Below are 72089 nucleotides of genomic sequence, written 5' to 3'. Positions count from 1 at the left end.
AACAACAAAAAAGAACAAAACAAAGCACAGAACCAAGCCACACCTGTCTTGGTTCTTAATCCCAGCATTCAGGAGACAAAGAGTGTGTCTGAGTTCAGTCTGATCTACATGGCAGGTTACAGGCCAGCCAGAATTACACAGTGATGATGGGAGATGTCATTCTGTATATGTTTCTCATACTGGTTAATAATAAAGCAATAGGCCAATAGGAAAGGAAGAAAGGAGGGACTAGGAGACAAGGAGGAAAGAGGAAGTAGTAAGGAGAGTCAAGATGGAGAGTCTGGAGAAAGCAGTATGCCGCCGGCTCCCTGGTAAGAGAAATACATAGATCAGCAGAAATGGGTTAATAATTAAGGCAGAGCTAGCCGATAAGAAACAAGTAACCGGGCCAACAGTATTGTACCAAATACAGAGTCTCTGTGTATTATTTGGGGCTGGCGGCGTGGCGGCGGAACAAGAGCAGGTGGCGGGCAGAAAAACCGTACACGTTACACAGTGAGACCCTGTTTCAAACAACAAATTAACAAACAAGAAGGCAGACAAAAATGAAAGTCAAGATCAAACAAAACACAGAAGTGTATGGTGTGGCAGGGGGAGCTAACATCAGAAATAGCCCGTGAGAACAGACTTTACTGATGATGAAAAACAAAAACAGGGAGAGGAGAGAAAGGGTTAAACAAAATAAGAGTAATAGAAAATCCCTGGTGTAAAAAAAAACCACCTCTCCTGTTAAGGTCTCTAGTTTGTTAAAACACAAATTGCCACTTTCTATTTAGCTAGATGACACTAAGTCACATAGGTTGCAACAAACATTTATTCTGCCCCATAGATGAGGTGACACAATTGTTCAGAAGGCCAGTGAGTTTCCCCAGATGCTATCAAGTGGTAACTGGTGGGGACTGTAACTTGATGTGTGTCACCTCTGCCTCCAAATCCCCTACCTGGACTGATCCCACACACATCAAACAAGGGTAATAATGTTTACCTCACTTAGAGTTCTAGTGAGATGAACTGAGATGTCACATATAGGCACATTTCTCTAACACAATTATGAGGAATTTTATGGACAGGGCTAAGGGATACCAGTTCAGCCTCCTGATATATTTCACCAAGTTTCAGCAGGAAACTATGCTCTGGGAGGGGGAAAAAACGGAAGCAACAGAGTTTTTGGGGAACTCTCTCTCTGAGGCCTGACTGTGCTCCCTCCTCAGATAGAAGGGCCTGCGATGCTGAGGTGGTTACTGCTCTGTGTTAGACCCTGAGTTGCAAAGGCACAGGAGGGAGTAGTGTGGAAGAGAACTGTTATGGATTTCCCACAAGGGGAGAGAATGTCCAGGTCAGGAGGTAAGGAGTTAGAATGAGGTGGGTACCCCAAGCAAGTGCTGTGTCAGCAGAGACCTGGGGAGTCAGGAGAGTCCTCATCCTGGAAGGCACTCAGAGAAGCCTCAGAAACATGTAGGATGATTAATGTAGGGTTGGTGATGTTTAGGTGTCTTTATATAAGAGGTATATGGGGAAGGGTGCTGTTCTGGATCTGTTCAGACACTGCCACAGCTTTCCGGTGCCTGAGAGTATCTTTGACCTGTGACTACCTAAGGTCACTTGGTGAATGGATGCAGTCATGAGTCACGAGGCAGGGATCAGAGTGTTGGCATTGTGTGCTGAGTGTTTGCTTCCTATGAGACTACCAACAGGAAGAAGGAGAAAATTTGGAAAGTGGACAACAAAAGGAGCCCCTTCCCTTGAAGCACTGTTCCTGTGCCAAGAACCAAGTCCTTTTAAGCCAACACTTGGTACTTCTGACCCCTGTACTTTGAGAAACTCCACTCTGAGTCTATAAAAGTTTTAGCCCTGCTGTGGGTGTGGTTAGATGAACTCAGAGACTCAAGGCCCCCTGCTATGTGCTTGGCTGTGTGTGGAAAGAATGTAGGTGAGCAGAAAAGGACTCTGGGCTTGCAGAAGGAAGCAGGCTTTGTCACCTCCTCCCCCCTCCTTAGAGGTGTGATGGTGTGTGGGGAACATTCTGAACTTCCTTGTCCTATCTGTGAAGCCCTTCTTGTGAGAAGATGGAGATGACAAAGAGAGAGGGAGAGAGAGAGAGGGAGAGACAGAGACAGAGAGGGAGAGAGAGAGAGAGAGATCTTACCCACTGCTCTGTGTGGCTCTGGTTCTGTCACCTTCTCCTTTCTCATATATAAGATGAAAATTCAGTGCATTGGGTTCTTTTTTTTTTTTAAACAAGACATTGTGATTTGTCCTATTGGCTACAATTGGGGAGTAGCCTTGGTCCTTCGGTCTTCAGACCTATAAATCAGGAGGCAGGATTTAAGTCCCTTTGCACTATAGTGGGTCCAGAGGATCCAAGAACTGATACTTGTGTCTCAATTTCATGAAAAAAGTAAGTAAAAAGGGTTATTTATTTGTTTTGGGGAGGCCTTAGGGAGATAATCCCAAGATAACTACTTGAGATGAACATAGATAATTGATCCAATGTTAATATCTGGAGGCAAAGTAATTGGGAAATGAATCTTGTTTACAGGAAAAGAAATAAATCATTATTTTGTAGAAAACCCCAAGTTTCCCTAGGAGTAAGGCTAAGCCAGAAATAAATGGCTCAAAAGTTCTAGAATTGGCTTGAGCCATTAGAAGGTTGGAAAAAATCTCAAATACTAGTGACTTCAAATACTAAGTTATGTCAGTTTTAAAATATCAAGGGCATGAATGTAGCTCAGTGGTAGGGTACTCACTTGGCATGCATGGAGCCCTGGGTTTGATTCTAAACACTTTGAAAAAAAAATTCTGAGTCTTGCTATTACAAATAATATGGCTATGAACATAGGTAAACAAATGTCCTTGTTGTATGAGTGTGAAACCTTCAGGTGTATACCCAAGAGTGGTAATGCTGGGGCTTGAGGTAGATTGATTCCCAATTTTCTGAGAAACCACCAAACTGATTTCCAAAGTAGCTGTATAAGCTTACACTACCGCCAGCAATGGAGGAGTGTTCCCCTTACTCCATATCTTCTCAAAACATATAACCAGTTTTGTGGATTACATGTTTTTGAAGTATGACCTGATGATTCTCTGGATTTCTACAGCGTCTATTGTTATGTTGCCCCTCTTACTTCTGCTTTTGCTAATTTACGTATTCTCTTTTGCCTTTTGGTTAATTTGGATAAAAGTTTGTTCATGTTGTTGATTTTCTTAAAAGAACCAACTCTTGTTTCATTGATTCTTTGTATTGTTTTTTTTTTTTTGTTTCTATTTTATTGATTTCAGCCCTCAATTTAACTATTTTCTTGTTTCTGCTCCTACTGGGTGAGTATGCTTCTTTCTGTTCTAAGACTTTCAAGTATGATGCTAAGTCACTAGTGTCAGTGTTCTCTACATTATTTTTTTAAGGTTGTTTTTATTTTTTTTTTGTTATTTTACATATCAATCCCATTTCCCTCTCCCTCCCATGCCCTCCTATCCCACCCCATCCCCATTCCAGAGAGAAGGTGATGCCTTCTAGGAGGGATCAACAAAATCTGTCAAGTCATTTGGAGTTCTTAATGTAGGCACTTAGTGCTATGAAAGTTCCACATAGCACTCCTTTCAAAGAGGCCCATATGTTTGGGTATGTTGGGCATTCATTTTCATTGGATTCTAGGAAGTCTTTAATTTCTTACTTTATTTCTTGCTTGATGCAGAGATGTTGCAACTGAGCATTGTTCAAGTTCCATGAGTTTGCAAGATTTCTATAATTTGTGCCATTGTTGAATTCTAACTTTAAACCATGATGATTCCATTTTTTTGTGTCACTTGAGGTTTGCTTTGTTGCCTAATATATGTTGTCTTATTGCTTTAGCTAGAACTTCAAGTGCAATATTAGATAGATATGGAGAAAGTTGACAAGCTTGTCTTGTTCCTGTTGCTCTCCATTTATTTTGATACAGGCTGTTGACTTGCTGTATATTGTCTTTATTATGTTTAGGAATGTTGAATATATGTGTATATATGTAATTTTTTCTTATTTTACATATTGATCTCAGTTCCCTCTCCCTCCCTCCCATGACTCCCTACTCCCTCCCAACCCATTTCCCCCCACTCCACAGGGAGGGTGATGCCTTCCAGAAGGGATCAATAAAATCTGTCAAGTCAATTGGAATAGGGACTAGGCCCTCCCTCCTGCCTCTAGGCTAAAGGAGTATCCCTCCATGGGGAATGTGCTCCAAAAGTCCTTTCGTGCACCATGGTTACATCGTGGTTCTACTATCAGAGGTCCCTTAGACTACCCGGGACTTTTAATTGAGACCCATGTTCATAAGGTCTGAGTCGGTCTAATGCTTGTTTCCCAACTATCAGTCTGGGGGTCCACGCGCTCCCCCTTGTTCAGGTCAGCTGTCTCTGTGGGTTTCTGTACCCTGGTCTTGACCCTTTTTCTTATCACTCCTCCCTCTCTGCAACTGGATTCCAGGAGTTTGGCTGAGTGTTTAGCTGTGGGTGTCTGCTTTTGTTTCCATCAGCTACTAGATAAGGGCTCTATGATGGCATATAAGTTAGTTATCAATCTCATTATCAGGGAAGGGCATTTAAGGTAGTGTTTCCACTGTTGCTCAGATTGTTAGTTGGGGTCATTCTTGTAGATTTCTGAACATTTCTCTAGAGTTAGTTTTCTCTTCAAGCCTATAATGGATCCTATTATGTTCTCTCTCTCTCTCTCTTTCTCTCTCTCTCTCTCTCTCTCTCGTTTATTTATTCCCTGACTCAATCTTCCTAGTCACACATGTTCTCCTCTCCTTCTCCTTTTCCTAACTCTCTCTCCACTCACTGCCCCCCCACTCCCAATATGCTCAGGAGATCATGTTCCTTTCCCCATCTGTGAGGGACCTTGTATAAATCTCTTAGGTTCCTCCTTATATCCTAGTTTCTCTGGAGGTGTGAATTATAGGCTGGTGATCCTTTGCTCTATCTCTAAAATCCATATATCAGTGAGTACATACCATGTTCCTCTTTTTGTGATTGGGTTACCTCACTCAGGATGGTTTCTTCTAGTTCCACCCATTTGCCTGCAAATTTCAAGATTCCATTGTTTGTTTTTTTTTCTGCTGAGTAGTAGTCCATTGTGCAAATGTGCCACATCTTCTTTATCCATTCTTCAGTTGAGGGGCATCTAGGTTGCTTCCAGGTTCTTACTATTACAAATAATGCTGCTATGAACATAGTTGAACATATGTCTTTGTTGCATGGATATAGATAATTTGGGTATATGCCTAAGAGTGGGATTGCTGGGTAGTCTACCCGAGGAACCACCACACTGATCTCCAAAATGGCTGTACAAGTTTGCATTCCCACCAGCAGTGGAGGAGTGTTCCCCTTTCTCCACATCCTCTCCAGCATAAGCTGTCATTGATGTTTCTAATTTTAGCCATTCTGGCAGGAATAAGAAGGTATCTCAGAGTTGTTTTGATTTGCATTCCTCTGATGGCTAAAGATGTTGAACACTTTCTTAAGTGTCTTTCAGCCATTTTGGATTCCTCTATTGAGAATTCCCTATTCAGTTCTGTACCCCACTTTTTAATAGGGTTATTTGATGTTTTGTTTCTTGAGTTCTTTGTATATTTTGGAGATCAGCCCTCTGTCAGATGTAGGGTTGGTGAAAATCTTTTCCCAGTCTGTGGGCTGCCGTTTGGTCTTGTCAACTGTGTCCTTTGCCTTACAGAAGCTTCTCAGTTTGAGGAGATCCCATTTATTAATTGTCCATCTCAGTGTCTGTGCTACTGGTGCTATGTTCAGGAAACAGTCTCCTGTGCCAATTTGATCAAAGGTACCGCCCACATTCTCTTCTAAGAGGTTCAATGTGGCTGGATTTATGTTGAGGTTTTTGATCCATTTGGACTTGAATTTGTTGTTATTTGTGAGTGATTCTCCAATAAATACCTGACTTCCCTTTATCCAGGTTTTAGTGAACTCTATTATAATTTGTCATTTACAGTCTTCTCTGAGATAGTTGGAGTTACACCAACGAAATCTTAACAACATGGCTGCCTAAACAAGACCTAGGCAATAACAACATCAACTGACATCCCAACATGGTGAAAACAAAGAGCTATGAGGAGGAATTAATGGCTGCTAAGAGATGGAGAAAATCAGTCTTCCTCGGGGATGAGCCCCTAATTGATTATCCAATCCCAAGTCAGACCTAAACAAACATATATACAAGCAACACCAAATGAGATCAGTAGGTTGTATTTATATATACACATAATAATAATTTTAAAATGGGTCATGAATTGGAGAAGGAACGGTGGGGCACAAGTGAAGTTTAAGGAGGGGAAATTTGCAGTGGGAATGATGTAAATATAGGTCTCATGTTTGAAATTCTAAAAAAAAATGATGTTGAATAAGATAAACAGAAAAGCTTGTGCTGCACACACACACACACACACACAAAAAAAAAAAAACTAAACATAAAAGAACAGTGTATGGTCGACAGATATTTTAGAAGGAGATATAGAGGGTACTGTATGGAATAGGTGTTGAGACTATGTTCCTTAGAATGGTATAACTGCATGTTTAAACCCATAGTTTCAATATCCCTGTGTGACTATAAGAAAATGACTGAATCACTTTGAAATTCAATTTATTAATCTGTAAAATGTGAGGGCAGAATCATTAGAGCAACTGGTTAGAATTCGATTACCATCATGTAAATTTCTTCTTATGAATATAGCAAGCATGTGATAAATACTACCCATTTTTCTTAAGTTAGTAAAAGTATTTGTTATCCCCTACAAGGAACTCTGTATATGTTGTATTTACTTGTCACAGAACACTAAGGAAAGAACTCATGTGCATTTCACAGATGAGAAAGTTGAGGCCCAAGGGGAACAAGCAGTTGCTAAGAAATGGAGGACAAGTCTCTCCATCCCACAGAGTGTGCACAACAGCTAACCAGTTGTTGAGAGGAATAAAGAATGTGAAGGATGTTTTGCACAGCTGCTCCAATTCCCTCTTTCATCATCTGTATCACTAAGGCTCCCAGCCTCAAAGGGCCTGGCCTGAAACCCACAATAGGGAACACCTTTGTCCCCCTCACTTCCTGTTTTTTGCAGCACAGTGCTTCCAAGACCTCCCCCAGGAGCATTCCAGGAATCTCAAGACACAGTCCCTCTGGCCCTCACTAACAAGATTCAAGGTGGGAACACATTTCATCCTTGAGAATTTGGTTTGGTTGCCATGGGCCTCTTCTGATTCTCCTCCTTTCCTGGGTTTCCACTTCATCCCCAGACTCAAAGAAGTTTCTCCTCTCATCCACAAGCTTAGAAGTTAGCCTTGCTCATTTCTCAACCCTGTTTGTAGCAGGCAAGAAAATTAGCCATTTTCTTAGCCTAAAGACCCCATTTGGTCCTAGCTCCACCCCTAATTTCCTGAGTGACTTTGGGACAGCAGACAACTCTTTATGCCCCTCTGCTCAACTGAGTTTTTGTCAAATCTCTTCTATGTGCCTGTAGACACATAGGTAAGAACAAAGATGTAGGAAAAAATATGGATCCTTCACTATGATGTAAAGTTCCATTGCCTCACCATGATGGTTTATTGGGGCTTGTATCTTTGACCTGACCTTGTGTGTGTGCACACCCTCGTCCCATTTCCCTGAACTAATTTTGAGGTCCCAAGGGGCTGACAATATGGTGGGATCTCCCTGACTTTCCAAAAATGTTGATTAATGTCTCAAAAGCAAAAAAAAAGAGACTTAATCCAGATGACAAATCTTCCACAAGTGAGTGTAAGAGCTCGTTCAGCATCATCGATGGTCCTCACCAGTGATAATCCTCAACAGTGATGGTCCTCTCTAGATGACTTCAGAGATGCTTAGTATCTTCTGAGGTTGAGGTCAAGGCAGCAGCTACAGTTCTGTGTCATGGTATGACTGTGTGTGTGTGTGTGTGTGTGTGTGTGTGTGTGTGTGTGTATTTTAAGGAATAACAGCTCTGACTATAAAGAAGATCTGTAAAGCTTATATTCAAAGGTAGCTGTGCCTGTGGGTTGCTAGAGCTGCATGATCTACCTAGAGTCATCCCAAATGCAGGAAAATTCTGTGCTTGTGCTTCTCATTCACTTCTCTCCACCATCCCTCCAAAATTCTTCAAAGGCTAGCTTGTCCAAATTCTTACTGGCCCCCTATAAATCTTTTTATAATTCTTGATAGCTACCAATGTTCTTTTTTTAAGACACTGTATTTGTCAACAAGAGCAGCCATATATTTGCATGTAAAATGATGCACAGATACAGTGGGTCCATGTGTGTAAGCCACAATAAGGGTGCCATCCTTCTCTGAGTTCGTTCTCCCAGGATAGTCAAATGCCGACCTCTAGCAAATCTTACTTTTCTACAGTAGCCAGAACTGAAGGGTTTTTTTTCCTTCAGAATGAAACATGTATTCAGCCTGTGATTTGTTGTGCATTAGGCAATTAATCTGACACATGTTACAAACACACTAACACTCGAGCACCCCCAGTTCTTCAACAACAGGTTATACCTTTGTATAATTTCTTGTATTTTTATGAGATTGTTATGTAAGTATATCCTTTGAAGGGAGGAAAGGGAATGGAGTTTCTAATTGGTAAGGTTTTTCCAGTATCTATGATTGAAATTCCCAAAATTTATTGAGAGATCTGATTTTCCTACTTGGTTGTTTCTTTAGAGGAACTCATGCAGCCAAATCCCAGAGACAATGGAACAACGGTTACTGAATTCATTCTGCTGGGTTTGGTGGAGACACTAGAGCTGTGGCCAGTTGTCTTCATACTCTTCCTCTTGGTGTACATGGCTACAGTTGGGGGCAACCTTAGTATCCTGGCAGCCGTCTTGGTGGAATCCAAACTCCACACACCCATGTACTTCTTCCTGGGGAATCTGTCAGTGATGGATGTGGGGTGTATCAGTGTCACTATTCCCTCCATGTTGGTTCAGCTCTGATCTTCTTTTTCCATCTGCTGGTTGGGGTTGACTGCTTCCTGTTGACAGCCATGGCTTATGACAGGTTCCTGGCCATCTGCCGGCCCCTCACCTACAGCACCCGCATGAACCACACAGTCCAGAGGATCTTGGTGGCCACATCCTGGGCTTGTGCCTTCAGCAATGCACTGACCCACACTGTGGCCATATCCACACTCAACTTCTGTGGCCCCAATGTGATCAATCACTTCTACTGTGACCTGCCCCAGCTCTTCCAGCTCTCCTGCTCCAGCACGCAGCTCAATGAGATGCTGCTCTTTGCAGTGGGTTTCATAATGGCAGGAACCCCCATGGCACTCAATTTCACCTCCTATATCCATGTGGCAGCTGCAGTTCTGCAAATTCTCTCTGCTGAAGGCAGGAAGAAAGCCTTCTCCACATGCAGCTCTCACCTTACTGTGGTTGCCTTATTCTACGGCACCGGCATCTTCAACTACATGAGACTTGGTTCCATCAAACTTTCAGATAAGGATAAAGCTATTGGGATTTTCAACACTGTGATCAATCCCATGGTAAACCCACTCATCTATAGCCTCAGGAACCCTGATGTGCAGGCTGCCCTCTGGAGGGTATTCACGGGGAGAAGACTAGCAGCTTAGGGAAGTCTCAAGGCTCCTTTCATCTATTTCTTTTGAAACTAAACCTTGGGATAGGTGGGGTGCCCTGTAGTGTCAAACACTACAACAAATTCTTCAGAACTCTTTCAATTGCAGAGCTTAATTTAAAGAATAATTATTGTTCTCCAAAGAAGTTGGACCCAGGTATAGATGAAATGTACATAGTTTTTTCCAGATCTGCTCTTTGATGAGACTCACCTTTAGTCACTGTATCTTCCTTTCAGCTGGAATTCCCAAAGTGTCTCAGAAAGCATCCTCCTAGAGACTCGTATTTATTCCTCAATTTCAGGAATAGTTGGTCTAAATATGCATTGTAAGCCTAGAGGGAGTAAAGCTCATTCCTCTTACAAAGTTCTTGTAAGATTCAAATGAAACAGTGAGGAATCTTTCTCTGTGGTTTCATATTTCCTAGTAACTCCAGAGAACTTGCTATCTGGGTGCAGTCACAGACTTGCATAATCCCCCAGTTACCATCTGTCTTTACATTTTAGAGCCTCCACTGCCCAAATTGAGGTTTACATTTTCATGAAATTTAATCATCTTTCTTTGTGTCAAGCCCACAATAAAAGGATTCTCATTTAAACACTGGGTCAATGTTGTATCAATGTTTTATTCATTGAAAACAATCTTATTTCACATACCAATCCCATTTCCCTCTCTCTCATCCTAGGACTTCCTGATTTCCCACCAAGCCAAGGATTTAATGTATTTAGTGCTTATTTTTGTGTACATTCTAACACTTATCTTAATTAATTACAACTGTCCAATCAAAGTTAAATGTAAGCTTGGTCACCTAAATGTACTGTGAAAATAAACCCCTTTGGAATCCCACAACTCAGTGGTGCCAGATGGAAACTTTGTACCTCTTACAGTCCTAAAAGGAACCCAAGAGATGGGGTTCAGATAGACAAAGAGGCCACAGATACTTTACAAAGGAAAATAAACAAATACAAGATAGATAAGCAACACCATCGGCCATCAGAGGAAAGCAGATTATAGCATTAAGACCACTCTAACCCTGAGCTTTTGGAAGATTCTTCTCCCTTCAGCCTTTAGCCTATTTCCTTACCACAGTAATGTCCTCTAGAGCTTCCCAGGAAGCTTGAACAATGATCCCTCTGGCCCCATGTAAGATCCCTGCTCCCAGGGTCTCCTGGCCCCTCCCTGAGTGCTCCTCAACTGTGTCTACCATCATCCTGCCCGAGCTTCCACATGCTTCTCAGTGGTTTATTAGGACCAACTCCAAGCATCTCTGCAAAGATGTCCAGTCCAGCTGTGGTGATATTTTCCAGTATCATGTGTATCTCCATATCATCACTTCAGCCCCACTCCTTGGTCAGGATTTGTGCTCACATTTCCTCCAGGAAATGGAGGAATTCTCAAGTCTGGACAAGATGCCTAGACAGTGAGTCAACTCCTTACTGCTAGTGAAACACATCTCTATAAACTGAATGCCTTAAAACCACAGAAATGTATTATTTCATAGTTTATAGATTAAAAGCCTGAAATAAGTCCAATAAAACTAGTTTAAAGGCCTTAGCCAAGACTTTTCTTCCTGAGACCCTGAGGGAAGAAGCTATTCCATGTCTCTTGTTCTGTGGATTCTTAGCATTCCTTGACTTGCTGCCACTTCCCTCCAACCCTCATTTCCGATTACTTCTATCAGCCTGTTTATCTCCCAGGTTGCACATATACCACAGAACCTCAATCCTGCCTGGACATTTGAACCACCTCATAAGCATCCTTCCTTGACACCGTCAATTCACTCAGACTGACTGGTGAAAGCCCTGAGCATCAGCATTTTCTTCTTAAGGCTTCCCATGGAGAATGGGCTTCTAGTCCAACAGAGCATCGGGAATTGATGCTGTAAGTTGTACAGACCATGATAACTTTGTAAGATGTCTTATGTTTTCACTGCATCTTCTTTTAAATTATTTTCTCTATTCTGTTGAAGACTGTCATTCAAAGTAATGTGAAGCAGACCTATGCCTTGAAGTTAAGGGAATGGCGAGAAACAACTGGTGGCTAGAAGAACCATTCAGGGGAATCCTTAAACATCAGTGATGGGGACCTCTGAGGGAGAGACAAAGCTGGGGTCTCACCCAACATCAAGCCTCTACTGAAACTCCTATATAATTTTAATGTAAACCAAGCTAGAGACTTGCTGGCTGCATTGACATACCTGTCTGTTACTACTTAGCATTTCCCCTGATCTATAGTCCATACTAATGGGTGGCTTCAACCTGCTCTCAGGTTTGCTAAATATTGAACACTCAGCCTGTCATTTGGGGGCTTCTCATTCATCCCTACCTCCTCTGCATTTTGGATCCCAACTCAAATCAGAGTTGCCCATGCACAAACCGGTGAGCTCATTTACCATTTTTGATAAAAAAAAAAAAAGATTTTGAACATGGCTTTTATTCCAATTACAATGAGAAGTCACTGGGGTGGAGTGTGTTTCAGTAGCTAAAACAAAACCAGGATCACCACACACACCGCAAAGAGTTAGTAAATCTTCCCAAGAACAGAAAGTGACCTTTATCAGTTTTCCCAGGGTCTGTTCTTCAGCTTGCCTTTGTATTTTCTGTTACCATTTTTCAACCTTTCATTATTTTACATGCAATTATTATTAGTTTATATGCATTATTTTCCTTCAATAAATGGAAATGAAATGATGGCATTAACATATCAAGCTAAAACAAATGAGTAAGTCCAGGGAAAAAAGCATTATTGTCTTGTGTGTGACAAAACTTTTCCTGGAGAGATGTAACACACACATCTACTGACCACATATCTGCTCACCCCAGATTAGGAGCCTACAACAGACCAAAATACAAATAACACTGAAGACCAGCTTGGTGAGCCAATGAGTTACTGGGATCCCTTAGAGGATGATTGAGTGACACCTTACAGGAGCAGAAATGACTCACAGACAGCTGCATTACCAAGCCTCCCTGCATGGGTGACAGCTCACAAAACCTGGGGACCTGGAGCACAGTGCACAGCCTGCAGGCAGATCAACAGGTTGGACAGTATTCTTTCCATGTGACTGGGCTGGTCTGAACTCTTTTAGGTAGCTCAGCTTGATTCTCCTTCTAAGAAGGTGATCTGACCTCAAAGTCTTCTTTGAACCTTGATTTTGATTGTCTGAGAGTCTTCTTTGTAACTTTTATTGCTTACTCCAACAGGGAGAGGCCTAACGATGCATGTCAGTTTCAGGGTCTTCTTGAAGCTATTTTGAATTGTTTATCTTGTTTTTTAAGGAATTTCCCTGCAGGATGGAATATTTCAGTCTTGGAGGAAATGGTTACACAGAAAGTATCAGCACTGTTAAATACCCAGGAGAGAGCCAATCAGATGAATCTTGTCAAAGAGACAGACCATGAAGCTAATCAAGCTTTTAGTCTGAATGGACTAAAATAGCCAAGATCCAGAAAATTCTCTGTTCTGGTCATGTATCCTCTCAGACACTGAAGGGAAGTTACTGAGAGTAGGTAAATGTAATTCATAAGTTCATGGGTTTGAACTTGTTTTGACGTCTGATGGAAACCTGTCTTTTCCCGTAACAATAGAACACATAGTCCCACCAGACATAGTGGGAACTCACATCAAAGGCTAGTGGAACCATGACATAAACTCACACAAAGAAGAAATACAAAGATCTATTTCTGATCCCTTGCTAAGCCAGAGTAAGTTTCTGGCACTATGGAACTACCTGACACAGAGAAGGCCTAGACATGGCATCAATCACATTCCCCAGGATCAGCACCTGGCCTCCACACTCCATCTATTCCATCCCTAATGTGGCTCCAGGGAATTACTGCTTCTTCCAAACCTTTCCAAATCTTTGACTTGGTTGTGGAATTAATTCCTAGGGAAGCAAGATTTTTAAAGGACTATCCCACCTTGTCTTGGCAAGGTATACAGTCACTCACTCTCTTTTGTGTCCTATTTGCCCATTTTGGACAGCAAGGGAACTTTATTTCTCAGCGACTTATTTTTGCCACAAAGAAAGTAAACTCCATGTGGAATTTCTTCAATGCTCATCATCTTCTCTGAAGTAGATTGGTGCTTTTAGAAGCAGAAATGTTTCATTGTCATAAAAAAAAAGACCTATACATTAAAACATCTTAAATGCCAGATGTATAGATTTGTAGATCTCTGAAGTGTTTGAAGATGACCTGTCTCTCTAAAATATACCTGTTTGACCCTGAAAATATACCTAATGTGACTATAAATTCAATTATAATATGTGACCAATTTCTTGCCCTATTTAGTTAGTAATAATAACTTTTAAGGACTGGAAATTTACATTACATTGGTAGATGAGCTATTTAAGTACAATACCTTGAACAATATTAGAAATGTATGCACAGCATGTTTTTAAAAATTAATCTCAAAATTGTACCAATATGCAATAATTGTATACAATCCACAAAAATCTAATCCAATGTAAGATATTTAAAACTAGTACTTGGGTTTTATTTATTTTTTATTTAAATTTTCAATAAGCTTCTTTTACATGACAATACAAGTTCCCTAACCCTCCCCTTCTCCCCTGGGTCCCTCCCGACCACCATTTCATCCCCTTTCTGCTCCCCAGGGAGGGTGCGGCCTTCCATGGGGGATCTTCAAAGTCTGTCATATCATTTGGAGTAAGGCCTAGGCCCTCCCCCATGGTTTTAAACTGAGAGAGTATCTCTCTATGTGGAATGGATCCAAAAGTTCATTTGTATACTAGGGGTAAATACTGATTCACTACCAGAGGCCCCATAGATATCCCAGTCCTCCTAACTAACACCCATGTTCAGGAGGTCTGGGTTGGTTCTATGCTGGTTTCCCAGCTCATGGGGTTAATGAGCTCTCCCTTGTTCAGGTCAGCTGTTTCTGTGGGTTTCTGTACCCTGGTCTTGACCCTTTTTCTTATCACTCCTCCCTCTCTGCAACTGGATTCCAGGAGTCTGGTTCAGTGTTTAGCTGTGGGTGTCTGCTTCTGCTTCCATCAGCTACTGGATGAAGGCTCTAGGATGGCATATAAGGTAGTCATCAATCTCATTATCAGGGAAGGAAATTTAAGGTAGCCTCTACACTTTTGCTTAGATTGTTAGTTGGGCTCATCCTTGTAGATTTCTGGACATTTCCCTAGTGCCAGATTTCTCTTTATACCTATAATGGCTCCCTCTATTATGGTAGCTCTTTTCTTATTCTCCTCTATTCTCCCCGTGACTCAATTTTCCTGCTTCCTCATGCCCTCCTCTCCCCTCCTCTACTCCCCTTCTCTTTCTCCTAACTCCCTCTCCCCTCCCCCCATGATCCCAATTTTCTCTGGAGATCTTGTTTCTTTCCCCCTCTCAGGGGACCATGTATGTCACTCTTATGGTTTTCCTTGTTTCTTACCCTTTCTAGCAGTGGAAATTGTAGGCTGGTAATAATGTGCTCTATGTCTCAAATCCATATATGAGTGAGAACATACCATGTTTGTCTCTTTGTGACTGTGTTACCTCACTCAGGTTGGTTTCTTCTAGTTCCATCCATTTGCCTGCTAATTTCGAGATTCCATCTGTTTTTTCTGCTGAATAGTACTTCATTGTGTAAATGTACCACATTTTCTCCATCTATTCTTCAGTTGAGGAGCATTTAGGTTGCTTCCAGGTTCTGGGTATTACAAATAATGCTACTATGAAAATAATTGAACAGATATTCTTGATGTATGAATGTGCATCTTTTGGGTATATGCTTAAGGGTGGAATTGCTGGATCTTATGGTAGACTGGTTCCCATTTTCCTGAGGAACTGCCATACTGATTTCCAACAATCTACCTTTTTAATCTCCTGAAAGCTATATCCTACCATTTTTTTCTTTTCAAAATAGATACAATAATCTACCTTTTTATCCTATCATATCTGTATTCCCCCTTTTTTCTTTTCAAAAAAAGAAACTTGAATCTAATTTACTTTGTTTAGGTTTTTTTTCTGACGATTACCAATAACAACTTGTAACCAATCCTCTTTTTTTTTTTTGCATATAGAGTATTTTTTATTTAATTTTATATAACAAAGTCCAATTAAATGAAAACAAACATTTATACACAATATTTGGGAATTTGGGCGTCGTTCTTTCCAAACTACTTCCTGCTGGTAAGGGGCGCTGTCTTGGGGGATTCGAAGAAGATTCAGATATCCTAGCTGTAGTCTGTAGGGCTGTTTTGTCCAGCTGTTTGGAATGTAGGATCAGCTTGTACTCTGTTTCAGGCGGTCTGGTGTGATCAAACCACATTAGTCTGGAAGGAATCCACATCTTTTCATTTTCTGTGGAAACAAAAATAGAAATACTTTTCCCCAGTAACTTGTTCTTCAACTTAAATTTTGGAGTCAAAGCGTTTTTTTTTTTTTTTTTTTTTTTATTATTATTATTTTACATGTCGATCCCAGTTCCCTCTCCCTCCCTCCCTCCCTCCCCCCAAGCCCTCCCTCCCTCCTTCCCTCCCTTTTGCCCTCTCTACCCTCTCCCATGCACTCTAAACACCCTCCCCTCCCAACCCCCCACCACAATACAATATGTAGGGGAATGCCATCCAGTTGGGGTCATGTAGATCTGACAGGTCCTGTGAAGTAGGGACTAGGGCTTCTCTCCTATCTCTAGAATAAGGCAGTTATCCCTCCATGGGGGATATGTTTGCAAAGTCCTTTTGTGCACCAGGGATACATCCTGGCTCCACTGTCTGAGGTCTCTTAGACTGCTCAGACCTTCTGGCTGAGACCCATATTCAGGGGAGTCCGAGTCAGACCCCTGTTGGCTTCCCAGCTATCAGTCTAGTGGCCCTTAGCTCCTCCTTGTTCAGGTAAGCTGTCTCTATGTACTTCTACCGCATGGTCTTGTCCTCTCCATCTGCTTCTGGGTTCTAGTTTGACTCAGTGTTTATGTATGGGTGTTTGCTCCTGTTTTCAACAGGCATTAGTTGAGGACTCCATGGAGAAGTTAGTTGTTGATCTCACTCTCCGGGAAGGGCATTTATGATAGCCTTTCCACGGAAGCTGAGATTGTTAGTTGGGAGCAGTCTTGTAGTTCCTTCGACCTTTCTTTGTGTTCAACTTTATCTTCAAACCAATATTGGCTCCCTCTTTTATGTTCTCTCTCTCTGTCTCTGTCTCTCTCTCTCTTTCCTATTTTCCATTCCTAACCAGGCTCAATCCTCCTAGTCGCACATGCCTTCCTCTCCTCCCTCTCATTTTCTCCTACTTCTCTCTCCATTAGCTGTCCTCCCCCACTATACCTGAGGTCTGGGGGACTTGTCCCTTCCCAGTTCTGTGAGGGACTTTATATGAATCTCTTAGAATACAACTTGTATCCTAGTTCCTCTGGTGATGTGAATTATAGGCTGGTGATCATTTGATCTAGGTCTAAAATCCATATATGAGTGAGTACATACTGTGTTCCTCTTTTTGTGACTGGGTTACTTCATTCAGGATGGTTTCTTCAAGTGCCATCCACTTGCCTGCGAATTTCAAGATACCATTATTTTTTTCTGCAGAGTAGTATTCCATTGTGTAGATGTGCCACATCTTCATTAACCATTCTTCAATTGAAGGGCATCTAGGTTGCTTCCAGGTTCTTGCTATTACAAATAGTGCTGCTATGAACATAGTTGAACAGATGTCTTTGTTGCATTGATGTGAATCCTTTGGGTATATGCCTAAGAGGGGGATTGCCGGGTCCTGTGGTAAACTAATTCCCATTTTCCTGAGGAACCGCCATACTGATCTCCAAAGTGGCTGTATGAGTTTGCACTCCCACCAGCAGTGGAGGAGTGTTCCACTTTCTCCACATCCTCTCCAACATAAGTCATCACTGGTGTTTCTAATTTTAGCCATTCTGGCAGGGTAACCAATCCTCTTAAACAACAACAAATATCCACAACCTATTGAATGACTAAAAACCACACTCTTGAGGACATGAGAGTCATGTTCTTAAAGTTACTTCCTGCACTCTGGAGGTGACAGCATCTTTAGGGGATCCTGAACAGAAAATTTTGGGTTAATTGCCATGCTATATCATTTTTGTCCAGTCCCTGCATAATGGGAAACTGCAAGATTTTATATTATTATACAGTTTTTATAATTATACAATTTCCTGTCTTAAAGGGCTATACAGATTTTTACAATTATGAACCTTGAAAATGACAGTTCCCCATGGGAAAAATTACAAAAAAGGAGGACAGTCACACATATCTCAAAACTGATGACAGATTCTCAAAACTATTGTCAGACTATATCATCATTGGATGAATTGAACAGAGTGTACTGACATACACAAAAGTGGTATAGGCCAACCACTCAAAATCCTCTTGAATAGACCAGAGACTTTGTAAACACAAGATATGAATCTGCTGGTAGCAGAACAAAGAACATTGTTTGACTAAAACATTTGAGAGTTGAAGAAGTTTACTCTGACACAAGGACAAATGGTATAGTGAATACATAGACAGTTACCACCTAGTCTTGTATCGCCATTGCCAGTGTTGTGCATAACTATGTGCTATACTTTCACACTCAGGCTCAGCAGTGCATTTACTTACACCAGAGTCAGCACAAACAGGAGAGCAGTGTTTGTAATGACAATGAAACACAAGGCCACAAGAGGGTAGGAATCACTGTAGAAGAGAGGAAAGGAAGAGTGTAAGGACCAGAGATCCAGGAGGACTGCAGCAAAATAATGTCTTCCGGGCAGGGCAGAGAGGTTACACTCATTAACTTCTCAGCTATAGTTGCCTGAACAAGAGGAACATACCAGGTCCCTCTCACAGTTTAGGAGCTACAGGCAGTCATCTGCTGCTGAAGGGGAAAAGCAGTTTTCTTCATGGACATGCTGTATGCTAGGTTGCCCATTTCACAGTATTCAATCCTACACCCATGTGTCTGTGGGGAAAATGGGTTTGACTCAGTAGGAGAGTACATGTGTGTGGGTGCATACAGGAGATGAAAGGGACATGAATTTGATAGTGAAATGTGGGGAATCATGGGAGAAGCTGGATGGGGGTAGGGGAGGGTTGATAGGATCAAAATGCATTGTGTTCATGGATGATATTCTCCAAAAATGATGTGAGATGTCATTCTGTAAAAATGTTTCTCGTATTGGTTAATGAATAAACCACTGTTGGCCAATAGGAAAGCAAGATAGGTGGGACTGGGAGACTAGGAGAAGAGAGGAAATACTAGGGAGGAGATTCAAGATGGAGGACATACAAGGTAGTATGTTGGGCTCTCTCTATGGTAAAATAAGACCACGTGGAAATACACAGATTAATAGAAATGGGTTAATATTTAAGACAGAGCTAGTCGATAAGAAACTAGTAACAGGCCAACAGAATTATATCTAATACATCCTCTTTGTGTGTTATTTGAGGCCAGGAAAAATCTACTCATAACACCAAAATGTACATTTTCTTTTGGAGAAATAATGAATTTCATCTCCAGTATATTGTCCCCATAGAAAGAATTTTCTTCCTGTCTGTCGCTGACTAAATCATCATTCTTGTGCATGCAGTTATAAAATAAATAAACAAAGAAACCATTCATAACAAATCAAAGAGAATTCATTTTCCTCAAATCTTAGAAACTTGAGGTGAGGAGTCAGTGAGCAGGGCTGTGAGGAAACATGTGTAGGATTCATAAAGAAACACTTGAGGTAGAAATTTCTGGAAGGTAATTAGGAGAAGGAATTGAGGACACCTTCAGTATCTCTGTAGAAGTCACTGTCTCCAGGACAAGGAGACTTTGCCCCTGAGAATTCTCACCAGAGCTCCCTTCATGTCTTTGTTCCGCAGGCTGTAAATGAAGGGATTCAGTAGGGGAGTCACCACTGTATACATGACAGCAGCTGCAGTGTCCTCTACCACTGAGTTGGAGGAAGAGGAGGAGGGACACAGATAGGCTCTTATCACTGTTCCAAAGCACAGGGCCACCACAGCAAGGTGGGACCCACAGGTGGAAAAGGCCTTGCGCCTCCCTTGGGCAGAAGGGACCCTGAGGATAGCTGACACAATGTGAATATAAGATACAAGGATGAGTAAAAAGGGGATTAATATAACTGCACCTCCCAAGAAGAGAAGCACAAGCTCATTGATCCGGGTTTCAGAGCAAGCAATCTTCATCAGGGGTCCCAGGTCACAGAAGAAGTCTGGAATGACCTTCTTGGAGCAGAAGGAGAGCCTGAATATGAGGAAGGTGTGTGTCATGGCAACAAGATTTGTAAGGGTCCAGCAGGCTGTTACCAAGAGTGAGCAGCGCCTGAAGCTCATGATCATCTGGTAGTGGAGAGGGTGACAAATGGCCACAAATCGGTCATAGGCCATTGTGGCCAGTAGGAAGATATCCATGTCTCCAAAAGTTAAGAAGAAGTAGAGCTGGGCCAGGCATCCTGAATAGGAGATGGTCCTGCTCTGGGAGTAGATGTTCACCAGGGCCTTGGGTACCGTGGTAGAGGTGAAAAGGATGTCATCACAGGATAGACTGGCGAGAAAGATGTACATGGGGGTGTGGAGTCGTACATCAGTACCAATGGCCAGGACAATGAGCAGATTCCCAACCACGGTGACCACATACATCCACAGGAAGAGGAGGAAGAGGATGTACTGCTGCTGTGGCTGCTCTGAGAGTCCCCAGAGGAGGAATTCAAAGGTGCTGGTCTGGTTTCCTCTTACCATGAGTGCAGAGGCCAAGGAGGAATGTCCTGTGGTTGCTTTCTGAGATGTTTCCCTCTAGATGATTATGGAGCATACCCTTCTCTGTGCTCTAGAGAAGAATCACAGTGTTTGCATGGTAACCATCTGGTACATGCACAAAACACTTAATGCAGCCTGCCCAAGATGCTCTTCCAGAAAGTTTTGCAGGATGCAAATGATGACCATTGAAATAGTCTTCTTGGATGCTTTTCTACATTTCATCTGGTGAAGGTATTTTCCTTGTACTACACTTCTACTTTGCTATGCTCGGAGAATCCAAGATTTGTTCACACACTTTCAATGTTCTATAGTCACTGAATGCCAACCCTACACCTGGTTCATGGCCAGAGAACTTGGATAAGTCTCAAGATATGGACATAACTATTTACATTAAATCTTAGACCATTTGGATTCAGTCAATGTGCTCCATTTAGGGAGTAATGTTTAAAATTTTATCTAGAATATATAAGCTACAGTTATAACTTGATAAGAAGAAAATAGCTAACTATGAAATATTTGAAGCATTTCCAGCATATACTTTCCTAAGCAATGCATTGAAACCATATGATGAGATGTATTTTTCACTGAGTCTATGTAATTGTTTCCTAGAAGGCACAGCTGCCTGTACCAATGATTTTATATAGAAAATATTTTCTATGGACAACTACAGAACAGAATTGCTCCAAACAGCAAACAAAAAGAAGAGTGAGGGAAACAAGCGCAATGAGATGCCACTTCCCACTCTCTATGTCATCAGGTCAATCAATCCGGTAACATCAACTATATCAGGGATGACAAAATGCTGAGGCCCTATGACCCCATTTGTGGAATGTGGTACAATGAGACCACTATGGAAAACAATTTGACATTCCTCAAAAGGCTCATCATAGGGATGTGTAGCCTAGTTACACCAAGAAATCTAAAATCTTATACATAATTCTTCACATTATTCATTGTAGACAACAAGTGAAAGCTGAAAACAACCCAAATGCCTACCAGTTGGTGATGGGATCCATGGTGAGACAGCAGTGCTGCCCGACTCTAGAGTGCAGACGTCACCAGTGCATGCAAGTTGGTGCTATTCTGCATCAGAGCTTGAGCTGCATCCTGAGGACTCTCACTTCCAACAAGCTCCAGGTGATGTTGATGCAGGGCAGGGATGGCGTGGTGCCCTCGCCAGTCAGTTCTGGCTGTGCAAAATGAGCTGCTAAAGACTGACATCTGCAGTGGGAATCCTAATTGCCATGTGCAATGTAAGGATCTGGACTGGGCTCCATTTAAACAAATGGCTCAAAAGGAAAAGTTTGCAGGATATCTAGAGAAATTAGAAAATGGGCCAGCAGTAAACATAATAAAATTATAATTAACTAAATTGACATTGAAAATGTTTTGAGGAGATACATAAGAACCTTCTCCTTGAGATACAAACTGATTTTTTTAGGGGTGTAATACTACAGTAGCTATAGTTTGTTTTAACATTTAACATGAAAATGTGATTTATTATAACCTACATAACATACAGACAACATTAAATAGGTGTTCCAGAAGTAAGAACCTATTTTGTGAATTGAAACTTAAGATGTTACCCAAATTCAGATTTCAAAGTAAAAACAAAAAATGAGAAAATGAGCTTCAGTTATAAAACTAAAATCACAAGGTCCAATCCAATAATCATAGAAACCCTAAGGAGGAAACTAAGTAAAGTGCTGGAACGTGAAGCAACTTCTACTAACACAGAATGGTCCTGCATTTATAAATATAACCACTTTTTCAGATTTTACATGCAGTTTTAAAGATTAAGAAGACATATATTGATATATCCTTGATTATTTTTAGTGTCAAATTTATTCCATCATCAAACTCTATTAACATTAGCAAGTGTCTCTGAAGAACCTTCTGAGATATTGTCTGGATTTCTTCATCTGGTTCGCCTTGTTTGACTGTTTGTCTCAATTTGTTTCTGAGGAACCTGGTGCTCAGAGATCTTGGCTAATACACACAGTGAAACTTTCTCCAAACTCCAAAATTGGGATCTTTCCTTGGACCATATCAACTTGACTCTTCCCTCTTGTCTTTAGTTGAACTCAAATTAAAATATGATTATAATACTACTACAACTTAATCAGTAGACATTAAGCTTAAGTATAACTTCAAAAGATAATGACATAACTCTACCCCAGGTCCTCTCCATTATACCATTCCCCTGAAAATTCTTGACACTATCTGTATGGTAAGGTTGTCTTTTCTTATGCCTTTCTAAAATTTTATTATTTCTTTATAATATATAATATATTTGCTTTCTTTAAAGATTATAATATATTTTCCTTCTTTTTCCTTCCCTCCAAACCTTCCCATACATCCCACCTTGTTCTTTCAAATCCATGGACACCTTATTCATTTTTTGTTGTTACATTAATATATATTACATAGCATATGTATATATATATGCATATATAATATATTTTCTTAAATACATAAATACAGCCTCGTCAGTCTGTATAATGTCTTGTAATTATGTTTTCAGGGCTGACCACTTGGTATTAGGTAACCAATAGGGGAGCTCTTCCCTGAAGACTATTTCTCCTGCTCTCAGCATTCCTTAGTTTCTTGTATTAGTTTTTTGTCTGAGTTGAAGGCTCCTAGGTTTACATGTTTGCACACAAGCACACACACACACACACACACACACACACACACACACGTACCCATATTAGCATTGCTGTCCATATTCAGCTAGGTTTACTATCATGTTGCTTTCTATTGTCTTGATTAAATTTCTGTTTCTTGTTCACAACTGTGTACTCATCCAGACTGAAAACACAATACATGCTTGTAACATGCTGTGGTTGAGAGACATACAGCATGCCTCCGGAACATAGGATCCTAATGCAATCAGAACGTTGCAGCTCATCTGTGTAAAAAGGAATGCACACTCACTGCCAGCAGTAACAGAGAAGGGTAGAGATGGCAAAGGATAAGTGAGTATCTGAACAGCTAAGAGAGACATCAGGGTGTCTGGGATCTGAGAGGACACTGGGACAGAACAGACTACACTGAAAGCCTGGCTGTGCCAGACCTGAGAGTTCAGGAGCAAAAAATGACCACCCTAAACAAGGAAGGGGAACTTTCTGGAAGCCTGAGCTATGTGTCCCCACCAGTTCCTCCAGCTGAGACTTAAGGAGAAGGAAAAAGAGAACATCAGACCTGAATATAGCGGGTCCCTTTATCTACCCTGAGCCCCAAACGCCTCCATCTTAAATCCTGTCAGAGGCCTTGACCTACTGCAATCCTGTGCTGAACAAGGAGGGTAAGGTCTGTGAGTCACCTCAGTGTCACACAGCGGCTCCTGGGTGTGATCTCTCCCTCTTTTTTATTCCAAATGGCATGTGTGGTGTGGTATGCTTTACACAGACCAATGGCCTTTCAGAGCCCATGTTTGAACCAAAATCACTTCCTCTGTGGCAGCTGTTGTTCAATGACAGGGTCTTTCTCTCCTTGGTGGTCTAACAGTCCCTGCCCTGTGGCTCCTCAGTTGTCTTTCTGAACTAACTCTGTCCAGGTGGTCTCCTAGGGACCTGAAACTTATCTTTTCCATAAACAGTCCCATCCCTGCTGTGTGTTCTGTTAGTCAAATGCAATAGTTTTCAATTCCTTAGCCAGGAAGATTATTTTTTTTTTTTTTTGCCAACCCAAACCTGGACATCCTGTCTGGACATTGCTGCTACCTTCCTTGTATATGGCATTCTCCTTCAGCAACCTCTATTCCTTCCTTCCTATCAGTTCCCAAAGACCCTCAAACCTTCTTCAGAGTATCTGGATTATCTGTAATGAAATTTTACTGCTTCTATTTTAATACAATAATAATTTGCCACTCTACTTCCTATTTCCAGCTTCACCACCATATGAAAGGCTAATACCTGCCCCTTTCTCTACCACTGTGATTCTGCAATGCCTGAGAAAATGTCAGGAACAAAGGGATGCTCAGTATGTTTATGACTCCTGAGCTGGGAAGGCATGTACATTGGGCATACACAAACCTGCCCCTCCATTCTGCTCTCAGAAAATGGGGTTCATGACAGTAAAAGACACAAAAAGTCAGTCACTGTAACCTCATGTGGAAGAGTTTTCGTAGGGCCTTCCACTTGTCATAGAGCCCAAGAGATTTCAACAGTCATTTGTCTACAGTTGTGTACAATGGACCAAGGACAGGCTTGCCAAGGACAGGCTTGCCTTGATGCATATCCTAGGACATAGGACCCACCACTCAGGAAGAAATTTCCTCCCTAGAATACCCTCCTTTCTGAATATATGCTCTAGAGTGAAAGTATAACTTTCAAAGCAACTCTGAAAGATGCACTCAGGATTTTCTCTGTGTGAAGGGAAAGGTTTCTTTCTCCTGCCTGCCCTCCAGCCACTGGAATGTCTCTACCTCACTCCATGTTCCTGGTCCTCAAACCCTTCACTGGCCACACCAGCCTTCAGGGCTCCTCCACCTGCTTTCCCTGCATCCTGTTTTCTGGACCTGTCCACTAAAGTGTTGGCTGCACTGACTTCCATGGGAATCCTGCCTTTTGCTTGGAAAGATTTGAAATGTATTTCATCTTTCCTCCCAAGCACTGCACTCACCAAGCACTGTTTTCCACTGTTTGGTGACAATGTCTATCCTCCTCTACTTGCTCTATGGAGATGGGAAGCAAACCCTATTTACATTTTCCCCAGAACCTGGCATTCTACTTCTGTGGTGGTGAACAGGGAACCTTTAAGGATGGTGTCCCCACCAGGCTTTGAGCTTACCATACTGCCTATGTCTGTTTAAGCCACCATCACAATGACCTGGTGGCTCTTCTTCAGTCTTCTGTGTTGAACAATGTAGCATGAAAAGTTCCCTGAGACTCTGAGGCTGTTTCCCTTTCAAGTGGAGTCTAACAAGATCACATCCTGAAGCCTTCTTTGGTGGCCGAGGAAGCCATGCACACCCCAAGCAGATTGAGCTCTGTTCCTCAACATCAGGACCCAATAATATTACATGAAGAGTTCCAGCCCTGAGCTATCATGAAGCTTACCCATCTTACCCATCTATTTCCCAGAAGAGCCAGGGCAAGACTCCATCTCTTGTGGGAAGCTGAATCTTAGCAATTGCATCAGGACCCACACATTCCCTTAGGGGCAATTTCGTGAAAAGGGGAACAATGTGGTCCAGTAGTATTGGACTCATTCCAAGAAAATTGATTAACTCTCTGGTTCTTGGACTGAACTAGAGAAAGCTATCCCATGCAACTATAAATAAAATATCCTTTGGCCTATGCTGTTTTACACAACCCCTTAAATAAAGCACAAGCTTCTGTTAAAATTGTTTCTTTCTGTGTGTTTCTTGAGATAATAAATATGATGTGTATATGTAAAAATGTATATTTATGGACATATATGTACACATGAAATCATTCTTCCTTCAGTGTGGATTTTTCCTGAGCCTTTGTAAGAAGGTCACTCCAGTAATAGCTTGGTTTTGTAAAGAGGTCACAGAGTAAGACCCGAAGATTGGTGGAAACATGCCAAGAGACAAAGAGGCCATTTTTAAAGGTTCTTATCTCCTATGTCTTGGATAATAGAACAACAAAATAATGATACTAATGTATCATAACTAAGTAAATATAATGAAGAAAAATATATCACAGTGGTATATTTGGATGAATGAAGACAGGGGAAGGTGAGGGCAGGAAAGGGAAAGAAAAACAAGACAGAACATTGATCCTTAGGATAGAATTCTACTAGTAAATTTGAAATTTGAAAATGCAATATTGGTGAAATACCATAGCAATTATGTTTTTTTACAAATTGTCTATTCATTATAATAGAAAAGTAGCATCTACCAATAAATCTTTCTTTATATGTTATATGATTAGAATTACATTATTACATTTGGACAAATCATGTGTCTTCCTATGTGATGTACTGCAAAGGACAAAAAAGTGGCTTACGTTTATTCCTGGCCAGATGTATGGATAAACCGATACAAGATGCTGATATAGGAGATTTCGGGCTTTGTTCCACAACAATAATGATGTAACAACACACTGGAAGAAACCACTCCTATGTATGTCCTGCTGTGGAAAGGATGGACTCTCTCCCCAAAGCAGCCTCGTGTCTTCATCTCAATGAACCAGAGGCAGAATCAGGTGGGGAATGGTGTGGTGATTGGGGATGTCACAGGTGAACCACCACACCTGTGAGCAATTGACTGCAGAATTTTCTTCAAAACAGACTGATTCTCTCTAGTAGTGAGCATGGGCCTAAAGACAGCAAAGAAGCTGCAGAACAACAGAGGCAACTTAAAGACTAGAAACTTCTCAGTGCTACACCCCAGTGCCTAGGCATCCCATTCCTTACCACAGAGTCCCATGTTCTGTGCAGTTCCCTTCTCTAATCACTACACTAAAAGGACTAAGCACTGAAATGTGCTGCAAACTTGACCTCACAATGAGATCCAGCCTAGATTTTCAGCTCCTTTGTCTCTACAGAGGAATGATCAACCTTCCATGTGTCCTGGGGATTACTGGTTTCCCCTGTGTGCGCCTAGTTGGTCACTTCAACACTGATAGTTCTCAGTGTGTCATTTCCCTGTATTAATTCCCAGGACATCAAGAAGAACCTGCTAATACTGAGCCTTCAGATCATTGTCTTCACAGCCACCAGACACCCCAGCACTCTGCCTCCTCCTGCACTTTATCATGAGGGACCTCTGATGATCCTTAAAATAATCTGGTCACTGTGTTGTTCTTGATCCAGTCCTTCAAGAAAGAGCTTAACCCTATCATACAAATTTCCAAACACTCTGACCCCATCATTCCCTGTTTAAAAGTTTCATTTCTGACTATGTAAATAGAGTTTAAGGGTAGAAGCTCAGTCTCTAGCAGCCTCCAAAAGCCAGGCTCAGTCACCCAGACATCAATTAAAAATAGGACTAATGAGAGGAAGAGACAGACAGATCTCTGTGAGTTCAAGATCGGTCTACTAGTCTGTATGGAGCTCCAGGACAGCAAGACTGACATAAATAGACCCTGTCTCAAAACAAAGAAACAAGGAAGATATGGGTTATGGGAAAACTTAGTGTGTAGGACAAATAATAATAATAATAATAATAATAATAATAATAATAATAATAATAAGGTGGCTCAGTGACCCTAAGCTCAGAGATATTGATGTGAGCTTTAAGTTTAAGGAGAGAAAAACTCAGTGATAGAGAGATGGCTCTGTAGTTAAGAGCACTGACTGCTCTTCCAGAGGACCTGAGCTCAATTCCCAGCTACCACATACTGGTTCACAACCATCTATAATGAGATCTGGCAATCTGACACCCTCTTCTGGCCTGGAGACATACATGATGACAGAATACTGTATGCACAATAAATAAATATTTTTTAGAAATGTTTTAAAAGAAGGGAAAGAACTGAGGTGAGGAAACAGGAGGTTATGCAATTTAACAATCCTGGTCAAGATGTGGTCCTGCCCATCACTTGCTCAACTCTGGTTCTGCATGATGATGCAGTAAATGGTTCATCTGTTAACTGTTATCATTGCCCAAAAGAACCAGAACAAAAGACCAGAACAAAACAATAACAAATTTTCTTCATGTAACATGAGAAATAGGATTGCTATTTCTGTGTGGAGAGATGGCTCAGTCAATAAAGAAATTACCAAGCAAGCAGAAAGGCCCAAGTTCATTTCCCCCAAAACCTACATTTTTTTAAAAGCCAAGTGTAGTCACACGCCAAGCTGGAGGTTGTTGGCCAATAAACCCAGCCTACTTGAAAAGTTCTAGGCCAGTAAGCAACCTTGTTTCAAAAGGTAATATGTATACCTCTGGTCACAAGATGCAGAGAAGTCAATATGCAATTGGAGTGGAAGCTTCTTTCCTGCTAACTAACCTTCATATGGAACAGAACCTGCTTTCTACTGGAAAACTGTCATCAACAGTCTCATTCAACTGTGGAGACTTCACATGGCACAAATCACAAGATAGGCAAGTGCTGCACCCGCACAGCCAGAGTACCGAGCTTGGTGGAGGGTGTCAGGACTGAAACACTTAACAGACCACCACAAGAAGTTAAGAAGAAGCTGCTGCAGTTTATTATGGAGAGTAATGGGCTTAGAGTAATGGGCTTATCTACCCAAGCCAGGGGATGGGCTAAGTGTAGGAAGAAATCATGCACCACACACACCTGGGGTCAAGGCACACGCACTGAGCACTGAAACCTTTTGAAAACAACCTTGTTTGCTCAACCTTGTTTGCACGCAAGTTCTACATCTGGGTGGGGAGGAAGAGAGCTATGAGGAACAAGTACTTAAATTTCCCAACAGTTCCTCCCTTTTTATTTTTTAAATGAAGCAATACCTGGCTTAGGTCACCTGGGGAACAAATACCTTACCCATCATGGGGAAATGCTCCTATTATTCCCTGTCTTAGGGACAGGGACTCTCTCTAGGAGTTTCCTGTTATTGGTTATCACTTCTCCAGCATCTGCAGCCATACTTAGGCTGATTCAGTTTACACTGCCAAGGACATGAGTGCCTGTCAGAGGACATTTGCCTGTCTATTGTACTGGTTGTAGAATCCAGATGCAGGCACCAATACCCAGGACCCCAGTAGGGAATATGCAATAGACCCCGACCAGTGATGTAACCATTCCCCCACATGGGACATGAAATTTTACCAATTTTATTTTTAAAACCTCCTTTACAGTCACTTTTCTCTGTAAACAATATTTGGGAATTTGGGCGTCATTCTTTCCAAACTGCTTCCTGCTGGTAGGGGCCACTGTCATGGGGATCCTAAGAAGATACAGAAATCCTGGCTGTAGTGGTCTGCAAGGCTGCCTTGTCCCAGCTGTTTTGAATGTTGGATCACCTGGAACACTGTTTCAGGGGGTCTGCCTTGATCAAACCATGTTAGTCTGGAAGGAATCCACAGCTTTTTATTTTCTGTGGAAACAAAAATAGAAATCCTTTTCCCCAGTAACCTGTCCTTAGACTTAAATTTTGAAGTCAAGGAATCTTTAAAATCTGTAAATTGGATTAATCCAGCAGAATTTCTTTTAACAGTTGCTATTTTCTCATCTCCCTTATCTGAAGAAAGCCCCTCACAACCATGTCTCCTATGAGTTTTTTTTATGACAATGCAGAAGCTTATGGCAGAGTTTTTCAATTTCCTTTATTAAAGTTTCCTCCTTTGACTTGGACTCAGAAAATGTTAACCATTTTGTATCATTCTCTTTACTGGGGATCTGACTAATTGTTACTTTTCCTCTAGTTTCCTCCTCTTGGACTTCTCTAAAAGCCTCCTTAGTGGTCTCTAGTTGTTTTTTCACTTTAACTTTGTCTGTTAGTAAGGCATCTTTGACTAACCGCCACAAAGAGAAGGTGGCTATCTGAACGCTGTCAAGACTCTCTTTATGTAGCTTCCTCTGTAGGTCTGATTTTACTTGTTCCCAATCAGGAACATTAAGTCCTCCCCGGTCAGAAACCAAGGACTAACTTTCTATATGGTGTCTGCAGCTTTACTTTTAATTTCTGTTTCTTGTTGTTTTAAAAGCTTTTTTATTTGTTCCTTTGTTTCATTCTTACTTGAAGCAATTCCCATATTGTTGTATGTACCTTGTTACCCCAATGCACTCCTGCCAGCTACAGAGCAACCCCATCCATGATTCCTCACTTTCCAAATCTCGGTGGGACCTCCACTTGCCACTCCCACGCAGCCAGAGTACAGAGCTTGGCAGAGGGTGTCGGAATTGAATCACTTAACAGACCACCACAAGAAGTTAAGAAGAAGCTGCTGCCATTTATTACAGAGAGTAATTGGCTTATATATCCAAGCCAGGGGATGGGCTAAGTGTAGGAGGAAATCATGCACCATCCACACCTGGGGTCAAGGCACAGACACTGTGCACTGGAAAGTTTTAAAAACTACCTATTTTGCTCAACCTTGTTTGCATGGAAGTTCTACATCTGGGTGGGGAGAAAGACAACTGTGAGGGACAAGTACTTAAATTTCCCAACAGGCAAGATGCACCCAATGGTGTAACAGTGATACCTCTGTTGTGAGAGTGATCAGCATCTTTCTGGCTGAATTTGAGGACCATTCCTATTGCAAGATATTTGATCACTCTGTGCTAATATTATTAAACTTGGATCAGGGGACAGAATCAGCTTACTAGTTGACAAGAATTAGCTATAGAGAGTATGGAAAACCTGTGAAGACTGATAGAAAGATGCACAGGAAAGAGAATGGAGAAACCTAGTGATCTTTGAACTTTTAAGTTTGGGATGGTGTAGAGAGATGCTCTCTTGCTCGGTCCCTGGGAAAAATGAAAGTCAGCTGGTTGCCCTCAGCTTCTCTGATCTTGTAGATTTTTACCACAATACAAGACTCACAAGTCTTTATTGGTAAATAGAACAACTTAGATAAAATCAACATTTGGCATCCAACTTGTGGCAGGAGGTCACATGGCAGCTTCTAAAGCCACCACTTCTCCCCACTGATGCAGCCACTAGAGCTGTTTCTCCCACCACAATCCTATGTCTGCACTTTAGCCCTGAGTGCCTCACAACCCCATCTCACACCTGCTAGTGCTATAGTGCCTGGTCAGGAGTGTCTCAAATCCCCACCACTGCACATGTCATATTGAATATGATAAGAAACCTGGGAAGTCCAAACAAAAATCTTCCCCATGTTACTAATGGAAATATCACACTGCAGGGAGTTAGGACTCTGTATAGTGCCAAAGTGGATGGCTTGAAAATGGAAAAAAAAAATAAATGAAGGGATAATTGACTTAATTGGGATTGACAATTTGAATTTGATGATCACTCCTTGGCTCTATGTCATTTAGTAACTTTGAATGCTTGGAACAAGTTTGAAGATGTATAAGTCATTTACTAAAGTTATACAAAAGAAGCCTTCATGAATTTTTTGCCAAGATTGACTTTAGCTCTTTATAGAATCGTATCAGATCCAGAAGACAAATAGGAACTAAATCTTTGGCTTTTGAAAATGGTAATTCAGAATTCAAAAAGGTGAATAGGCCTTTAAAGGCAATACCATCGCCAATAGATGAATGGATTAGAGATACAGATATGGGATCTCACATTTATTATACTACTTTGATAGGAGAATTGATTTCTAAAAATGTTAAGAACAATCAAAGTATCAAATGTTTTAATTGTGGTAAGCAAGGTCACCTGAAAATGGGTTGTAGGCAAGGCATTCCTAGAAACAATTTTTTTCCTACAGACAATCCAAAAACAAGGCCCTAGACTTCTCAAGCATGCAGAAGGTGTGGAAAAGGCCAGCACTGGACTAATGAATGCAGCTCAAGGCCAGGCATCCCTTTGCCATCAGGAAATGGCTTAGAGGTCAGTTCCAAATATCAAATTTGGTTCAATCATTTCCTGTCCACATTGGAGAAACTCATTGATAGATCAATTAAAACATCATTGTTTTACATCATTGTTAAATATCATTCTGCTCTGGATGTGATTGAAGACAGAACAGCTTCAGTAGATAAAACAAAAATTCAGGAGAGACCATAAAACAAGTATTTAGGCAAATTTCTATAATTGATCAAAAGACCAAAGCAAAAATATGAATAAATGACATTGTAATTGAAGGATTACTCAGATCCAGAGCTTGATTGTATCCTAGTCATATTAATTTCTCCTGGAAATTTTTACCACACAGAGTAAAAAAATTAAAGACCTGTGTAGAAAATGTTTCTATATTGATTCTGAAAGTTATAGAAAGATCTAATCACACTTTAAAAGATTTGATTAATAAACAGAAAGGGATGATAAAGATGCCAGACATAGATTTCACAGTGCTTTATTAACTTTAAACTTTTTATTGGATTCTTTTTTTTAATTTTTCTTCTTTTACATATTGATCCCAGTTCCCTCTCCCTCCTTTCCTCCCTCCCACCCTCCAATGCCCCAACACCACCCACCCCAATCCACAGGTAGGGTGATGCCTTCCAGGAGGGGTCAACAAATTCTATCAAGTCACTTGGAGTAGGGACTAGACCCTACATCCTGCCTCTAGGTTAAGGGAGTATCCCTCCATGGGGAATATGCTCCCAACGTGCACCAGAGATACATCCTGGTTCCACTGTCAGAAGTCTCTTAGACTGCCCAGGGGTTTGGAGATCCATATTCAGGGGGTCTAAGTGGGTTGAATGCTGGATTACCAGCTGCCAGTCTGGTGGCCCATTAGCTCCTCCTTGCTCAGGTCATCTGTCGCTATGTGTTTCTGAAGCCTGGTTTTGTTCTCCCTCTCTGCATCTGGATTCCAGTTCAGCTCAGTGATTAGTTCTGGGTGTCTGCTTCTGTTCCCATCAGCTACTATATGAGGGCTCTATGACATTGGATAAGTTAGTTATCAATCTCATTATCAGGGAAGGGCATTTATGGTAGCCTTTCCACTGTTGCTCGAATTACTAGTTGGGGTTAGTCTTCTAGGTTTCTGGACATTTCCTAGAGCCAGTTTTCTCTTCAAAACAATAAGGGCTCCCTCTTTTATGGTATCTCTCTCCACCCCCCATGTCTACTCCTCCCCTGACTCAATCTTCCTAGTCCTGCATATTTTCCTCTCCTCCCCTTCTCTTTCTCCTAGTTCCCTCTCCACTCACTGCCCCCCACTCCCAATATGATCAGGAGATCTTGTTCCTTTCCCCTTCAGTGAGGGACCTTCTAAGAATCTTTTAGATTCCTCCTTATATCCTAGTTTCTCTGGAAGTGTGAATTATAGGCTGGTGATCCTTTGCTCTATGTCTAAAATTCATATATGATTGAGTACATATCATGTTCCTTCTTTTGTGAATGGGTTACCTCATTCAGGATGGTTTCTTCAAGTGCCATCCATTTGCCACCGAATTTCAAGTTTCCATTGTTTTTTTTCCACAGAGATGTGTACCACATCTTCCTTATCCATTCTTCAGTTGGGGGCATCTAGGTTGCTTCCAGGTTCTTGCTATTACAAATAATGCTGCTATGAACATAGTTGAACAGATGTATTGTTTGCATGGATGTGGGACATTTGGTAATATGCCTAAGAGTAGGATTGCCGGGTGCTGTGGTAGACTGATCCCCATTTTCCTGAGGAACCGCCAAGCTAATCTCCAAAATGGCTGTACAAGTTTGCACTCCCACCAACAGTGGAGAAGTGTTCCCTTTTTTCCACATCCTCTTCAGCATAAGCTGTCATTGGTGTTTCTAATTTTAGCCATTCTGGAATGAGTAAGATGGTATCTCAGAGTTGTTTTGATTTGCATTTCCCTGATAGCTAAGTATGTTGAGCACTTTCTTAAGTGTCTTTCAGCCATTTGATTTCCTCTACTGAGAATTCCCTATTCAGCTCTGTACCCCATTTTTTAATTTAATTTATTATTTTACATATCGATCCCAGTTCCCTCTCCTTCCCTCCCTCTTACCCTCTCTGTCCTCTCACATGCACCCTGAACACCCTCCCCTTCCATCCCCCCACCCCAATTCCACATGTAGGGCAATGCCATCCAGGTGGGGTCATGTATATCTGACAGGTCAATTGAAGTAGGGACTAGGACTTCTCTGCTGTCTCTAGGCTAAGGCAGTATCCCTCCATGGGTGATGTGTTCGCAAGGTCCATTTGTGCACCAAGAATACATCCTGGTTCCACTGTCTGAGGTCCCTTAGCCTGCTCAGTCCTTCTGGCTGAGACCCATATACAGGGGGGCCTGAGTCAGTCCCATACTGGATTCCCAGCTATCAGTCTGGGTCTGTACCCCATTTTTTAATAGGGTTAATTGGTGTTTTGGTGACTAGTTTCTTGAGTTCTTTGTATATTTTGGAGATCAGCCATCTGTCAGATGTAGGGTTGGTAAGATGTTTTCCTAGTCTGTGGGCTGATATTTGATCTTGTCAACTGTGTCTTTTGCCTTACAGAGCTTCTCTGTTTGAGGTGGTCCCATTTATTAATTGTCAATTTCAGTGCATGTGCTATTGGAATTAATTAAGTTCAGGAAGCGGTCTCCTATACCAATTTGTTCAAGGATACCTACCACTTTCTCTTCTAAGAGGTTCAGTGTGGCTGGATTTATGTTGAGGTCTTTGATCCATTTGTATTTGAGTTTTGTGTATGGCGATAGACATGGATCTATCTGCAGTCTTCTACAAACCATCATCCAGTTGACTCTCATCATCCAGGGACTCTCTCCATCCCTCAGAATCTATCTAGAGAATCTGGAGATCTGCCATCAGCATGCCACACTAAAGAAAGCACAGCTGCACTCTAATGCCTCTCTGATCAAATCCTAGTGTGACGATGAACTGTGATTCTTTCTTTGAGATACTGAACAGCAGAAAGACCTACATATAGGCTTGCAGAAATACCAGATCTCAAATATCCCAGGTTCCTTGCAACTCCAAAGTGGTGGTCCCTAATAGAGTCTGAACAGCAGAGGTAGGGAAATCCCAAAAGAGATGCTGGAATAGGTCATCCCAGAGCTTGAACCTTGGAGACACTCTCCAGGAAACTCCAAATCACTCTTGAGAGGTGCTGTGCCCCTAAGGACACCTGAGTCTCAACAATTGCTAAGACTTGAATCTGAATGAAGACCTGGGAGTGTGATGTTTCAAGAGACTTTATAACCTTTTGGCAAGTTCCCAGTCTTCTCTCTGTTAAGGTCTATCTAGCTGCCATTTGAAAGATCCTTTCTCCTCAAGCTCCATTTGGAACAGCATACTCTGTTGCTTCTACTCATGGGCAACACACTAGAGATCCTCTCAAACACAGCACTAATATGCTTCCCTTGCAGCATGCCAGTCCCCCTACAAGAATGCTAGTAGGTACTAGGTTAGCTGCCAGGGCACTTTAAAACACGTGTTCAGCTAGAACAGAGGACTCTGAAAAGCAGGTCTGTATCTGTGGCTTAAAACAACAGAGCACCGGCGACTGCATCACCATCATCCTCTCCTTGTGCCCCTCAAAGTCCCCACAAGGTAAGTTGAATTATCATGTCATTTTTATCAGAGGTCCTTCATCAGGTGAAATGAAGTGCCAAAGCCACAGAATGGCAGGCAGTAAAACTGGGGCACAAACATCAGCCTCACCCTAGAATCCACATTAACAAGATCTGATGGACAAAAGGCAGATGAAAGAATCCCATCTGGCCACACGTTTCCTGGGCCTTATCAATGCACGTAAGACAGAAGAGCAGCATTTGTGTTTTGTTTCATGTAGTCCTATGTATTATCTGTCCCTGGAAGTGATATTGTCTGTGTTGGATGCTGTGTGCGTAGACACTCACACAAGCACATGGTTTCAGGGAAGAGCCACAAAGACACCATCTGCTTCCACACATCAGGGAGCCTAGCAGTGGACCTTCGTGGAGTTCTGACACTTCGTAGTCAGAACAGTTAGAGGTTGATTATTAGAGAAATCTGAGCGGCTCATCTTGGACCTGGATTTGTGGATCACTGCTGTCTCAGAGCACACTTTCCAGAGAAATGGGTATATATTGGTCTGTGGTGACCTCTTTTAAGTAATCTCTGAACACTAACCTGTAGCTTTCCTCTTTGTGTATATCCAGGTTCCTCTTCCTTGAGCTAAGAGGCTATTTATCCTTTCTCAGGAAACAGACTATCCCTGTTGGCAGCACTCTAATTCCCAGCTCTGCCCATATCCATTCTGAAGTTTCCATGCAAGAGACATTCTCTTCCCATCTCTCTACTCCCTCCATTGATTATACCAACCACCTCTCTGATGTAAAATTTTTCTTATAGTCTTAAACTTTATTTTTATCTTTGTAACTGATCACGTGTTACTCCATTCCTTACTCAGTTCACAAAATTATCAGTGTTTGTACTGAGAAAGGACTGGGTACTTCTGTCTCCAGAAATGGGAGTGGAATCCACATCCATTCTACTAATTACCAATATCTAATAAGAAATAGCCCTTGTATGGGACCAAAACCACACACAACCAAACCTACTGTAGAGTTTAGAATGCTCTCTTCCTGTTCCCTGGCCTGCACTATAGCTCCATTCCCAGATGAAGATCTGTAGCATATTTTGTCTGACACTGCCTCTAAGGTTCCAATGTTTTGTTCTTGAAGGTTAGCCCACAGTAAAGAAGCCATCTATTAATTTCTGTGATGAATGAGCCAATGGTTTGATTTACACAGTCTCATATGGACATTACAAACATATTTCTTCAGTCCCATGAGTAGATCTCCCTATAAATCAGGTTGGTTCAGAAGGAAGAGTAGACACAAGAAAAAGAGATGCTAGGTAAGAACTCAAGTCTGACTGTCTGAGGGACTGTGCTTGCCACTCAGCAGGAAAGAACAGTGGTTGAGCTGTAGAGATTAGGAAGGATTGAGGAGCTGATGGAGCAAAGTATCTGAGAACATGACCCAGAAAAGGTGAGAGCTGACCTGACAGGTGCTACTATTGTGAGAAATAAGACTGATATAGACATGTGGAAATGCAGCAGAAAGTGTTAGGAAATGCTATTTTATGGGGTTTAAGATTCTCAATGAATAGGGCAGTAATAGCCAAGCCTCTGGAACAGTGCTCAGATGGGTGTCATGGTGAATCAAAAGGAGGGTGACACAGTTTTGTATGGATTTCCATGGACAATTGGGGCTTTTGATAAAGAGTGTAAATTATCTGAATGGAATCAGGTATCAAGAGTTCTAGATCTGGCTGGGTGTTGATGGTGAATGCCTTTAATCTCAGTACTCAAGAGGCAGAAGCAGGCAGATCTCTGTGAGTTCAAGGCTAACAGAGTGAGTTCCAGGACAGGCTCCAAACAATACAGAGAAACCCTGTCTCAAAAAACAAAAACAAACAAACAAAAAGAAAGTTCTAGACCCAGATTTGTGTGATTTCAAGAGTTGGAAAGTGGATGAATGGAATGCTGTCTGGGGAATGACATATTTGGGGAACAGGGCATACCCATTTCATTATTTGAAAGGAAGGAGTGAATATTCTGTAACTGACTGTTTCTAAAAGACAACAAAATTGAGACGAGATAGTGACCAAAGTTAATTACGAGTTGAAGGCTAGGTTCACAGGAAATTGATAATCTGGGGAGGAACACCTGGTAAGTAAATAATATTAAAAATATCATACAAATTATTCTGCTTCTTTTTACCCAAGTTTTTTCTTCCATTGGCCCTGTCTCACTTGACATGATACAAGGCCATGGATCATCTCCAATTATGAATAAAACCTTCACCTTTACCTCTCTACAAGGAATTTCCTCTTTCTCTTACCACCGCAAAGTATGGTCTTGAGCCACCAGTTTCATGATCACACTCTGAGTGAAACCATTCCCAAATCTGTGGTGTCTATTCCAAATACAAGTTTTGTTATAAATATGGTGTATAAAGTATCAGAATAAAACAAAAATCCATCGTGTAGATATAACACAGCCCAACATTTATGGTAAATATTGCAGACATATTTGTCATTTTATTCTCCTCCTGCCCATCACAGCATGATAACCATTATTTTGTTATTGGCATTAACCAACATTCAAGACTTATATTTAACTCCTTGTGCTAAAATTTATTATTAAGAAAGTAGCACAGTTTCCACATTTATTATTCCTCCTCTCCAGTTCTCCTATAAAACAGTAATGTTCCTAAAGAACTTTCTTGGATGCATCCACTGGAGTTTCTATATAAACCAATTAAAAGACATATTTGCTGACTTGGAGATATATGAATTAAAACTTCCTTACATATGGGCTCAATATTTAAATTCCAGTATTCATTTCTTCAATTATTTACAATATTTGAGACTACCAGAGTTTATTTACCTGCTTCAAGATAAAAGATTTTATTTCATTTATCATTTAGTTAAATATCTTTTCTTCATTTTGTTTATTGATCACACTAATTCTGCTTTGTGGTGTACCTACTCAACTAAGCAGATTGAAAGACACCAAAGAGCATCCATTAGATTGTTGAGGATGGCATGGGCTGGTTTAGAAGTTGGCAAGGGAAAGCATGGACTAAGTGCTTAAGAGAAAGTTGTGGGATAATGGTTACTATGGAAGGGAAAGTGATGACTTCTGCAGGTTTCTGCTGTGTTTCCAGTTCTGTTCTGAAAATGTGTAGGATTACTCAACCTGCCAATTGTTAATCCTTTGTGGAAATGTATGTGATAGATTCTTTTAGTTAGACTATGGTGTTTCTTTCCCTCTTATTTTTCCATACACTGGTTTAAAAAGGGTGAAGTTTACAATGAGTTTTTGGGTTTTGTGTAATCTGACCTAGGTAGACTTATTAGTTTCTACCCTAATTTCATAGATATTTTCTCTATTGATTTTTCCATTTTTCCTTCCACAATTAATGCCTCTGGGTATTATTTTTATGGTTTACTTTTAATATCTAGATAATCAACTTCCTTGTAATCAACTGTATGCCCATAAATCCTTCATCTCCCTCTGGCTCCTCCCATCTCTTACATTGGCCTGGTTGTCATCTCTCTGTCAGAATTCAGTAGTTAATGTGTCGGAAGAGTACCCAGTGATCCAAACTGCTGAGTTGTCTCTCCAGCCCACAACGTTTCCTTAAGGGCCAAACATGAGAGATCATGATTAAATATATATATATATATATGTGTGTGTGTGTGTGTGTGTGTGTGTGTGTGTGTGTGTGTGTGTGTATAGAGAGAGAGATTCAGGTTGCCACAAGTAACATATCCCACCAGAGAAGCCACTACATGAACTTTGATTAATTGTAGTAAGATGCAATAAGTCAATGCATTTACCAAGTGCATTGGGGACTGTGGTTAAGTAGGTAAAACAAAAACAGAGAAAACTCTTCCTATAGCTTTCACATTACATTCTTAGCTTTTGAACTCATGGAAGTGAATCTCCTAAGAATATATTCCAAAGGTTATGCTTTTGTCAAAAAAAACAAAATGTTAAGTCAGACTCAGTATTGAAAACCAGATGACTATTAAGAGAGCTAGAGATGGTGCAAGATAATTTGGCTATAGATATGCAACACTCTGCACAGTCATGAAGTTCTGGTCAGTCCTCAGCCTTGAAGAATCTTCCATGAAGGTGTGACTTTTTTCTTCTGTTCATAGTATGAACCATGGCATTGTGTCATTCCATCTTGACAGGACAACTGCTCCAATCTTTGTTCCTTTCTCCCTTCCTTCCCTTCTTCTCCCTCCTTCCTCCACTTGTCTTGGCTTTTTTCTTGGCTCTCTGTCATCCTAACTCAGTTTTCTAAATTCCATATTTTCAGAACATCCTTCTGTGTCTATTTAAATTATAAATACACTGAATTCAATGACTAAATAAAGAAGCAGATATTTTCATATTGGGGCCCTGCATTCACTTTCTTGACCTCTCAATTTTCTTTTTAAATCTGTATTAAAGAGTATTAATTCTTCAGCTAGTTTTAAATGTCTTTTGTTGCAATAACTTCTGAATTCCTGAACACTCTCCATGACTACTTTGGATGAGGAATATTTCTTGAAATTATATTTTCTAATATACTTTCATGGAAGTGTAAGAACAAGATTTTTAAATACTAGCTTAAAACAAACCAACAAACAAAAAACCTGATTGAAATGTCTTATAGTCCAAGAATTTCCCTTGGGTCCTCTTGTTAAGCAGTCATTGTTTTCTGTGGGTTCTACTCTTTGATCTTTTCTTTCTGAACCCATACCTACATGGAAAGATTCTTTCTTTTTTCATTCCTATGTAATTATTTCAACTGTTTGAGGTAGAGACAATGAATCCCTGTGCTTCATTGGATATCTGGACACCTATTTTGAACCTCAGGACATAAAGACCACATCCTAACTGTCCTATCCAACTATACTCCTGATTGCCATCTGGAGGGGCCAACACTGGACAGACATCCACTTATAGTTTTGTTCTGAGCACACTTGGTTCTCATATTAAGGTATCCCTTTGTTCTTTAACATTATGCCATGCATTTTAACACATTTTTCTTTTTATAATAGTCTATAACATCTGTGTGTTTTCATGGCAATGAGACAGGTCAACATCAGCTCAGTCTGTCATGTCCCAAGCCTAACTTCTGATGTCCTATCCCCCTCTCATACTACAGGAGCTATCCACAGTCTCAACCTTCTGGGTTAACTAAACCTTTTGAAACATGAGAAATTATAAATCTATATGAAGAAGAAGGAGGGTATCTTAGGAGATCAAATGAAACTGCTTTCAGTGTAACAAAGAGAAGCAGTATTGTCATTAGCTATGAAAAGGACAATAAGACCTACATCCTTGTGTCTACTATATAATTCATGTCAGAAATACTGATAATTAGTATTGAATTAATCACATATTCAATTAATTTTAATATAAGTAACTTTAGAAAAATTAGTAAACTACTTATGTCTTAACACAATAGCAATTTAACCGTAAACTGTCAATGACTTAACAAGAATAAAAGACGATTTTCCACAAGATAAAAATACAAGTGAATATTTTATTTGGAGTATCTCTACTGTATCTGGTAAGCTATTGACATAGGTTCATCCCACAACATGACCCCATTCATTCCATTCTATTAACTTTCAGTTAAAATAGAGTGTGAAATAAGCCACAGTTTAAACACATGATTGGATGGCTAGAACTCAGTCACATAGCTGTACTTCCCTGCAAGGGAGATTGGGAAATGTAGTAAAAATGTATTGATAAAAAAGAACTGAAAATGTTCTGTACATAGGAGTAACTTGGAAGCCTATGCTGATAAATCTAATAGCTTTAATTCATAGACAAAAAAAAAAAAAGACCAGAAACAGAGCTAGTTCCAGGACAGACTAGGATAGCATGGATTTGGCTAGGCAGTTAGAAGTCTCAGTCACAATTGGTATGACTGAGAATGCAAAATAAGGGAGAGAGGAGGAGGCAAATTAAGCAGTTAAGGAAATATTGTACATTTAGGTTGAAAAGCATGATCTAACCTACTAAAGCATTGCTATAGAAAGTAGAAAAGCTGAGTTATGCAGTAACTGTTTTACATGAATATCAAAAGGAGATAAATTGGGCACTTGCAAGAAATAAAGCACTATTCAGCTAAAAAGACATAGACCGTGAATTGATCGTTATACACTATGAACAGTGAAAACATAAGGTCCTGATTTTAAATCCCTAATGCCCACATGAAAACCTGGGCATATTTGTATTCGGAGACAAGCAGATGGTGTCAATTCACTGGCCACCATCCTAGCCCAGCCAACAAGCTTCGGGTTCAGAGAAAGACCTCATGCAAGAAAGCTTCACACACTGAATTAATTAATTATGTGTCTTTCTTCTCCCCAAGTGGTGGCTATTTCTTCTTAGGCTAGATATATAGTAAATAAGGTATAACCAGCCAGGTGGGCAAGATGCCTGTCTGTGACAATATGGCAGAAAATAGAAACTTCTGTAAATAGATCCAAGAGTTTACTTAGCAGCAGGTGTAACTATGATGGAGCTCTGTGACACTTCAAAGTAAATAAATAAGAATAGAAAAGAAGACTGTAGGGAGGCACAGTTGAGTGTACTTGAGGATTTGTCACCCAGGCAGAGCCTATGAAATCCACTTTGTCAGTGGGGTTCCTGAGAACACTCACTGGAATAATTCCAGTGACTGTCATAGTTAAAGTCCTCCAGAGCCACTGTAGACAGTGTGAGCTCCTGGATGTTAAGGTGGAGATGCACCTGGCTGGCACAACTACACATTTTCAGGTAAGCACTTACACTGACATGCTGTTTGCCCTGAAATACTTTGTTAACATCCCCAAAAGGGCTGTCTGCCCTTATATGTATAATAAATTTGTAATTGTGATCTCTCCACAAAATGAAAAACTGCTTTACATGTTGAACAAGCAATTAATATTTAATTTCCCCCTAACTTAAACACTAGGCAATGGAATGTACATTTCAATTATGAAATTATCAAATCTTAATGGATATGTGAAGATGTTGATGGGGGAAATGTGACTTGGAGTTTTTCCCTTGCTACTTAGATGTGAGTGTTCAGGAGTAAATGACCACCTTTGCATGAACCAATGAGAATTTCCCCCCAAATTATATGGCTCTGAATTTCATGGACTCAGGTATAGAGAGAGAAAACTGTTGGATACAGGGAGTGCTAACATGTTCATAGTATTTGTGTTAATGGTTCTGGGTTCCTCTCCAATTTCATCCTGAAGGAGCCATGAGAGAAGAAAACAAGTCTTCTACCACAGATTTCAACCTTCTGGGAGTTACCAGGCAGCAGGAGCAGGAAGATTTCTTCTTCATTCTCTTCCTGTTCATTTATCCCATCACAGTGATTGGAAACATGCTCATCATCCTAGCCATTCACTCTGACACTCGCCTTCATAATCCCATGTACTTTTTCCTTGCCAACCTCTCCCTTGTTGACATCTTCTTCTCCTCCGTAACTATCCCCAAGATGTTGGCCAACCACCTCCTGGGTAGCAAAGCCATCTCCTTTGGGGGATGTCTGGCACAGATGTATTTCATGATAGCATTGGGAAACACAGACAGCTATATACTAGCTGCAATGGCATATGACCGAGCTGTGGCCATCAGCCGCCCACTTCACTATGCAACAATTATGAGTCCAAGGCCTTGTGTCCTGCTGGTTGCTGGGTCCTGGGTGATTGGAAATGCCAATGCACTACCCCACACCATACTCACAGCTAGCTTGTCCTTCTGCGGAAACAAGGATGTGGCTAACTTCTACTGTGACATTACTCCTTTGCTCCAGCTGTCCTGCTCTGACATCCGCTTTAATGTGAAGATGATGTACCTCGGAGTGGGGGTTTTCTCTGTGCCGCTGCTGTGCATCATCATCTCCTATGTCAGGGTCTTTTCCACAGTCTTACGGGTTCCATCCACCAAGGGATTCCTCAAAGCCTTGTCCACCTGTGGCTCTCACCTGACAGTGGTGTCTTTGTATTATGGGACAGTCATGGGCATGTATTTCCGGCCCCTGAACAGTTACAGCCTGAAGCATGCATTGATAACTGTGATGTACACAGCAGTGACCCCAATGCTCAACCCTTTCATCTACAGCCTGAGGAACCGGGACATGAAGGCTGCCCTGAGGAAACTCTTCCACTGCAGCTTCTCCTCATCCTCCATGTGAGCCCTCACATTGCGGACACCATGGTCCCCAATCAGAAGCACTGAACAGCAAGGATCTGCTTGTCATCTTTCCAGTTTGAAATTATTTCTCCCAAGAGCCTTTTGATAATCTGAGGGGGGCAACTGATTTTGACACATTTCTGTGCCCTTGCAGCTTGAATAACTCAATCTCATAATATGAGAGCTAGTCCTCAGGGAGGAGTCTTCCTAGTCACTGTACATTTCAAAAGAAAAAAAAAGGGGTTCAAAACTTTTAATGGTGAATAATGGAGATTAGAATTACTGAGAACAAAGTATAATGGCACATATGTATGAAAATACCATAGTGAAACAACTACTTTGTGTCAGAATCTAAAATTAATTTTAAAAATAAAATTTACTTAAGACATAAACATATTATGAGGTGAATTTAACCTGATTTAAACATTACTCAAAGGAAAGATGTATCAAATGATTGCATGTTGCTTTATTAATATATGCAATTTGTGTTTTCTGAAGTACCAGTTAAAATAAATTAAATTTTAAAGCTTCCCCATATCCTGGAGAATAGTTAAGAGCAAATGTCCTCATGGACTGTCTTTATTAATATTTATGATTGAAAAGACATTTTTAAGGATAAAATGTCAATTTCGGAATATAAGGATTAGCTAAAGAAATATATACATTCAAATTGAGTTCAGATTTCTCCCAGAAACACCAAAGCCAGAAAATTACTAAAGGCACACCAGAGGGGTGTGTGTGTGTGTGTGAGTGTGTGTGTGTGTGTGTGTGTGTGTGTGTGTGTAAACATTTGTAGGTGTACATACTCATATGTGCTCATGTGTGTGCAGGCCTCAGATCTACAACATCAGGATGTCTTCATCCATCACTCTCTACATTATTTTTTGAGGCAGTCTCCCACTGAACTTGGAGCTCACTAGTTTCGCTATACTGCCAAGCCCTAGAGAAGCTTCTGTCCCCACCTCCCAAGGTCTGGGATTGCAGGTGCACACTGCTACACCTGACTTTTTAATGTGGATTCTGGGGATCCAATCTCAGGTCCTCAGCAGGCACTTTACTGACTGAACCATCCCTCCAGCCACAGCATGAGAGCGTCAGGGACAAAATCTCACAGCTCAACATTTGATACTCCTCCAGGTGTTTTTCTTGACACAAATGTAAGTAGTGTTAATAACCTACATTTTACATCTCAGAATAATTTGGTAAGGTGTGTGAATTTGAAGACTGGGAGGGAATGTGGGGAAATGCTTTCTAATCCCAGTGCCATGAAGTGAACTTCAGTCATAATTTCATTCTTAGTGTCATAACTAGAAAATATTTATTTTATTATTCATTTTATTACTGTGTATAACTTGTAAAAAGTGTCTTGTTAGAACTTTTCTACTTTAACTATTCTGTCTCACTTGTTCCCCTTTTCCCTTTCCATCTCTGGAAGTTCCTTTCCTTAAGAAATAACAGGTTTTTGTTTGGCTTGGTTTTGCTTTGGTGTTTTACACTTATTTATTAGGGAAGTTGCTTGTGCAGATCAGATGACAACGTTCAGGATTTAGTTCTGTCCTTCCATCACATGGGTTGTGGGAATAAATTAAACTCATCATACTTAGCAGCTGGCACATTTAACTACTGAACCATTTTTTTTTGGCCCCCAAGAAAACAAGTCTGAGCATGTTCATTCTACTAGTGAACTAGATAGCCACTAATAAAGTTTTTAAAAGTGGGTGTTACTATACCAAACTGAATAAACTGATGTAATATGATGGTATAGAAAAAGAACAGATGCTTGGGTAGTTTTGATTTTTCTCTGGTAAAATACATTTTCATTTTTATTATATTTCTTTTATTGATTGTTTGGAATTTCTTACTTCATGCACCCCAATCCTACTGCTCTCGGTCCCTCCGTATCCACCCCCTCAATCTTGTAGTGTCCACCTCAAAGGAAAGCTAAAACGAATAAAAATAAGATTAAAAATAAACAAACTCCACTCCTCCTCCATCTTTTGCACCTCTCCACCATTCCTTCATTCATCTTAGTGACATTGGGAGCTGCTGTGTATCATGCAGTAGACACTGTTTCCAAACAACTCTACTTGTAAATGTCCTTTGTGTAATGAGTTGTTGGTCTAGTCTAATGCCTCTGGCTTCTGGTACACCATCAATACTGAAGCCCACCAAAATCCCTCTCTGATATCCTGTTGTTGCCCCAAGTCATGGAGATCCTGAAACTATGGTTCTATAGTATCAGCCCCTTCATACACTCCAGCAGGTTATAGGTGGGATAGATGTCGGGGGTGTGCCAACTCCAAGACCTGGATGTGTGTCTGCATGGCAGCTGAGTTTGTCAGACCAGGCTACCGGCTAGAACCACTATTCTCAGGTGAGCCAGCTCTTCCAGGCCTATGGTGAGGGTTGAGATGAGCTTTCCCAAGTGTGGGAACTAGTTCTTCTATTAGGGGATGGCAGCAGCTTTCCTGTGCCAGGGTCATCAGGATCTGTTATCCCATGGCCAGAGAGGTTCAGGGCCATCTCTCCTGTGGTTGAAGGGGTCACTATGGGCCAGTGATGCATAGGGCCAGCTCAGCAGGACCCTGTACTTCAACACATGGCTCAGCACATGATTTGCATGGGCCCCTGTGGCAACCTGAGCAATGGAACCCAGCTGCTATAGGACCACAGACCCAGACACAATCAGCAGCAGCAACTTGGGGCCAGATGTCACCATGGCCTTGGGTAGTAGTGCAGGCATCTCAGATCCTAATGATCCCCTGGTTCCAACCTGACCCCATGTAGTAACTCACACCCTGGGCAGTGAAGGGGCCCCAATGGCAACAGGAGCCATAGACCTACTTCAACATAGGCTCTGGCTGTGGCAAGCCCATGGACCCAGAAATGGCCTCCAGCCACAGCTTGGGACAGACATCAATAAGGCCCCAGGTGTCAGCACAGGCCACCCTGATCCACATGGTCCTGATGGCATTTTTGTTGATGATGGGAGATGTCATTCTGTAAATATGTTTCTCATACTGGTTAATGAATAAAGCACTGTTGGCCAATAGGAAAGGAAGATAGGAAGGACTAGGAGACAAAGAGAAAAGAGGAAGGAGTTGGGAGGAGTCAACATGGAGAGACTGGGGAGACCAGATGCCGGCCCCACTCCCCGGTAAGATGAGACCACATGGAAATACTTAGATTAATAGAAATGGGTTAATACTTAAGACAGAGCTAGCCAATAAGAAACTAGTACCTGACAAATAGCATTATATCAAATACAGAGTCTTGATGTGTTAATTGGGGCTGGCGCCATGGTGGGTTGAGGCCAGTGGGGAGCGGGGGTAACTACTCCTAACAGATGGTAACCAAAGCCTCAGACACAGATGAAGATGCTGGCTGCAGTTTGACCATGGACTCAGACATGGCCTTAGCAGCATTTCAGGCCAAGATGACACCATTGCCACTGGTGGCAGTGCAGGCCACTGAGGCTGGCAGGGTCCCAACAGCAACATGTCCCTCAGACTCCAACATGATCACAGGTGCAGCCCAGAGTCCAGGAGTTTTTATGGCCTTTAGTGACAATGTGGGCCATGGACATCAACACAGACCCAAGTTGTGGTAGAATCATAGACCAAGACATGGTCCTTGGTAGCATCCCAGGCTTGGATGCCACCATTGCCTCAGGTAGCTAAACAGACCACTCAAATTGGCATTGTCCCAGCTGCAAGGTGGCTGTTGGACAAAAACATGACCCCCAGGTGGTAGCCCAGATCACAGGCATTCGCCTGTCCTTAAATGGTACCAGGAACCATGGATATCAACACAGATCATGGCTGCAGCAGGTCCACAGACCCAGACATGGCCCAGGGTGCAGCTCAGACCTGGGTGCCACCATGGCACTGTGCTGTGCAGTGTACTCAGATCTGCATGGCTATGGTGGCCTCATGGCATTTGGACAGAAGCAAATTGGGCTGAGTGGGTGTTTACATGTCTATCTTCAACCATTTAGTATTAATGACTCTGGGTGGGCCAATGGCTTCTTCCTGCCAACCCAGAGCAAACTTCTCTGTGTGAGCATGTGCCAACCTGTGTAATTTAATTAGAAAGAAATTCACCAGCATCAAATATTTATTTTTCTTTTAAATAGAAAGAAAAATGGTGCTAATTTGAAGGTTATGGGGACTTTAGGAGGTGGGACTTAGCTGGCAGAAGTAGCTCACTATGGGTGTGTCTTAGCGTTTCTGTTACTGAGACCAAACACCATGACCAAAAAAGCAAGTTGGGGAGAAAAGGCTTTATTTGGCTTATACTTCCACATTGCTGTTCATTGTTGAAGGACTTCAAGACAGGAATTCAAACAGGGTAGGATCCCAGACGCAGGAGCTGATGCAGAGGCCATGGAGGAATGCTGCTCACTAGCTTGCTCCTCATAATTTGTTCTCTATGCTTTCTTACAGAACCCAGGACTACCAGCCCAGGCATGGCATCACCCACTATGGGCTGGGCCCTCTCCCACTGATGGCTAAACTGAGAAAATGCCTTACAGCTGGATCCTGTGGAGCCATTTCCTCAATTGAGGCCCCTTCCTCTCTGATGATTCTAGCTTGTATCAAATTGGCAGACAAAACCAGGCAGCACAGGGTGCATCTCTGAAAGAACTGGCCCACTTCTTGTTCCAGTCAGTTTCTCTGCTCCTCTTCCACACCAGTGAACTACCCCATGTACTCCTGGCCAAAGATGGAGCTACTCCTATCACTATGCCTTCCGAAGCTATGTGCCAAAATAAACTTTTGCTTCCACAATTGTACCTATCGGGTGTTTTTTCATGGCAGTGAGGAAAGTAACTAACAGACTCTGGTCCAGACTTCTCTCTCCACCATCCTTGAACTCTGGAAAGCTGATCCATGTGGACTCAATAGGCTGCCATACCCTCTGACTTCTGTTTTGGCATAGTCAATGAAGAGTTGCAGGAGAGCTTAAGAGAAGGGAAGAAAGCAAAGTGAAACCACCCTCTAGTTCCAAGTTGCTTCATGTCTAACTAAATTAGCCTCTCTTGCCAGGGAACTGGCATGGCACAGCTGTCCGTCTCATGTCATCTCTTCCTTTCTCCTGTCCTAGCTGCAAGCCCAGTATGTCCTAAGCCTTCCTGTTGCTAGCCTCAGAGTTCTTCCTTTATGATCTCCCTGTGTTTCCCTGCATTCTAAGTTGTAAAAAAAAATTGATTCATTGGTTTTGTATTGACTGTTTAGTGATTTTTTTTTAGACAAAATTTTACTAAGTGTCTTAGGCTAGCCCTAAATTCTCAGTTTAGCCTACACTGGCCTTAAACTCAAGGTCTTCTTGTCTAGACTTGCAATGCTGAGGACAAAGTTATATGCTAACACTTCAAACTTTCTCACTTCTTACAAGTCTTTAGCCACTGTACTTTTCTTTAATGTTATAATTAATAAAATCCCATTAGAATCATTAAAGCACATAATAATTATTTTAAAGATAATAAATATTACTGTCATTTCAGTGAGATTTTATGGAGTCTGGTGAGCCTTAGAAATATATTAAATGTGATGGAAGCACAAAAACACATCCACAGGTTTGGGTCTTTAAAGATTTATTGGGTTAGGTAATTAAAGCCAGGTCTCATTATCTCTAACCATAACTAGTACTAACCATGAAACTAGTACTTTCATCCACTTATTTCAAGTCCATTAAGAGTTATTGATGCACTTTGTATATCAAAGATTGTGAAGAAACTGCCATATGTTGTCACAGGTCTTGCCCACACATGTTTATAAGCCAAACAGAGTGATCAAATATAATAGATAAAATATGCATGCAAACAATGATAAAGAATTAGCTACCATAACCGCATCCTATGACACAGAATAGATAGTATCAGCCTAATTTTGTACATATTGAAGTCAATACTTACATTCCTAATTCTACTCTTCTGATTAGTAGACTGATGAGAACTGTACCCAGTGCTACACTCTGCCCAAAGGAGCAGGAATGCATTGAAATTTGGTGCATCCATAAGTTGCTTCCTCAAGCCATGAGAAAGCTGCTGAAGAAAGGGATTTCAAGCTGGAAAGATGACAGGCAGCTCCTTGCAGCTGTGATATTGGAGCTGGATTTCCTAGTAATTCTGAAGGGGGATCACAGTTTATGCACTGTGTGGTCTCACATGGAGGATGAGGAGGAGCTGCAGTGGAAGAGTTTCCTCAGGGCAGCCTTCATGTCCTGGTTCCTCAGGCTGTAGATGAAAGGGTTGAGCATTGGGGTCACTGCTGTGTACATCACAGTTATCAATGCATGCTTCAGGCTGTAACTGTTCAGGGGCCGGAAATACATGCCCATGACTGTCCCATAATACAAAGACACCACTGTCAGGTGAGAGCCACAGGTGGACAAGGCTTTGAGGAATCCCTTGGTGGATGGAACCCGTAAGACTGTGGAAAAGACCCTGACATAGGAGATGATGATGCACAGCAGCGGCACAGAGAAAACCCCCACTCCGAGGTACATCATCTTCACATTAAAGCGGATGTCAGAGCAGGACAGCTGGAGCAAAGGAGTAATGTCACAGTAGAAGTTAGCCACATCCTTGTTTCCGCAGAAGGACAAGCTAGCTGTGAGTATGGTGTGGGGTAGTGCATTGGCATTTCCAATCACCCAGGACCCAGCAACCAGCAGGATACAAGGCCTTGGACTCATAATTGTTGCATAGTGAAGTGGGCGGCTGATGGCCACAGCTCGGTCATATGCCATTGCAGCTAGTATATAGCTGTCTGTGTTTGCCAAGGCTATCATGAAATACATCTGTGCCAGACATCCCCCAAAGGAAATGGCTTTGCTACCCAGGAGGTGGTTGGCCAACATCTTGGGGATAGTTACGGAGGAGAAGAAGATGTCAACAAGGGAGAGGTTGGCAAGGAAAAAGTACATGGGATTATGAAGGCGAGTGTCAGAGTGAATGGCTAGGATGATGAGCATGTTTCCAATCACTGTGATGGGATAAATGAACAGGAAGAGGATGAAGAAGAAATCTTCCTGCTCCTGCTGCCTGGTAACTCCCAGAAGGTTGAAATCTGTAGAAAAAGATTTGTTCTCCTCTCTCATGGCTCCTTCAAGATGAAATTGGAGAGGAACCCAGAACCATTAGCATAAATACTATCTACATGTTAGCACTACCCATATCCAGCTATATATGTCTCACACACACACACACACACACACACATGTATGTATGTATGTATGTATGTATGTATGTATGTATGTATGTATAATCTGAGTCCAGGAAATTCAAAACCATGTAATTTGGAGAAATCCCTGTTGTTCAATTATACAGATGTTCATTTATCTATAAAAACTAATCATGTTTAAGAAATTAGGACTCGGAAGACCTCAGAAGCCTGCCATCCTCTGCGCTTGCCGCGTACTTGTCTAATTTAGAGCTCCTTGGTTGTCGGCGCATTCATTTCTGTCCTTTCCACCATGGCACAACTCCAGGCACATTTCTACACCGAGAACAAGAAATATTCAATATATGATGTCCCTTCCTCAATCCCTGCTGCCTCTGAAGTTGCTGACCTTAGTAACATCATCAATAAATTGCCGGGCACAAAAAATGAGCTCCACAAACATGTCGAGTTCGATTTCCTTATCAAGGGCCAGTTTCTTCGAATGCCCTTGGTCAAACACATGGAACTGGAAGACATTTCATCGGAAGAGGTTGTGGAACTAGAATATGTGGGAAAATGCACCACACCCCAGCCAGAGCAGTGCATGTTCCAAGATGACTGGATAAGCTCAATTGAAGGGGCAGAATAATGGATCCTGTCTGGTTCTTATAATAAGACTTCTCGGATCTGGTCCTTAGAAGGAAAGTCAATAATGACAATTGTGGGACATACAGATGTTGTAAAAGATGTGGCTTGGGTGAAAAAAGACAGTTTGTCCTGCTTACTACTGAGTGCCTCAGTGGATCAGACTATTCACTTATGGGAATGGAATGTGAAGAAAAACAAAGTAAAAGCCCTACATTGCTGCAGAGGTCATGCTGGGAGTGTGGATTCTATAGCAGTCAATAGCTCAGGAACTAAATTTTGCAGTGGCTCCTGGGATAAGATGCTAAAGATCTGGTCTATAGTCCCTACAGATGAAGAAGATGAAATGGAAGAATCTACAAATCAGCCAAGAAAGAAACAGAAAACAGAGCAATTGGGACTAACAAGGACTCCCTTGGTGACACTCTCTGGCCACACAGAAGCAATTTCCTCAGTACTTTGGTCAGATGCCGAAGAAATCTGCAGTGCATCTTGGGATCACACAATTAGAGTGTGGGATGCTGAGTCTGGTGGTCTTAAGTCAACTTTGACAGGAAACAAAGTGTTTAATTGTATTTCCTATTCTCCCCTCTGTAAACGTTTGGCATCTGGGCGCAGATAGGCATATTAGACTGTGGGATCCCTGAACTAAAGATGGTTCTTTGGTGTCACTGTCCCTCACCTCACATACAGGCTGGGTTACATCAGTGAAGTGGTCTCCTACCCATGAACAGCAGCTGATTTCAGGCTCTTTAGATAACATTGTCAAGCTGTGGGATACAAGAAGTGCTAAGGCCCCTCTCTATGATCTGGCTGCTCATGAAGATAAAGTTCTAACTGTGGCCTGGACAGACACAGGGCTACTTCTGAGTGAAGGAGCAGACAACAAATTGTGTTCCTACAGATATTCACCTACAACTTCCCATGTAGGGGCTTGAAAATGAATGATTGATCAAAGACTTTCTTGTTGGGTTGTTTTTTATTTAGTGTCTTATTGTTGTGTCATAAACAATGTGAATGAAATTGTAGAGGGCTGGGATGTAGCTCAGTTGGGAGGGGCTTGCCTAAAATGTGAAAAGCCCTGAGTACTCTCTCTAACACTTTGAAAGAAACTCAGTGTGATTCTATATTCCTGTAACCCTAGGACCTGAGAGGTTAGCAGTAAAGAGAATCAGATGTTCAAGGTCATCCCCTCTGTATAATGAATTCATAGACAGCCAGGATTACATGTCCTGGCTCAAAAAGAAAGATGTTAGTGGCTAATTCACCACTACCATTGTCAATGCAGAGACAGGGAGCAGCCCTTTAATATGTATATAACGGTTCATCTTTTATAATAGCTGCATTTTACTATCACTTGTCTTTCCTGTTTATAAAATATAGTAAATATGTGGCCTGAATTCTCTCTCTAACCTATGTAGATTCCAAAAACTTGATTGAATTTTAAGGCATACTTTAAAAAAAATACTGGTTTGAAATTAAAATTTTGCCTTTGAAGTGTTATAAAAGAATATATTACAAAAAAAAAGAAATTAGGACTCTGTGATCAGAAGTGTTCATTTTCCCTACCAACACCAACACAGCACCATCTAAGATTGATTATTTCATAGTTAAAGTTCACATTGCATGATCTAGATTCATATTTTGCCTCAGAGGAAAACCTGCCTCATAAACATGGGACAAATATGAATTATTTCTTGTTTATTCAACATATAGGACATAGTCTTCCAGAGCCTTACAGTTTAAGAGAAAGGTTGGAATCCCACTCATCTCACTAATCATCATAAAGACGGCCTTTTGGAAGACTCAATCATGTACTCCAACCCAAATGTCCCCTTGGAAAAGCTAACCTAGAATTTATCTTTGACATTGACCAAACACGGGGTGATCTCATACCCCAGTGCATAGCGTGAATGCAATTCAATGGGAAGATTGTAAGTCATAAGGATCACTAAATTCAAGTCCTACCAATAAAAGTTCAGTGAATGTTCCTCCCAGCCATCCCATTCACAAAGTAAACTTTCTGTCTGCTTCATACATTTCCCTTTAGCAGCTTCTCAATTACACACAACTTAGAACTTTCCCTCTAGTCTTCTCTATTTGTTCTTAGTTATTTCTTTGCTACCACCACTGCTCCATAAACTCTCCAATCTATTTCTGTTGTTTTAACTTATAACTTATAAACTTTAATTTTCTTATAATTATAAACTTTAGTGGACTAGACTATCATATTTTTCTATTGGAAATGTTGTAATATTTCTTCAACCAATTTATCAGTCTCCTCCAATTTCCCTTATCTTGCTCTTAGGCATTAATTATGACAGAGACTACTAGCTTCTTGGTCATATCCATGTTATTCTCTTCTTTATCAATAACTTCAACTACAGTCTCCTTTGCAGTGAGATGCAGTCATGTGCCTGAGTTCCAGCCAATCCAATTATGTGTTCTAGTTGGGAATTGCCTCCACACTCCAGTACTAACAGTTTGGAAATGTTGAAGATAATGAATAGGATGATACGATCACATAATAAGATGAGCTTGCATCACTAACTGCTTCATACAAGAGGGATCTTCAACATATGCACACACACACACACACACACACACACACACACACACACACACACGAAACACTTGTGTTCTTACATAAAGGAAAATAGTTTGTTATTCTTTAAAAGTCATTTAACAGTTTGTGATCAATTTGCTAATGTCCTCTTAGATATCTTACTTAGTCTGCTAATTTTTCTAAAGTACTTCTATTCTAAAGTTAAATAATGATTATTCTCTAGCCTTTTAATATAGTGACTGTAGTCTTAGCTAGAGCAATAAGACAAGATCAAAGGCATAAAAATATGAAAGGAAGAAATCAAAGTATCCTCATTTGTAGATTATATGACTCTATAAATAAGAGACCCTAAAGAGTCTACCAGAAAGCTCCTGTAGCTGATGAACTTTAAATAAAGTAACAGAATACAAAATTAACTTTATAAAATCAGTATACTTCCTGTATACCAGTGACAAATATACTAAGGAAGACATCTGGGGTGAATCCCATTCAAAGTAGATTCAAACAAAATAAAATACTTTGGAATAAACATAGTTGAAGAAGAGAAATACAACTATTAAGAACTTTTGAAAACACTAAAGAAATAAATGAAAGAGATACTAAAAGATGGAAAGACCTCCCATGTCATGGATCAGAAAATTTAATGTTTTGAAAATGACCATCCTACCTAAAGCAGTCTGAAAATTCAGTAGATTGACAATCAAACATGCACCTCCATTCTTCACATAAATAAAAAATTAATTCAAAAATCCATATGAAAACACAAAAGACCCTCATTATAAAGGAATCATTGGCAGTAACTTATTTCAACTTGTATCACTGAACCATAGAAATAAAAACAATACAATACCGTCACAAAATCAGATACATAAATGAATGGAACAGAATTGAGTACTGAGATATAAATTCATGCAACTACAACCACTTAACTTTTTGCAAAGAAATCAGTTTATACACATTGGAGAAAAAAGACTTCCAATAAACAGTGCTAGCAAAAACTGAATTTCCTTGTGTAAAAGAACCAAATCAGATCCTTCACATAGCGACACTTCCAGTAGCTCCTAGAAAGCCTTGACATGTGGACAATTACAAGATGTGACTGCTACATGAGAAACTTAGAAATCACCTGCCCATGGAGAATGAATAAGTAAATTGTGCCTTCTCTTTAATAAATTTTAATATAAAATAATATATTGGTGTGCAGCAAAGTATAAGGCCTGGCTGGGCAGGGAGGTACTTCCAATGAAAGTGGAGTAGGAGTGAGAGGCAGAAGAATAAGATTTGGGACAGGAACAAAGAAAGTTCCAAGTGTATCTATAATATCTACTTTAAAAGATTAGAACAGGCTTTACATTGTAGCAGCATTTCTGTAATCCTAGATCTCAAAATTCTGAGGCAGGAAGATTGAGTGTTTGAGGCCAATCTGGCTACCCAGAAATACCTTGTTTGAAAAACAAATCAAACATAAAAACTGGATCAAATATGAAATAATATTCAAGCTACTAAACCCACATGGTTCTTTGATGTGGTACTCTCTAGATGTTCTGGCATTTTAACACCAGCTTTGTAATAACAAATTAGGTTTCAAATAAAGTTATTACCTGTTGGTGATGAGTTAGTTCAGAGTGTGGCCATGAAGCTGGTGGCTCAAGATGATATTCCATGGAAGCTAGGAAACAGAGACAGGATTCTCTGCTGAGAGGTAGAAAGTGAATGGTTTGCATTCATAGTTTCAGAGGAGTCCAGGATCCTGAATCATGTCAAGTGAGACACGATCAATGTGAGAAAGACTTGGGTGGAAGGAATGAGGGAAGCTGGATGATCTTTGTCTTGTGTCATTTAATTATCTACTGTTCTTCACCCAGGTTAATAATTTCCTGTAAACCTCATCTTCAAGTCATAATTCATATGATTTGGTGATTTACCGTCATGGTGATTTATAGCTCTGTTGTATCTCAGGTTATACCATCAAGTTGTGCCACCTTCACATCTGCCTTCCAGACCCTGGGTTGATTATGTCCTCTTCCCCAAATATGCCACCCCCAGACACTTTCTTCTTCCAGCACTGCCAAAGGGTATCAGTGAAACCACACAGACTTGGGATTGGTACTCTTGAGGCCAGATCCCAAGTAGCCTGTCACACTCTTCATCAAGCATCACTATTACCAATGGAAGTCTATCCACACCTCTGCCACTCCCACAGCCCAGCATGATACACACATGAGCACTGGACCCAAATACTGGACTTATTGATTGTCTTATCCCATAAAGGACAATTTCTTAATATGTTTTTGATGTACACCATTCCCATTCTTATCCTTTCGCTCCCAAGGGGGGAAATATTTATGTATCAAGCCTAATTTCATTCTTATTTTCTTTGTTTTCTTGGCTATTTCACTCAATCGGCTTCTTTGACTGCTCCATAGTATTATATCTGTATGTCTTACCTACTGACTAACAAGCACACTGTAGCCTCTACATTCTTCGGTGGTCCTTCCTTGGTCTTGTACCCCATTCCATCAAACATTCTTTTCCCTTACTGGTGTTCTCCTTTTCTTAACTAGGATTGTTTGCAAAGGTGGCTCTTTATACAACTAAAAATATACTTCTAACATGCAGGTGTGATTATATACATGACAGAGTTCTTTTTTTCCCCACTAGCTCACTCTAGCCATTAACTCATAGATGAAGTTCAATTTTCTTAATGTGGAGAAAGCCTCGAGGAAAGACATTCAGAAAGTAGAAGGTTAACATTAGCCAATCAAGGCAAGGGTACAGATGAGGCTAAGGACTAAGGAAACAGCATGGAAAAGAAATCCATGAATTTGTCTTGTGGAGGGTTTTAAACCAATGCACAAACTTTATTCAGTAATTTGCTATTTATAAGTATTAGCACACTGGCTATAGTTCCCACTAACCTAAATAAAGGAGATATTTAGTCCTTTATTTAATGTAAATATAAGTATTTGATCATATACACTAAGTGACTAATGAATATCGCAACATTTTGATGGATAGTTCACTACAAAAACTGTGTGATCATAAAAAAATACAGTTGAAGAATATGAAGAAAAATTACAACCCAAAAGGTTGGTATAATCAATGATTTTAAAAGTACAGAAATAAGTAGTGAATGGTTTATGAGCATAAGGCCTAAGGCATGGAGGTCCATGATGCCAGGTGTTAGAGTTCTGTCAAAGAGGATGAGAAGATGACTTCTGTAGATACCCAGGCAACAAGAAAAATGAGCCTTGTGCTGTTGAGGATAACAGAGGAACATGCATTAACAAAAACAGTCCTGAGTCTCACACTCAGTCTCACACACAGTTCACCACTAACATCTACACCCATGCAGAGTGTTCGGGCTTTGACATGTTCTACAGTACTGAGGACAATTTTGAAAGGATAGGTGAGACAAATTGTCTACCTTTCTCATGTGGGTAAAAAGACAAGACCAAAGAAACATGCTTCAAGCGTCTTCATATTTCAGTAGTAGTCCCAATCCTTGAGGCATTGACCACTGCCAGGACCCAAATAGTTGGAGCAGACACATCTTTGTAGTTCCCCTCTTAAGACCCTGCATTTGTGCAGCTGGACTGCACATTTCCATGACACACAACAAACATGCAACACAGTTCAGGAGGTAGAAATTCCTTAGACTGGGCTAACCAAACTACAACTGCCCTTCCCAGCCCCAGGGAAGGACAAAGCCCCAGGAAACATGTGATCAGAGCATGAATTCTCAGTCTGCCTTCTGTCTATTGGATCTTCAGAACTTGGGTTTTACAGTCAGGCTGAGATTTGTATCCATCTAAGTTCTATGTATGACCTTTGATGATGTGTTTCACCTAGCATATGATGTGATTAAAAAAAAGACATGATCATTCTATTTACCTTGTGGGAATTTTATGGGGATCCAGGAAGAACACGGTCATGGCAAGCTGCTGCTATGTTTGGCTAGATCAAGCTGTTATAAGTACTCCCTCTCCAATGTCCTCAGGCCTACCTGAAGACAATAGACATTGTCTTAAGACATCCTGGACTAATGGCCTTTACTCTTTCTCCACAAGTAGAACTTTGCAGCTAGCACTAGCACCTGGTTCCAGGCATGCTCAAAGCAGCATCCTAGTGCTCTATTTAGATGGGAAAGATGAGAATGAGATGGTTGAAAAGAATGAGCTCCCAGTTTCTGAATCATAAGTAGAAGGAACAGATGCTGTCCTGGATGGAAACTGAGGAGGAGCCAAATGGATCTCAGCAATAAGATTGGGGATTTGCCAGCAGGTTATAAAGTCTCCTGAACCATCACTCTCTCAGGTCTTCATTCAAATCCAAGCCACTGTAATTGTTGGGCCTCATGGAAACTTCTCTGCATGTGCCCTTAAGGGACACAGCACCTCTCAAGAGGGATTTGGAGTTTTCTGGAGAGAATATCTCAGGGCTGACCTACTCCATTCTCTCTTTTGGGATTTCCCCTATCTCTGCTGTTCAGACTCTATTAGGGGCCACCACTTTGGAGTTGCAAGGACCCTGGTATAATTGAGATCTGATATTCTTGCAAGCCTTTATGTAGGTCTTTCCACTCTTTGGTGTCTCAAAGAATCACAGTTCATCGTCACACTAGAATTTGATCAGAGAGGCATTAGAGTGCAGCTGTCCTTTCTTTAGTGTGGCATGCTGACGGCAGATCTCCAGATTCTCTAGATTCCGAGGGATGGAAAGAGTCTGCAGACACCTAGCCCACTTTATGCATCTGTCACCTTCACAGGAGCCCTAATAATGATTGTTGTCCTGTGGCAGAGAGGTCTCTGCCTTCTTTTGAAAGTGGTAGTAAATGCTGTGATCCTAGGCTGGCTCACCAATTGCTGACTTTGACACATATTGATTATAGCTTCCTTTGGCCAATATTTGCTTACTTATATATCATTGAAATGGAAACAGTAATAAGCATAAACACATACTCATGAAGTTAAAATAATTGAATGCATCGTACGTGATTCTTAGAATAGTATGTACTTTTAAATTATAAGCATTCATTCTTAAAATAATGCATGGCACATAGTTCACACTTAGGATGTATTAACTTATTTTATCACTTTTATTTTAATCAGAAGTGATTAAAGGCCTTGTACTTGCTGTAGAAGTGCTGTAACATTGAGCCAAAATGCCAGATCCCTTATTATTTCATTATTTATATATAAACCTATATAAAATTTGCCATGTATTCTACTGTTTTTCTAATAGTAATGTGACAGATCTCTGCATCCTATATCAAACTGCATATATAATCAATTCTGAAACATTTTGAATGTTTTGAATCTATATATCCTATAGATACATAAGAGATCACAACATACTAGTGGCTCTGCTATTAGTTGTTATATATCTAGATTGTGGTCCCCTGTCTGGTCCATAGACTATAAGCCAACGATAGCATTGTATCTCATGACCAATGTTTCCTTCTTGCTAAACACATTTAGGGGTGTTGGAATCCTTCTCAGGGTCTTTCCTGTGTTTTATCCCCTGGGTAACAATGAAAGGGAAGGGGTTATTTTATGGCATAGAAGAAAATGATGCTTTAATTTTATAATACTTATCAGTGTTTTCTGTGGACACAGAACTCTGGTTTTATTAGCTCATGCACAGAATCTTGACCATCTTCTCCTCCAAAAACAGAAAATATATATATATATATTCTTGGAAGTTTTCATTCAGGTTTGGAAGACTAAATGTAATTGTCTCTAGGAAAACCCATTTCAGCTATTTTCCTTGTCAAATGCTTTTTAGAAACAGAAATGGTTTATGGAATGTGTCTACAGAAAAATGAAGTGGCAATAATGTGTTAAGTACCTAGACGTGAAACAGAAAGGCAATTGAAGAAAGAGAGATGAAAACATTTTGGAATTATTGCTTCATTGTTGCAGAGACATTAATAATGACAATGTAGGTGTCAAGATGAAACTGAGTATCTCCTTCGCAGCTATTGGCTGTCGGAAACTCTTTGAAGTGAACAATGAAGGCAAGTTTAGTACATTCTCTAAGAATCACATGGCCATAGAAGCAGCTGTTGATGCTCTGAGTGAAGTGTAGAAGGGTTATGTGGTCTGAATCACTGGTGGGAATGATGATGTTTTCCCATTAAATAAGGCATTTTGACTCATGACAGAGTGCTCCTGCCATTGAGTAAGGAGCATTCTCTTTATAGAAAAGGAAACCTGGAGAGCAGAAACACAAGTCTGTTCAAAGATGAATTGTGGATGCCAATCTGTGTTCTCAACACAGTTATTGTAAAATTTAAAAAATGGGGGAAGGATATTCCTGGAATGACACATACTACTGTGCCTTGTCTGTTCAGACCTAAAAGAGCTAGCGAATCATAGGGCTTTTTATCCTCTCCAAAGAAGATTATGCCCACCAATATCTTGTAAGAATGTCCTTAAACAAAGCAGGTTAGGAAGTCCAGGGCCATAGCTCCCAAGATTCGGCATCTTGTTACTCCACATGTCCTGCAATATAAATGCCACATATTGCTCCGAAAAAAAAAAAAAAAAAAAAAACAAATTATACAAAACAAAAAAAAAAAAAAAAAAAAAAAAAAAACCAAGGAGGAGGCCTCAGAGTATGCTACACTTTTGGCCAAGAGAATGAAGGAAGCCAAGGAAAAACACCAGGAACGGGCAAGAGACATGGGCTTTCGTCTCTGAGAGCTTCCTCTTGCGAGTCAGAGTCTGGTCACTTGAGCATCTGAGAGTGACAAAGAACTGAACAGACCTTGGGAAAAGTGAAGTCAGTCTAGAAACAGCAAGCCGAATTTACCAAACATAGAAATGACTTAAAGAAGCAATTTAATCAGAATTTACACTTCACAAAACATATGAGCACACAGATAGAATTCAAAAGTGTTTCTGAGAGGAAATGCGAAGTAGCAATGCCAAAGAGAACAGGCAGCTTTCACGGAGCAGTAGCTCCACAGAAAGGGACCTAATGGAAAAGCATAGTTGCAGTGGAGAGTGAAATACCATTACAGAGATTGAAAGCCTGAGGTGGTGGTTAAACACCTTACTACTCTCCTGTGTTACTGGGCTCCGGACAAGGGTCCCTGCTTTGAGGAATTCTCGAGGACCAGGCTTGGCCATCTGCCGTGTGTTCCTTCAGAGCCATCCTACTTAGTTTTCTTTAGAATGTTTTTAATTCGCATATAGTAATCTCCTGGTAATGAATCTCAGTTTCTTTATTGTTTAGTAGTATTTTTGATACTGGGTCTCACCGTGTACCCCTAACTGTTTTAGAAATGGTATGTCCACATGTGTATACAACATTCTTTTGTCATAGTCACCTATATTACCTTCTTGCCCTCCATTCCACTCCCACTCTTCCCCCTCCTCTTCCTGACTAGGCCCCCTTCCCCTTCCTTATTTCCGTTTGGAGACTGTGTAAGCATCATTGGAGTTACTTAAAGACAAGGACTGGCTCATTACAGGGTCATGGGCAACTCATCGGTGGTTACACCACTGGAAAAAAGTTTTCCTCCATCCCCTAGTGATAATTAGCTGATGATATATCCTCAGGAAAGGATAGGGCTTTGAGAGTTCCCTTCCCCTCTGTGCCAGAGTGATGATGATCTCAGTGTTGTGCAGATACTCCTAGAGTGGCCATGAACACAGCAGTCTGCAACACTCCTCGCCTTCTTGCGACACCTACACTCCCTTTTGTGATGTCATTATGATGGAAATACCCCATTTGAGACTGAATTCCACAGCCACTTATGCTTAGTACTTCGATCAGTAGTAAATCTCTGCATTTTTACTGCTCACTGCAAATAAAGAAGCTTCTCTGGCCAAAGATGGCAGCAACACTAATGTATGAGCACCAACTTGATTAGGTGAAGGCAATTAGGCATGGAGATCATGTCCATTGAGCAAAATATCAATAGCAGCTTCCCTGCTATGGCTTGTGAACTCCACAGACATGGGGTTTGACTGAGTCTACAGTAGCAGATATGAATTGTATCTGGTGGAATGGACCTCAAATCCATTCATAAAGTTGTTGTTGGTTACACTCCCAACAGACTTGCCACTAGTACACCAGTGGGTACATCTTGCTAGATAGTTACTGCTATCTAGAGACTGCTGGTGACAGTTCTCCAGCAGAAAGAAGGTTTGATTCCCTGTGAGGGTCAGGTAGGAGGAATCAAGCCTCCACATCACCTGCATCTGTACTTCTGCATCCGGTGACCAGAAATGAGCACTTTGCCTTTTAAGTTAAGATCTCTCACTGGCCTGTAACTTATCAAGTAGACTAGGCTGGCTGGCCCACAATGTGTGGGCACTTGTATTTTTAAAAATGTAGATTTGGGGGAATGAACTCAGGACTTCCTGCTTGCATTACCAATACTTTATTGATTGAGCTATCTTTCCATCCAGGAAAATCATATGCCATTTCTCATGTCATATGAAGAAGATTTAAGTTAATGGTTTGTTCTTGATTTATCAATGGGTCAATGAAGGCAAAGATGATGTTATAGGAACAAAACTGGTCACCTTGGACTATGACAGCAGTTAACAGATAAAGCATGTATTGCCTCACCATGCAGAACCAGAGCTTAGCAAATGATGAGCAGGACCACACCTTGACCAGGATTGCTAAATTACATAATCTCTTGTTTCCCTACCCCAGTTCTTGCTCTTCTTAAAATTAAAATTCCACATCAGTACCTCTGAAATGAACTTTGGGTCACTGGGTCACCTTATTTGTCTTTCATCCTACACACTGATAAATTTTTCCATAACCCATATTTCTTGTTTATTTGTTTTGAGACAGGGTCTTCTACTGTCCTGGAACAACGTATGCAGACTAAGCTAGCCTCAAACTCACAGAGATCTGCCTGCCTCTCCTGCTCAAGTGCTTGGAATAAAAGTATGTGCTACCTCACCTAGCACATTAGTCATGTCTTTAACTGGTATCTGGATGACTAATCCTGGCTTCTTGGGACTATAGACTGGGCTTCTGCCATTAAACTCTACAGTTAGAAATGAAACTTTTAAAATGGAAAGATGGGATCAGGCTGTTTGGAAGCTTGTTATAACAGGGTTAAGCTCTTTCTTGAAGGACTGGATCAAGAGTAACACCAAGCTCAGTGACCAGATTATTCTAAGAGTCATCAGAGGTCCCTCATGATAAAGTGCAGGAGGAGGCAGAGTGCTGGGGTGTCTGGTGGCTGTGGCACTTATTAGCCGTGAAGACAACAATGATCTCAGTATTAGCAGGTTCTTCTTGATGTCCTGGGAATTAATACAGGGAAATGACACACTGAGAACTATCAGTGTTGAAGTGACCAACTAGGCGCACACAGGGGAAACCAGTAATCCTCAGGACACATGGAAGGTTGATCATTCCTCTGTAGAGACAAATGAACTGAACATCTAGGCTGGATCTCATTGTGAGGTCAAGTTTGCAGCACATTTCAGTGCTTAGTCATCGTAGTGTAGTGATTAGAGAAGGGAACTGCACAGGACATGGGACTCTGTGGTAAGGAATGGGACACCTGGGCACTGGAGTGTAGCACTGAGAAATTTCTAGTCTTTAAGTTGCCTCTGTTTCTCTGCAGCTTCTTTGCTGTCTTTAGGCCCATGCTCACTACTAGAGAGAATCAGTCTGTTTTGAAGAAAATTCTGCAGTCAATTGCTCACAGGTGTGGTGGTTCACCTGTGACATCCCCAATCACCACACCAATCCCCACCTGATTCTGCCTCTGGTTCATTGAGATGAAGACACGAGGCTGCTTTGGGGAGAGAGTCCATCCTTTCCACAGCAAGACATACATAGGAGTGGTTTCTTCCAGTGTGTTGTTACATCATTATTGTTGTTGTGGAACAAAGCCCGAAATCTCCTATATCAGCATCTTGTATCAGTTTATCCATACATCTGGCCAGGAATAAATGTAAGCCACTTTTTTGTCCTTTGCAATACATCACATAGGAAGACACATGATTTGTCCAAATGTAATAATGTAATTCTAATCATTTGGAAAGAGTGACATATAAAGAAAGATTTATTGGTAGATGCTACTTTTCTATTATAATGAATAGACAATTTGTAAAAAACATAATTGCTATGGTATTTCACCAATATTGCATTTTCAAATTTCAAATTTACTAGTAGAATTCTATCCTAAGGATCAATGTTCTGTCTTGTTTTTCTTTCCCTTTCCTGCCCTCACCTTCCCCTGTCTTCATTCATCCACATATTTTTCTTCATTATATTTACTTAGTTATGACACATTAGTATCATTATTTTGTTGTTCTATTATCCAAGACATAGGAGATAAGAACCTTTAAAAATGGCCTCTTTGGAGAGAGAGACAGAGACAGAGAGAGAGAACATAAAAGAGGGAGCCAATATTGGTTTGAAGATAAAGTTGAACACAAAGAAAGGTCGAGGGAACTACAAGACTGCTCCCAACTAACAATCTCAGCTCCCGTGGAAAGGCTATCATAAATGCCCTTCCCGGAGAGTGAGATCAACAACTAACTTCTCCATGGAGTCCTCAACTAATGCCTGTTGAAAACAGGAGCAAACACCCATGCATAAACACTGAGTCGAACTAGAACCCAGAAGCAGATGGAGAGGACAAGACCATGCGGTAGAAGTACATAGAGACAGCTTACCTGAACAAGGAGGAGCTAAGGGCCACTAGACTGATAGCTGGGAAGCCAACAGGGGACTGACTCGGACCCCCCCTGAATATGGGTCTCAGCCAGAAGGTCTGAGCAGTCTAAGAGACCTCAGACAGTGGAGCCAGGATGTATCCCTGGTGCACAAAAGGACTTTGCAAACATATCCCCCATGGAGGGATAACTGCCTTATTCTAGAGATAGGAGAGAGGCCCTAGTCCCTACTTCATAGGACCTGTCAGATCTACATGACCCCAACTGGATGGCATTCCCCTACATATGGTATTGTGGTGGGGGGTTGGGAGGGGAGGGTGTTTAGAGTGCATGTGAGAGGGCAGAGAGGGCAAAAGGGAGGGAAGGAGGGAGGGAGGGCTGGAGGGGAGGGGAGGGAGAAGGAACTGGGATCGACATGTAAAATAATAAATTAAAAAAAAAAAAAAAAAAAAAAAAAAAACGCTTTGACTCCAAAATTTAAGTTGAAGAACAAGTTACTGGGGAAAAGTATTTCTATTTTTGTTTCCACAGAAAATGAAAAGATGTGGATTCCTTCCAGACTAATGTGGTTTGATCACGCCAGACCGCCTGAAACAGAGTACAAGCTGATCCTACATTCCAAATGGCTGGACGAGGCGGCCCTGCAGACTGCAGCTAGGATATCTGAATCTTCTTCGAATCCCCCAAGACAGCGCCCCTTACCAGCAGGAAGTAGTTTGGAAAGAGCGACGCCCAAATTCCCAAATGTTGTGTATAAATGTTTGTTTTCATTTAATTGGACTTTGTTATATAAAATTAAATAAAAATAAATAAATAAATAAATAAATAAGAAAAAAAATGGCCTCTTTGTCTCTTGGCAAGTTTCCACCAATCTTGGGGTCTTACTCTGTGACCTCTTTACAAAACCAAGCTATTACTGGAGTGACCTTCTTACAAAGGCTCAGGAAAAATCCACACTGAAGGAAGAATGATTTCATGTGTACATATATGTCCATAAATATACATTTTTACATATACACATCATATTTATTATCTCAAGAAACACACAGAAAGAAACAATTTTAACAGAAGCTTGTGCTTTATTTAAGGGGTTGTGTAAAACAGCACAGGCCAAAGGATATTTTATTTATAGTTGCATGGGATAGCTTTCTCTAGTTCAGTCCAAGAACCAGAGAGTTAATCAATTTTCTTGGAATGAGTCCAATGCTACTGGACCACATCGTTCCCCTTTTCACGAAATTGCCCCTAAGGGAATGTGTGGGTCCTGATGCAATTGCTAAGATTCAGCTTCCCACAAGAGATGGAGTCTTGCCCTGGCTCTTCTGGGAAATAAATGCGTAAGATGGGTAAGCTTCCTGATAGCTCAGGGCTGGAACTCTTCATGTAATATTATTGGGTCCTGATGTTGAGGAACAGAGCTCAATCTGCTTGGGGTGTGCATGGCTTCCTCGGCCACCAAAGAAGGCTTCAGGATGTGATCTTGTTAGACTCCACTTGAAAGGGAAACAGCCTCAGAGTCTCAGGGAACTTTTCATGCTACATTGTTCAACACAGAAGATTGAAGAAGAGCCACAAGGTCATTGTGATGGTGGCTTAAACAGACATAGGCAGTATGGTAAGCTCAAAGCCTGGTGGGGACACCATCCTTAAAGGTTCCCTGTTCACCACCACAGAAGTAGAATGCCAGGTTCTGGGGAAAATGTAAATAGGGTTTGCTTCCCATCTCCATAGAGCAAGTAGAGGAGGATAGACATTGTCACCAAACAGTGGAAAACAGTGCTTGGTGAGTGCAGTGCTTGGGAGGAAAGATGGAATACATTTCAAATCTTTCCAAGCAAAGGCAGGATTCCCATGGAAGTCAGTGCAGCCAACACTTTAGTGGACAGGTCCAGAAAACAGGCTGCAGGGAAAGCAGGTGGAGGAGCCCTGAAGGCTGGTGTGACCAGTGAAGGGTTTGAGGACCAGGAACATGGAGAAAGGTAGAGACATTCCAGTGGGCAGAGGGCAGGCAGGAGAAAGAAACCTTTCTCTTCACACAGAGAAAATCCTGAGTGCATCTTTCAGAGTTGCTATGTCATACTCTCACCCTAGAGCATATATTCAGAAAGGAGGGGGCAAAGGGCTATTGCTGTACCTGGGGAGTTTCTTCCTCTCAGAAGAATCCTATAAACTAGCATCTGCATCAAGGCAAGCCTATACTTGGTCCATTGTACACAACTGTGGACAGAAGAGAGGCTGAAATCTCTGGCCAGTGGACAGTCCCTCCTGTAAACCTTCCTCATGAAGTCAGGGGGACTGGCCTTTTTTGTTAATTTTTACTGTGATGTACCCCAGTTTCAGAGTGCAGATGGAGGAGCATAGCAGTGTATGTCCAATGCTCATGCTTTCTGGACTCATACACATGATACATATCTCTTTGCTCCTGATATTAGCTCAGGTACTGCAAAATCACAGTGGTAGAGAAAGGGGCAGGTGTTGGCTTGGAATGACCAATTTTAGTGACAAATTATTGCATTAAAATAGAAGCAACAAAATTTAATTTCTGACTAGCCAGTTCTTTCCAGAAGGGCTTTAGGGTCTTGGGAACTGATAGGAATTTAATGAAGGAATGGAATAGAGGTTGGTATAGGAGATTCCTATATACAAGGAAGGTAGCAGCAATGTCCAGACAGGATGTCCAGGTTTGGGTTGGCAAAACAATCTTTCTGGCTAAGGAATTGAAAACTGTTGCGTTTGACTAACAGAACACACAGCAGGGATGGGACTGTTTATGGAAAAGATATGTTTCAGGTCCCTAGGAGACCACCTGGACAGAGTTAGTTCAGAAAGACAACTGAGGAGCCACAGGGCAGGGACTGTTAGACCACCAAGGAGAGAAAGACCCTGTCACTGAACAATAGCAGCCACAGAGGAAGTGATTTTGGTTCAAACATGGGCTCTGAAAGGCCATTGGTCTGTCTAAAGCATACCACACCACAGCATGCCATTTGGAATAAAAAAGAGGGAAGAGATCACACCCAGGAGCCGCTGTGTGACACTGAGGTGACTCACAGACCTTACCCTCCTTGTTCAGCACAGGATTGCAGTAGGTCAAGGCCTCTGACAGGATTTAAGATGGAGGAGTTTGGGGCTCAGGGTAGATAAAGGGACCCACTATATTCAGGTCTGATGTTCTCTTTTTCCTTCTCCTTAAGTCTCAGCTGGAGGAACTGGAGGGGGCACATGGCTCAAGCTTCCAGAAAGTTCCCCTTCCTTGTTTAGGGTGGTCATTTTTTGCTCCTGAACTCTCAGGTCTGGCACAGCCAGGCTTTCAGTGTAGTCTGTTCTGTCCCAGTGTCCTCTCAGATCCCAGACACCCTGATGTCTCTCTTAGCTGTTCAGATACTCACTTATCCTTTGCCATCTCTGCCCTTCTCTGTTACTGCTGGCAGTGAGTGTGCATTCCTTTTTATACAGATGAGGTGCATTAGCATCCTATGTTCCAGGGGCATGCTGTATGTCTCTCAACCACAGCATGTTACAAGCATGTATTGCGTTTTCAGTCTGGATGAGTACACAGTTGTGAACAAGAAACAGAAATTTAATCAAGACAATAGAAAGCAACATGATAGTAAACCTAGCTGAATATGGACAGCAATGCTAATATGGGTACGTGTGTGTGTGTGTGTGTGTGTGTATGTGTGTGTGTGTGTGTGTGTGTGCGTGTGTGTGTGCTTGTGTGCAAACATGTAAACCTAGGAGCCTTCAACCCAGACAAAAAACTAATACAAGAAACTAAGGAATGCTGAGAGCAGGAGAAATAGTCTTCTTCAGGGAAGAGCTCCCCTTTTGGTTACCTAATACCAAGTGGTCAGCCCTGAAAACATAATTACAAGACATTATACACACTAAGCAGGCTGTATTTATGAATTTTAGAATATAAATTATATATGCACAGGTGTATGTACATATATGTTATATAATATATTAATGTAACAACAGAAAAATTAATTAAGAGTCCATGGATGTACTGGAAGTTTTGGAGGTAAGGGGGAAATAAAGAAAATATATTATAATCTTTAAAGAAAGCAAATACATAATATATTATAAAGAAATAATAAATTTTTAGACAGGCATCAGAAAGAAACAACCTTACCATGCAGAGGGTGTCATGAATTATCCTGGGAATGGTATAATGGAGAGGACCTTGGGTAGAGTTCGATCATTATTTTTTAAAGTTAGACTTAAGATTAAAGTCTAGTAATTAAATTACAATAGTATTATAATCATATTTTGATTTGAGTTTACCAAGATGGAAGAGTCAACTTGATATGGTCCAAGGAAAGATCCCAATTTTGGAGTTTGGGGAAAGTTTCACTGTGTGCATTAGCCAAGATCTCTGAGCACCAGGTTCCTCAGAAACAAATGGAGATAAACAGTCAAACAAGGCAAATCAGATGAAGAAATCCAGACAATATCTCAGAAGATTCTTCAGAGACACTTGCTAATGTTAATAGAGTTTGATGATGGAATACATTTGACACTAAAAAAAAAAAAACTCAAGGATGTATCAATATATGTCTTCTTAATCTTTAAAACTGCATGTAAAATCAGAAAAGTGGTTATATTTAAAAGGGAGGACCATTCTGTCTTAGTAGAAGTTGCTTTCCAGCACTTTACTTACTTTCCTCTTCAGGGTTTCTATGATTATTGGATTGGACCTTGCGATTTTAGTTTTTGTAACTGTAGCTCATTTTCTCATTTTTTTTTTTACTTTGAAATCTGAATTTGGGAAACATATCTTAAGTTTTCAATTCACAAAATAGGTACTACTTCTGGAACACCTATGTAATGATGCCTATATCCTTTGTAGGTTATAATAAATCATATTTTCATGTTAAATGTTAAAACAAAAAAATAGCTACTTAGTATTGCATCTCTAAAAAAATCAGTCTGTATCTAAGAAGAAGCTTCTTCTGTATGTCCTCAAAGAATTTTCAATGCCAATTCAGTTAGTACAATTTTATTCTGTTTACCTCTGGCCATTTTCAAATTTCTCTAGATATCCTGCAAACTTTTCCTTTTGAGCCATTTGTTCAAATGGAGCCCAGTCCAGATCCTTGCACTGCACATGGCAATTAGGATTCCCACTGCAGATGTCAGTCTTTAGCAGCTCATTTTGCACAGCCAGGACTGACTGGCGAGGGCACCACGCCATCCCTGCCCTGCATCAACATCACCTGGAGCTTGTTGGAAGTGAGAGTCCTCAGGATGCAGCTCAAGCTCTGATGCAGAACAGCACCAACTTGCATGCACTGGTGACATCTGCACTCTAGAGTCGGGCAGCACTGCTGTCTCACCATGGATCCCATCACCAACTGGTAGGCATTTGGGTTGTTTTCAGCTTTCACTTGTTGTCTACAATGAATAATGTGAAGAATTATGTATAAGATTTTAGATTTCTTGGTGTAACTAGGCTACACATCCCTATGATGAGCCTTTTGAGGAATGTCAAATTGTTTTCCATAGTGGTCTCATTGTACCACATTCCACAAATGGGGTCATAGGGCCTCAGCATTTTGTCATCCCTGATATAGTTGATGTTACCGGATTGATTGACCTGATGACATAGAGAGTGGGAAGTGGCATCTCATTGCGCTTGTTTCCCTCACTCTTCTTTTTGTTTGCTGTTTGGAGCAATTCTGTTCTGTAGTTGTCCATAGAAAATATTTTCTATATAAAATCATTGGTACAGGCAGCTGTGCCTTCTAGGAAACAATTACATAGACTCAGTGAAAAATACATCTCATCATATGGTTTCAATGCATTGCTTAGGAAAGTATATGCTGGAAATGCTTCAAATATTTCATAGTTAGCTATTTTCTTCTTATCAAGTTATAACTGTAGCTTATATATTCTAGATAAAATTTTAAACATTACTCCCTAAATGGAGCACATTGACTGAATCCAAATGATCTAAGATCCATATCTTGAGACTAACACAAGTTCTCTGGCCATGAACCAGGTGCAGGGTTGACATTCAGTGACTATAGAACATTGAAAGTGGGTGAAAAAAAAAATCTTGGATTCTTCAAGCATAGTAAAGTAGAACATACCTTCACCAGATGAAATGTAGAAAAGCATCCAAGAATATTTCAATGGTCACCATTTGCATCCTGCAAAACTTTCTAGACTAGCATCTTGGGCAGGCTGCATTAAGTGTTCTGTGCATGTACCAGATGGTTACTATGCAAACACTGTGTTTCTTCTCTAGAGCACAGAGAAGGGTGTGCTCCATAATCATCTAGAGGGAAACATCTCAGAAAGCAACCACAGGACATTCCTCCTTGGCCTCTGCACTCATGGTAAGAGGAAACCAGACCAGCACCTTTGAATTCCTCCTCTGGGGACTCTCAGAGCAGCCACAGCAGCAGCACATCCTCTTCCTCCTCTTCCTGTGGATGTATGTGGTCACCGTGGTTGGGAATCTGCTCATTGTCCTGGCCATTGGTACTGATGTACGACTCCACACCCCCATGTACTTCTTCCTCGCCAGTCTGTCCTGTGCTGACATCCTTTTCACCTCCACCACGGTACCCAAGGCCCTGGTGAACATCTACTCCCAGAGCAGGACCATCTCCTATTCAGGATGCCTGGCCCAGCTCTACTTCTTCTTAACTTTTGGAGACATGGATATCTTCCTACTGGCCACAATGGCCTATGACCGATTTGTGGCCATTTGTCACCCTCTCCACTACCAGATGATCATGAGCTTCAGGCGCTGCTCACTCTTGGTAACAGCCTGCTGGACCCTTACAAATCTTGTTGCCATGACACACACCTTCCTCATATTCAGGCTCTCCTTCTGCTCCAAGAAGGTCATTCCAGACTTCTTCTGTGACCTGGGACCCCTGATGAAGATTGCTTGCTCTGAAACCCGGATCAATGAGCTTGTGCTTCTCTTCTTGGGAGGTGCAGTTATATTAATCCCCTTTTTACTCATCCTTGTATCTTATATTCACATTGTGTCAGCTATCCTCAGGGTCCCTTCTGCCCAAGGGAGGCGCAAGGCCTTTTCCACATGTGGGTCCCACCTTGCTGTGGTGGCCCTGTTCTTTGGAACAGTGATAAGAGCCTATCTGTGTCCCTCCTCCTCTTCCTCCAACTCAGTGGTAGAGGACACTGCAGCTGCTGTCATGTATACAGTGGTGACTCCCCTACTGAATCCCTTCATTTACAGCCTACGGAACAAAGACATGAAGGGAGCTCTGGTAAGAATTCTCAGGGGCAAAGTCTCCTTGTCCTGGAGACAGTGACTTCTACAGAGATACTGAAGATGTCCTCAATTCCTTCTCCTAATTACCTTCCAGAAATTTCTACCTCAAGTGTTTATGAATCCTACACATGTTTCCTCACAGCCCTGCTCACTGACTCCTCACCTCAAGTTTCTAAGATTTGAGGAAAATGAATTCTCTTTGATTTGTTATGAATTGTTTCTTTGTTTATTTATTTTATAATTCATTCACCAGAATGATTATTTAGTCAATGACAAACACAAGAAA

At 41.1% G+C, this 72089-nt stretch overlaps 4 protein-coding genes and 2 pseudogenes across 4 annotated transcripts; 4 read left to right on the top strand and 2 right to left on the bottom strand.

The window, feature by feature from the left end:
* The first annotated feature begins 8697 nt into the window (after window positions 1-8697).
* Window positions 8698-9602, top strand: LOC127219714 (olfactory receptor 3A1-like; annotated as a pseudogene).
* A 9766-nt stretch (window positions 9603-19368) lies between these two features.
* On the bottom strand, window positions 19369-20322 carry LOC127219713 (olfactory receptor 1P1). Its single transcript, XM_051181484.1, has one exon. The coding sequence runs from the start codon at window positions 20320-20322 to the stop codon at window positions 19369-19371; it is 954 nt and encodes a 317-aa protein (XP_051037441.1).
* Window positions 20323-42566: 22244 nt separating this feature from the next.
* Window positions 42567-43505, top strand: LOC127219712 (olfactory receptor 1A1). The gene has a single exon (XM_051181483.1). The coding sequence runs from the start codon at window positions 42567-42569 to the stop codon at window positions 43503-43505; it is 939 nt and encodes a 312-aa protein (XP_051037440.1).
* Window positions 43506-49669: 6164 nt separating this feature from the next.
* LOC127219711 (olfactory receptor 1A1-like) lies at window positions 49670-50608 on the bottom strand. The gene has a single exon (XM_051181482.1). The coding sequence runs from the start codon at window positions 50606-50608 to the stop codon at window positions 49670-49672; it is 939 nt and encodes a 312-aa protein (XP_051037439.1).
* A 375-nt stretch (window positions 50609-50983) lies between these two features.
* Window positions 50984-52275, top strand: LOC127218935 (ribosome biogenesis protein WDR12-like; annotated as a pseudogene).
* Window positions 52276-70889: 18614 nt separating this feature from the next.
* Window positions 70890-71843, top strand: LOC127219710 (olfactory receptor 1P1-like). Its single transcript, XM_051181480.1, has one exon. The coding sequence runs from the start codon at window positions 70890-70892 to the stop codon at window positions 71841-71843; it is 954 nt and encodes a 317-aa protein (XP_051037437.1).
* The last annotated feature ends 246 nt before the right edge of the window (window positions 71844-72089 follow it).

The sequence above is a fragment of the Phodopus roborovskii genome, unplaced genomic scaffold, assembly GCF_943737965.1.
Source record: "Phodopus roborovskii unplaced genomic scaffold, PHOROB, whole genome shotgun sequence".
NCBI classification, from domain to species: Eukaryota; Metazoa; Chordata; class Mammalia; order Rodentia; family Cricetidae; genus Phodopus; species Phodopus roborovskii.
This window is presented reverse-complemented; position numbering and strand designations above follow the sequence as displayed.

Coding starts and splice junctions, on each gene's coding strand:
- LOC127219713 (XM_051181484.1), bottom strand. CDS start 20,322: ATGGTAAGAGGAAACCAGACCAGCACCTTTGAATTCCTCCTCTGGGGA.
- LOC127219712 (XM_051181483.1), top strand. CDS start 42,567: ATGAGAGAAGAAAACAAGTCTTCTACCACAGATTTCAACCTTCTGGGA.
- LOC127219711 (XM_051181482.1), bottom strand. CDS start 50,608: ATGAGAGAGGAGAACAAATCTTTTTCTACAGATTTCAACCTTCTGGGA.
- LOC127219710 (XM_051181480.1), top strand. CDS start 70,890: ATGGTAAGAGGAAACCAGACCAGCACCTTTGAATTCCTCCTCTGGGGA.